Raw genomic sequence first — 72,089 nt, 5'->3', positions numbered from 1 at the left:
GTCAGGCCAGGCCTAACAACCTCTGGGTCAGTTCCTTCATCAGGGGTAAGATCAGTTCCCTGAGGAGGCTGATCCTTTCCTAAAGTCTGGTGGGAGGGAGATTTCTCTTCCTCCTCAATGCTCTCTGTTTGGGTGGAGTGATCCATCATTTCAGGCTTCACTACCCATGTATCAGTTTGAGTTTGGGCTGTGGCCATCACAGCCCCACCAACCTTTTCAGGAGGAGACTCAGTTTGGGTATGGGCTGTTACTAGTACAGCCCTGCTACTCTTTTCAGGAGGGAGGTTATCTAAAGATGGGGCTGAGGTTTGCTCAGCCCTCCCAACCTTTTCAGGAAGGACATCTTGGATTGGGGCTGTAGCCATCACAGCCCCACTAACCTTTCCATGGAGATTTACCATTCTAGAATGGGTTTGCTGTTCAACCTCAGCCCAGGCTGAGATTTCCAAATCATTACCCAGTAGGCAATCTACAGGCAAGTTTGCTGACACTGCCACTCTCTTTGGGCCAGTGACACCTCCCCAGCTAAGATTGACTACTGCCATGGGATGATTGGTTTCTATGCCATCAATGTTTGTCACCTGATATCTGGCATCAGGTAAAAGTTGCCTTGAGGGGACTAGACATTCAGCCACCATGGTGATGCTAGCCCCTGTGTCTCTGAAGGCCTCTACTTTCAAGCCATTGATGAGGGGCTCTTGTCTATACTTGCTCAAAGTGTTTGGGCAAGCTGTGAAATTGGCAAACCCCATGCCAGTCTCATAGACAAGAGTATCTGAGTTAGGGGACCTGGATAGGCCAGAGTCCACCTGTCCTCCAAAAGTAAACCCACCCAAATTCTTGGGGGTGCTCCCACCACCTGGGGGACCACTGCTAACAGTGACAGGAGGTGTTGGAGCCTTACCTGGAGGTATATTCTCCTTATTGCCATTCTTGGGACAACAGCTATCTGTTTTGTAATGCCCCACCTGTTTACAGGTATGACAATAAGGCTTTTTCTGGGATGTAGAAGTGTCTTGGGACCCACCCCCATTCTTGGAGTTTTGGGGCCCTGTGGAAGTCTTTTCCTTACTTTTATCCCCACCCTTCTCTTGAGGCTTGGTAGTCTCTTTCTTTTGGTCACCACCCTGGTTCTTAGGCCTGATCCTGGTTCTGACCCATTTGTCTGCCCTCCTACCCAATTCTTGTGGGGAGGTCAGATCAGAGTCAACCAGGTGCTGATGTAGAAGCTGATTTTGACAATTACTTAAGATTTGCTCTCTCATAATTAAATTATACAATCCTGTATAGTCAGTAACCTTACTTCCCAGCAACCAGCCCTCCAGAGCCTTAGTGGCACACTCAACAAATTCAGACCAGTCCTGAGTCTGTGTCTTCTGGGTGTCTCTGAACATTAACCTGTACTGTTCAGTGGTTAAGCCCAACCCATCAATCAGAGCACTCTTCAGGACCATGTAGTTTCTAGAATCCTCATCACTAACTGTGAGGAGTCTGTCTCTGCCTCTACCTTCAAAGGAGAGCCACAAGATTGCTGCCCACTGCTCCTGAGGGATCTGCTGTACCATGCAGGCTCTCTCAAGTGCAGTCATCCATTTGTGGATATCATCCCCAGCTTTGTAGGGGGGCACAATCTTACTCAGGTTTCTTGTATCAAAAGACCTGTCTTTATCCTTCTGGATAGTGCTGCCACCAGTGGATCCTAATCCACTCTCTCTAGGCTGTCTTGCTCTAGCAAGTTTCTCCTTGGCCAGGGCAACCTCTAACTCTTGCCTCTGGATCCTAAGCTCAGCCTCTCTCATCTTGGCCTCATGTTCCCTTCTCTGAGGGCTAGTCATCTCCCTTCTGGAGTGACCATGAGAGCCTCTAGAGACATGGGAGGTATTGGATTCACCTGAGTGATTCCTCCTCCTCCTATGCCCCTGGTTAAGTCCACCTGGGGGTCTGAATGGGTTGTTACCTGATTCATTCCCAAGTAAGCTTAAGTTAGCCTGGTTCAGTCTACTGACCAGCACCTGACTATTCCTGTCATCATCTGACTCACTGCTTTCCACCTCCTCCTCTTCCTCTTCCTCTTCCTCCTCATCTACCTGAGGAGCTCCAGTGGTGGAGGCTTCCTCATCTACCAGGATGATAGGGGCAGGGGTGTCTACAGTGTCATCCTCTGAAGGATGGCCTCCTTCAGCCTTCCCTGTGGGGTTTGCTTTAGAGGGCTTTAGAGTCTCAGACTGGTCTAAGAGCTCTCTTAGGTGGTCTGTAGTAGGGGAAGGCCCTGTCTTCAGACCCCTTAAGACACAAAGCTGTCTTAATTCCTTAAAGGAAAAAATAGCAAATTTGGATGGTGCCCTTGGAGGGTCACTCTCAACAGGAGTAAGTCCACTGGACCCCTCTGTTCCAGACATTGCTCTAGTGTGGGTGGATGTGTTGCAATCTACCTACACTGGTGTTTACCTACTAAACCTATCTAGTAGTTGTAGCTAGGGTGTGCTACTCCCTTTGCTCTACAACAACTAAGTTCAGTAGAACTTAAGTATACTAGTCTTGTTTTATATGTACCTAGCAGGTACCTGTATGATCTTTCAAATGATAATCTCAAAGATTGTAATGGTAAAACAACAGCAAGCTCAGATCCCAATCCGCTGCTCACCAATGTGAGAAGTTGGCCTGGTATATAATGCTCACTAATTCTAGTGATCACTTTGTACCATGCCAAGCAACCCTTATGATGATGGTTGTAATTCAACCTTGTAGACCAGTTATCCTAGTGGTAACGTGGACAAAGCAGTCTTAGGCTAAACTCTGAAAGGCATGTGAAGCCAGCTGTTATACCATACACAACCCCCTTGAATACCAAATGAAAGGGACACCACACAGATATATATTGAAAATATATATTGATTTATTAACTATTAAAATCCCCTGGACTCTTTATGAGCACAGAAGCACAAGCGTTAAATCACAAGACAGTTTAAAATACACAAAAGTTGCACAATATGGATGAGCCCTAGGGGCCACCTAAACCATATACTAAGAAAGTGGTATAAGAGATACCAGGAGGAAAGTGAAGAGGCCTAGGGCCTTGGGAATCGCTGGAGCTATTCAAGACTGGCAATGACTAAGTCGGGAAAGGCCCACGGGACTCGGGTGCAGTGTTCAAAGTGCACGCACTTTCCAATGCAAAGTCTATGGTGCGTAAAAAGTACAAAGTTAGTTTAAAGGCACTTCCGCTGAACCTAGAGGAACAAAACTTAAGACACAGACCCTAGAGGTGTGTACCAGTGTAGGGACACCGGCGTTGCAATGTTACCTCACCCACAGGAAGTGGGTGCACAGGGTCGAAGTGGCGTCGGGATTTGACACGCAGGTTCTTGGCGCTTGAAGCTGAAGATGCTGCAGGCGATGTGAAGGAGAAGTGTCCGGTGGATCCAAGGGTTGATCTGAAGTGGTGAAGACCTGAAAGCAGAGGGGACAATGTTCGAAGTCACTGACCAGTGACCACCGTGGAACCAGATTGGAACCAGGCAAAGTCGGGTGCAAACAGGTGATCAGGGGTTGCTTCTCTCTGCAGCCACGTGGACACAAAGAGGTCAAGGACGTTCAGGAGTTGATCACGAGCTGTCGCTCGAAGGTTCTAGCTGATGGCGGTGTCGGCAACTTGATTGAAGCAAACAAGCCTTGGTTAATGCAAGCCACGGGGAAAGTGAAAAAAGGCTTATTACTCGGACCAGCAAGGTCAGAGCGGGTACTCCTTTCTACAGGAGCGAGGGCAGGTCTGGAGCAACCAGACCCACAGTGTAAATTGTAGGTTTCGTCGCCAAGATGGCCGCTGACCACGTGACAAGCGGCCGGGATGGCGAGTCGAGTGGCAAAAAGCAAAAGGGCCCCACGCAGATCGTGGAGATGCTGGAGGGCTGATATTTGGTGCAAATGCTGCTCGGTTGTGGTGCTTCTCAAACCCCAAAGCACAGAGTCGAGGGTGCCTTGGGTGCTGCGCAGTCAGCGTCTCGGGGGTCTTTCAAGATGGCCGCTCCCACGTCTCTCGGTGCCTCCACGGGTCCCTTCTTTGCAGGGACTGTGGATCGGGCTAGGAGAAGTCTGGGAAGCTGTGTCTTGTCAGGCTCTGCACTCGGGCTCCGGCGGGAGGCGGCGGCAAAGCAGACGTCGAGGTGCTGGGTGATGCCTGTGTTCACAGGGTGGCCCCTCCTAGGCCACAAGGGAGATTCTCTTCAGTCTTCTGTGCAGCAGAATGTCGAAGTCCAGTCTTCTTCTTGTTTAAAGTTGATTTCAGGATGATCTGCTGTGCAATGGCACTGCTCCCCCTCTTATTCCCATCTGAGGGGTGGATCTCCTGCTAGGTCCCTCCCCTATGGGTGGGACCAGGAAGGGGGGTGGTTACACCGCCTCTCCTTTGTCCAGCTCCTCGCCAGGACTGGGGCTCGAAAGCCCCAGAACCGGTTTGGGCTGGCTTATGCACAGGGACACCTTGTGTGCCCCAGGCATGTCTCAATCTATTCAGCCCTGTCCTACCCAATACACAAAACCCTGTCTGGGGTGGTGCTCGCACCTCCCCAGGCAGGAAACCCTTTGTCCAGGCCCTCCTCGCTGGAAGGACTCCCAGCAGCAGGAGGTCAGACATGTGTCTGTGGTGGCAGCATCCATTTTGTGATGCTGAGGCTCTGGTTAACTTTAACCGGGGTTAAGGCTACACACATGTCGTGTCCCTCTAGAAGGGTGGAATGCTATCCCCGTCGCCAGAATTGGCGAGGGGATAGTATTCCAATTCGTATGACACCTTACTCGACATGTTTTGATAAAGCCAAACCAAAGATAGCATTTAACCGCGAGGATTATAATGCACTTAAGAGTATATGGTATGGCAATATCCCGGAACAGCTTAGGGAGTGGTTCCCGGCAGCTGCAGACAGGCTCAGCTCATGCTAGAGCACCATCTCACATATTTCCAAGCACTCTGCCTCCAGGATTGATGAGGCCTTCCTTAGGAGTGGCTGATAGGAACATATGTGTCCAGTTTAGGGTTAGGCACAGGCATACTGTACCTAAGTAAGAGGTGGTTACACCAACTTACCCCAGCTGAGTGATCAGCCAGTTGTGTCAAATATGGAGGCCAGGCCAGGGGTGGCACAATACATGCTGCAGCCCCTGGTAGGCCTTGGCTACACCTATGCCCTGGGTACCTATGGTACACTGTTACAGGGGCCTATAAGGTGAACCAATTCCAATTGTGTTATGCACCTAAGGTACATGGAGTCCATTTTAAGGAGAGAGCAATCAGCCTGGGGCCCTGAATAGCAGGATCCCAGGCCAACTAAGTCACAAACCAGCTAAACACCAGGCAAAAAGTTTGGGGGTAACCATAGTCAGATATCCACCTTCCTACAGCCCTGTTCCCATGATACACTGGGCCAGGGACAGACTAATTTGCATATAGCCAGGTTCTGAGCTGGGATGGTGCAGTGAGCTAAAAAACGGTGTTGGATTAAGCCCTGATCTCTTGACTGGGTGAGAGTATTCTGCTTAATTCAGAAACTCTGTCCATCACCACCCCCTGTTGTTTAATTATATTGTCCACCATAAGCGTGGAAGGGTATACTCAGACGTGAGTCCCTTGCTCATTGTACCATCTGGATTCAAGCAAGCCGGGCCGAAGACGGCTGAAATGCCAGAAACCAGTCCCGGTAGCTTGTTTCCTTCCCAGTTAAAGAATTGGCTTGGTAGTTTGGTTTGCCCTGTGCCCATGATACACTGGGCCAGGGACAGAATAATTTGCATATAGCCAGGTTCTGAGCTGGGATGGTGCAGTGAGCTAAAAAACGGTGTCGGTTAAGCCCTGATCTCTTGACTGGGTGAGAGTATTCTGCTTAATTCAGAAACTCTGTCCATCACCACCCACCTGTTGTTTAATTATATTGTCCACCATAAGCGTGGAAGGGTATACTCAGACATGAGTTCCTTGCTCATTGCACCATCTGGATTCAAGCAAGCCGGGCCGAAGACGACTGAAATGCCAGAAACCGGTCCCCGGTAGCTTGTTTCCTTCCCAGTTAAAGAATTGGCTTGTTAGTTTGGTTTGCCCTGTTCCCATGATACACTGGGCCAGGGACAGACTAGTTTGCATATAGCCAGGTTCTGAGCTGGGATGGTGCAGTGAGCTAAAAAAGGTGTTGGATTAAGCCCGGATCTCTTGACTGGGTGAGAGTATTCTGCTTAATTCAGAAACTCTATCCATCACCACCCCCTGTTGTTTAATTATATTGTCCACCATAAGCGTGGAAAGGTATACTCAGACATGAGTCCCTTCCTCATTGCACCATTTGGATTCAAGCAAGCCGGGCCAAAGACGGCTGAAATGCCAGAAACCGGTCCCCGGCAGCTTGTTTCCTTCCCAGTTACAGAATTGGCTTGGTAGTTTGGTTTGCCCTGTTCCCATGATACACTGGGCTAGGGACAGACTAATTTGCATATAGCCAGGTTCTGAGCTGGGATGGTGCAGTGAGCTAAAAAACGGTGTTGGATTAAGCCCTGATCTCTTGACTGGGTGAGAGTATTCTGCTTAATTCAGAAACTCTGTCCATCACCACCTCCTGTTGTTTAATTATATTGTCCACCGTAAGCGTGGAAGGTTATACTCAGACGTGAGTCCCTTGCTCATTGCACCATCTGGATTCAAGCAAGCCGGGCCGAAGACGGCTGAAATGCCAGAAACTGGTCCCCGGTAGCTTGTTTCCTTCCCAGTTAAAGAATTGGCTTGGTAGTTTGGTTTGCCCTGTTCCCATGATACACTGGGCCAGGGACAGACTAATTTGCATATAGCCAGGTTCTGAGCTGGGATGGTGCAGTGAGCTAAAAAACGGTGTTGGATTAAGCCCTGATCTCTTGACTGGGTGAGAGTATTCTGCTTAATTCAGAAACTCTGTCCATAACCACCCTCTGTTGTTTAATTATATTGTCCACCATAAGCGTGGAAGGGTATACTCAGACGTGAATCCCTTGCTCATTGCACCATCTGGATTCAAGCAAGCCGGGCCGAAGACGGCTGAAATGCCAGAAACCGGTCCCCGGTAGCTTGTTTCCTTCCCAGTTAAAGAATTGGCTTGGTAGTTTGGTTTGCCCTGTGCCCATGATACACTGGGCCAGGGACAGACTAATTTGCATATAGCCAGGTTCTGAGCTGGGATGGTGCAGTGAGCTAAAAAACGGTGTTGGATTAAGCCCTGACCTCTTGACTGGGTGAGAGTATTCTGCTTAATTCAGAAACTCTGTCCCTCACCACCCCCTGTTGTTTAATTATATTGTCCTCCATAAGCGTGGAAGGGTATACTCAGACGTGAGTCCCTTGCTCATTGCACCATCTGGATTCAAGCAAGCCGGGCCGAAGACGGCTGAAATGCCAGATACCGGTCCCCGGTAGCTTGTTTCCTTCCCAGTTAAAGAATTGGCTTGGTAATTTGGTTTGCCCTGTTCCCATGATACACTGGGCCAGGGACAGACTAATTTGCATATAGCCAGGTTCTGAGCTGGGATGGTGCAGTGAGCTAAAAAACGGTGTTGGATTAAGCCCTGATCTCTTGACTGGGTGAGAGTATTCGGCTTAATTCAGAAACTTTGTCCATCACCACCCCCTGTTGTTTAATTATTATTATTATTATTTTTTTTCCGAAAAACTCAGGCACATCTGAGTTTGGGCCATACACGTTAACCAGCACCACATATCTGTCGTACAATCTCTCACGAACAAGTATATACCTGCCGTCTGGACCTATGTTCACCGAGCATTCCCTCCAATCCAACCCACGGCGCACTAGGATTGCAACTTCTCTGGCATCGTTAGAGTAAATAGCAGAATAAACAGATCCCCATCTACCATGCTTAAGTCTGGATGAAGGCGAGCAATTAAGGTGCGTTTCCTGTAAGAAACATATATCTATCTTATGTCGTAGTAATTGTGCATGCATCAGTCTAACCTTTATATTGTCATTCAACCCCCGTATGTTCCAAGTTAGTATTCTGACAGCATCTCTAGACACTCCCATGTTTTCTCCGACAAATCCTCATAGCAGTCGCCCTGTGAAGAAACTGATGACCTGTGATACACATCAAGCTAGACATTCTGGCACAATGACTGATGTCACAACAAACCCCAACTAAATCTCTCCAACCCTCCTCCCACTCCAACCCCCCAAACAGGTTGATCAATATTCCCTGCAAACATACGAACATTGGGAAAAAACCCCTGGTGGGCGAGGATCCCCAGGCTTACACCGGTGTTTGCACAGGGTGGCCATGGGGTGAAAGTCGGCAGTACCAGTAGCCCCAGCCAGCCCCCTGCAACAAGCATCTTACTGTAGTTAGTTACCTGAAGCTGACCCCTAAGCTGCAAGCCAACCCCACCACGGACACCATCCCCGCACCCAGCAGAGCACGTGACCACCCAGGGGCATAACAGCGTGCACAGACAAAAACGTAATTGAACCACAACAGTCACATGTAGCAATGCACATAAGTGAGGCAGAAGAGACTTAGTCATTGTCACTTAGCTGATCTCCGTCTTGGTCCCGGCGTCCACGTGTAGCCCTTTTCTTGGTGCCGCAAATGTGCAAATTTAAGGGCGGATTTGGCGTCCGTGAAAAAGTGCGCAGATCCCTCGTGAGTGACCCTTAGTTTGGAGGGATATAGGAGCGCATAGGGAATCTGCGCCTGCTGCAATAGATGTTTGGCAGGGATGAACTACTTCCTTGCCGCCTGCACCAAAGGCGTAAAATCTGGGTAGAATGAAAGTTTATTACCGTCGTGAGTTATTTGACCTTTCTCGCGCGCCATCTTCAGAATTAAGTCTCTGTCCTGATAGTTCAAGAGTTTTGCCAGGATAGGCCTCAGCGTGCCACCAACTGGCGGTTTCGGGCCCAGTGCTCTATGGGCGCGCTCCACCACAAAGACCGGGGAGAGGCTTGGAACAAACAGTGTGTGGAGCAGATTAGTGAGGTAGTCCTCCATCTTTCCAATGTTGGTCGTCTCCGGAATTCCAGTGATTCGGAGGTTGTTCCTTCGAGAACGTGCCTCCAAATCATCATTCGTCGCCCTTATAATCATAAGCATCTTGTCCATTTGAAGTAGCTGTTCTTTCGTATCGCGTTGAAACTCCACGTCCTCGGTGTGCCTGTTCTCAAGCCCATCTAGCCTAGTTTCGTGGGTGGAGACCTGCTTTCTGACCAGGTCCATCTGGGTAGTGAGTGCATCCAGCTTCGCGTCTATATTTCATAAACTAGAACGCACATCCAGCATCAAGGTTCTGAGGTCCTCCTCACGGTCAGTGCCACCCTCCAGGCCTTCAGCTGCTCCCCCATCCGCGCCCTGTGTGTCTTTAGACTTGGCAGGTTTGGAGTTGTCAAACGAGATCTTGGTTTGTCTGGTGTCATTTTTCCCCATGATATGAACAGGAGGGGGCAACATGCAGCCGAGACCGCGGAACCAACCGAGGTATCACACACCAACGCGCGCCCAGATACACCGGTAACCACACAGTGTAGCAGTAGTGTGGTGAATACAGGGCAGCGGCGCAATCAGGATTAGCACCAGGCTCTCACTGCTCCGAAGCGCCGGGGGCGGGCCAACATCGATAGATCACGTCGAGGGACCAATGGGTCAATGTCTAGGGTGTGTTCCGATACTAGCACCAGCAAGGATTCAGCTAGGCCATGCGTAGAAAATGGCGCCCGCGTCCCCCTTGCAGCCGTCCAGTGGAATAGCGGCAACGCCAGGTGTCAGCCTGAGTGTAGACAGGGTCGCGGCGTGGACGCCCTATGACCGGACCTCTGTAGGAGCAGAATGGCGCAGGTGGGACGAGTGGGCACGGTGTCCGGGAGCCCCAAAGCACTCGCTCCACTTCTTCAGCCCACCAGCAGTGCGGCAAAAGGAAGCAGCGTTGTGTTCTGGAGGGTTGCGGCGGGTGGGGGGAGGGCCGCAATGAGCGCTACAGGGGGTATACAGCGCAACCATATACCTTGCCCCTCTCAGCGGCGGTGTCGGCAACTCCGAGCGGCCGCCGCCCCCGGGTTACCGCCGGATGCGTGAAGAAGGCGCGCAAGGTTGTCTCAGCGATTTCTCCGTAACACCTCTGCAGATGTCCCAATACGGGCGGAAAGTGCGGATCGCCAGCATCAAGCACAACCCGACGCCCACACTCCGCTCCGCCAAGGTTTTCCGGGCCTCCGATGCAGTCCGCCGGCCCGCAGCGTCGGCAAACACCAGGCCCCGAGACCACGGGCTCAAGTGCACACCACAGCCGGATGCGGAGTCATCTGGTCCGGCCCCGTGCAATGGCGGTGACTCGATGGAGGCTCCGTGAGGCCGCCGCAGCCCCGGAACGCAGCCTCAGGAATGTCGCAAGGTGGTAGCCGCACACGGCAGGGTCACAGGGTTTCAGGGCACCTTCCTGGAGCCACAGATGCCGCCGATTATAGGATTAATTAAGGATATCTATCCATGGCAGGCGGAGCTCGCTCAGAAGGCGGCCATCTCGCAGCCCGGCTAGCCACGCCCCCAAGGTGTCCTTCATTAACATTTCGAGACCACCCCAGTCAATGTGCCTAGGTCATTGCCGCCACAGTGCACAATTATGAGGTCAGGGTGTTGGAGATGCAAAAAGGATTTAGCCAATGGCATCAATTAGTGCCACTTTAATCCTCTCTGTCCAATCCTTTAACCCCTTCCATGCTCATGACGAGCTCAGCTCGTCATGCAGTACAGTGCTCCTGTTCTTATGACGAGCTGAGCTCGTCATGAAACAATGTATTTCAAGGATCTGCAGCACAGCAGAGAAATCTCCCTAGCAGCGATGAGGTTAAAGTCTACATTTTGCAAAGCTAGGTCTTTGTCAATACCTCTGCTTTCAGCATACTTTTTGCACAGGAAATATAGCTGTGTCCCACAATCCACACTCTAAGCTTCTTGAAAGGTAGTCTGGATGCACTCAGAAGATGGCTGTAGCTGAAGTAGGCAGTTTGTAAAATAAGATGTTTATAAAATGGTGGACAAGATGCAGTTTTAAAAAAAAGAAGAGAAATGATTGGGTGATTGAGAACATTATACACTTAAAAATAGGGTGCATGTTTCTCTGTTTAAAAAGCATGTTTTCTATTAGTTAGTAACAACTCTTTGAAAGGTACATTAGATAAGATAAGCTTGTACTTTGGAAAGTCAAGCACACTTGCTGTTTGAATTTGCAACAATCTGTGCTGAACTTATGAACTGTGTGTTCAGTTGAGTGTTCCATGAGCTGTTACTATGGTAACAGTCATTAAGCAGAAGGGGGGTAGGGTTGGCAATAAAATGTGTATTTCTTATTAATATTACAGTCATATGTAATTTCTGTGAGATTTACACAGTCACTGGTATAGTTAAATGAGGTGTGTTATGAAAAAACATGGTAAAACTATTTGTCATATACTTTTGAAGTCTTGTCTGTATCCGCAATTCCATTTCTTACGGTGACGGACCAGGCGCAATTCCAAACAATCCCAGAAGCAATTTTGGTTCAGTTAGAGGTCAGTTGGCAAGGGTTGATATGTGTAACCAATAGAAATGTGTCTTAGAATTGAAATTAAGCAATGTGATTTGATATTTACATGTATATGTGTGCAGGATGAGAGGGAAAGTTTGGCATTTTTGGTTTTGCTAAGAACAGTGTGCTACATTCATTGTGTGCATAAGAAATTCTGGTGTATGATTCAGATACTTCATGATCTACAAATCAATTTGAAAGGTGAGTTATTCATGTGTGGTTGTTCTATGTGGTGCCTTTGTTTTTAATCATAAAATATAATTCATAAAAGGATTTTCTAATGAACACATATTTATTACAGTCTTTTGTAATGTGTTTAAATGTTGTTTTATATACAGTTTGTATATTATTATGTGTGTTTTGCAATAGAGATTGCTGATTATGACTGATTGTTTTAATGTGTGCATATGTACATTGGTATTATAGTGCATAATTTTAGGTGTTGATTTGAAATTGGAAATGTATCTGTTGAGTTTAGGTATTACTGATGACAGTAGTTGTTATAAGTGTCTACAGAGGTATAGTTAAAATATGTGACATCATTTTTGGTGTTTGGTTTCAAATTGAAGCTTGTATTGTGAATTTATGTGGTGTAGATAGAGTTCTTTATAGACATACTCATTTACGTGTATCAGTGATATGGTGAGAGTTTCAGTACAGAAATGTGAAAGGTTTCTGATTTGTATTTGGCTACATGTTACATAAAAAGGTAGTTGTAGAAAGGTAATGTAGCAGTAGAGATGTATGCAGTAGTTTTATTCTATAAAGAGTTTGTTGACTGAGCAGTTGTTAGTAGAGAGACACTTCTCCAATCACCCATTGAGCACAATATCCAAATTCATTCAGTGAAGTAATGCCTATGTACTTAGAAAATTCTCTATGCACTGTATTTGTGTACAGTCAAATATACACAATGTATGCACCCCCCTAACCCCTTGCAGACTACTGAGTCAGTCTTGCAAAAGTCCAAGGAATAGTCATGCTTGTCTGGAATCACACTGTGAGTTTGTGTCCACTCCTACAATCATTCTGACCGAAGTATGTCCTTATTTTATTTCTTAGTGGACACATACATGTTTTTAAACTTATCCTGCTGTCAACTACTAGCAGTCTGAGAACCCAGTCACTGTCTTTGCTCTTGGAAAAAAAGTAATGGATTCAGACAAGCAGTGGTACTGTAGTGTGGTATAAATCCTGCTTTGTACGCATGTTATGTTAGCATGGCTTCTTAGAAGTTTAAACGCCATTTTACCTTTTGCCGCTTTTGCACACAACACTGCATATAGCAGTTTTTGTAAGTTAGGCTTCGTGAAGGTCTACACATGAGAAAAGGTTAGTTTTCGACATCTCTAGACTTACATTGTGCCCCTAGTCTGCACAGTGAGTGCTGAAGCCGTCAAGGTTATCATACTATGGTAGCTATTATTCGACATGATCGAGTAACGCTTTTTAGACACAACAATTTGGCAGCTGTGAGCAAACTGAGATTCTGGCACCCCTATTATTGCACAGTTGCCATAATTTCACACACCTGGAAGATTTTCCGTTTCCAGGGATGCGGAGAGCTTTAGCTGATCCAGATGTGATTTACTCTTACTGAGCGGAAAGGTAATGGGGTCCCCCAAACAAGCCTAAGAGACCTTCTTTAGTTTATATTACATAGTTGCTATATAGTGAGGATCTTAAAACTAGGCGCAATATGATCTGTTTTCACCATCATTGTGATATGATTTCTCCTTTTGTATTTTATGGAATTGTAACAATGCTGACCATATTATTTCTAATTATATGTCTGCTTATGTTGGCTAAGATACTGCATTTGAGATCATGTTGTTAAAATAAATATTTTAACCTTACGTGTGTCTCTACTTTACTCCTGTTGTGGACTGGTATGAGAGTATAACGAATGAGTGTTCTCACGTCCCACCATTCCTGAGTTTGTACTAAGTGTCATGTTCTAGGTTGTCTAATCATTGGTTACTTTGCTATAGGACGAAGAGCTAATGTGACACTGATGCTAGCTGGTTGAGGTTTTTCTAGGTACTGAGGTGAGTTTCTGTTACACCACAATTCACTGATGTCCTAGGTCTCTGTGCACAGTTCTGTGTATGAGCAGGATCCTTGCAACATGGCACCACCAACTTTGTGGTCTTATTGTGAGACTCTTGAGTAGTGCTTGTATAAGTCCACGACCCCCTCACTATTGATTCTGGTTGATAGTGGTGACAGATAAACCTGCCTATAGTTACATAGGTCTATACAAGCTTGATATTTTGAAATGGTTTTCTATTGAATTACTACCCAGTTTTTCTTTTCATATTGCATTGTACAATTCTTACACTGTGTCGTTATGGCTGCAGTGGATATCCCAGTACACAGGCTGTGCGCAATCATTTGCAGGATTTCCAAGTCTCTTTAGAAGGCATGGCAGTGTTGTTTGTTGTATCTGCGGATGCATCGTACCTATTTGAGCTGTTTTACTCCTGGGTCACGTTTCCTGTGGTTGATGCTGGTACTGGTGTTTTCACACTTACACTCCGTCTGTCGTACTTGTAGAGTACGCTCCATATCAGACACAGGAAGTTCCAATTTCTGTTTAGCAGCATGCCATTAGATTTAATGGCGCCCTTCCCCACAGTTTGATGGTGGTCAGGCACAGACCATTGTCAATTGCAGGCGCTTCTTAGCCTGTTCTAGCTGGTTATACTCTGCACCCTAATGTGGCGCATTATACAGCTGTGGAATTAAGGCCCCTATATGCATGTGCAGTGTCAGTGATAAAGGGTCTAGTTAATTAAATTTCCCGCTACCTTCCGGGTAGGGCCTCGGGTGGTGCGGCACATCCAGTTGGGCCATACAGGCTGAAGCTTAGTCCTGTTATGGTTAATGCGGTTATGGGCAAGCGTCCCCAGGATAAGGATTAGATGTCTTTTTGGCTTGCCGAGAAATTTTACCAACTGGAGGCAGTATTCCTGAATACCACTCCTGTGGAGAAACAAAAGATCCATACCATTAGTTTGCAGAAAGACTTAGTGCTTTCTCTTCTCTTACCTGCCAAGGACTGGGGACTGCGAGCACTTTCACGCCGGATTGCTCTTCCCTTTGCTGCCACTCCTCGCGGTACCCGCTACGCGGGTCCCGCTTCGCCTACGGGATTCCTGGACTCTGGCAACTGTGACCTTGGGAGCTAAGCCACCGAACAGCCCAAACTCCATCTTGCGGCGGCGGTAGGTGCAGGGCTGCGAGCGAGGGCAGGCGCAGGATTCCAAGTCCCAGGAGCGCCTGCCCCTCTGCATTGACAACAGCTGCGACGCTCTCCCTGCTGGCTCCTCCCCCGCCTCAGCGCTGTTAAAACCTTTGTGCCTGGGGACATCGTTGGATTGCTTTCTCTTCTCTTACCTGCCAAGGACTGGGGACTGCGAGCACTTTCACGCCGGATTGCTCTTCCCTTTGCTGCCACTCCTCGCGGTACCCGCTAGGTGGGTCCCGCTTCGCCTACGGGATTCCTGGACTCTGGCAACTGTGACCTTGGGAGCTAAGCCACCGAACAGCCCAAACTCCATCTTGGGGTGGCGGTAGGTGCAGGGCTGCGAGCGAGGGCAGGCGCAGGACTCCAAGTCCCAGGAGCGCCTGCCCCTCTGCATAAACAACAGCTGCGACGCTCTCCCTGCTGGCTCCTCCCCCGCCTCAGCGCTGTTAAAACCTTTGTGCCTGGGGACATCGTTGGATTGCTTTCTCTTCTCTTACCTGCCAAGGACTGGGGACTGCGAGCACTTTCACGCCGGATTGCTCTTCCCTTTGCTGCCACTCCTCGCGGTACCCGCTACGCGGGTCCCGCTTCGCCTACGGGATTCCTGGACTCTGGCAACTGTGACCTTGGGAGCTAAGCCACCGAACAGCCCAAACTCCATCTTGGGGCGGCGGTAGGTGCAGGGCTGCGAGCGAGGGCAGGCGCAGGACTCCAAGTCCCAGGAGCGCCTGCCCCTCTGCATTGACAACAGCTGCGACGCTCTCCCTGCTGGCTCCTCCCCCGCCTCAGCGCTGTTAAAACCTTTGTGCCTGGGGACATCGTTGGATTGCTTTCTCTTCTCTTACCTGCCAAGGACTGGGGACTGCGAGCACTTTCACGCCGGATTGCCCTTCCCTTTGCTGCCACTCCTCGCGGTACCCGCTACGCGGGTCCCGCTTCGCCTACGGGATTCCTGGACTCTGGCAACTGTGACCTTGGGAGCTAAGCCACCGAACAGCCCAAACTCCATCTTGGGGCGGCGGTAGGTGCAGGGCTGCGAGCGAGGGCAGGCGCAGGACTCCAAGTCCCAGGAGCGCCTGCCCCTCTGCATTGACAACAGCTGCAACGCTCTCCCTGCTGGCTCCTCCCCTCCCACACCTGCAATAAATCATCTCCTAGGTGCCGCGGCGCGGGAGCGCGCCGGGAGAAGCCCGGGACAAGGGCGGGACCGTCTGTGGCCGTCCGGGGCCGCAGGAGGCTGGGCTGGGCCAGGTTATTTGCATTTCATTACTGTATACTGTGTTAAGATCATTATTTAGCTTTCTGCCAGTAGTGTGTTAAGTCCGTTTCATTGTGTTGTGCAAGTTCAACTTGTTTTCTCTTGCTATGAGTCACTCTGCCCCCCCAGGTGTAGGTATCTCTGTTCTTGGCCCACTAGACAAATTCTTTAAGAAATCCATCAAGGAGGTAGATATGGACCTACTCCTTGCAGAGAGAAGAGCAGAGCGCCGGCGCTCAATTGAGCAGCTAAAGAACATCCCACTGCCCATACAGTCAGCCTCAAATCACACCCATGAAATGGCTACCCAAGGGTTGAGCTCCATTGAGGACGATACCACTGATATCAACCAAACCCCCAGTATATTTAGGTTCCCAATTATCTCCCCGCCTTGTGTCAGTGCTTCCAGCGGTGGCAACTTAGTTTGTCCCCCTATTGATCACTCTAGTTTTGTAGAAACAAACATCCCCGATATCCAAACTACGGATTCGGAATCTCGTCCCATGCTGCCCAACTTGTCTCTGGTTTGCATAGACCCAGGCGAAAGTATACCAGTAACGAGTATATGTAACTCTAGAACCAAGCCTGACTTGACCAAGAGGGTTGTGCATTCTCCCCCTAGGAAAAAAAGGAGAAAGGGTGGGGTAAAAAGGAAAGGTCAAAGCTACCAGTCACCATCACCATCTCTATTGAAACGAGTTAGTGATCCCACCTAACCCAGAGCCACTGCCGCCAGATTTAATGGATTTGGAAACCCCTGAGTTAGCTAGCGAAGGAGTTAACGAGGTGTCCTATGTTATTATAGAGAAGCTTATCAAATCTTATATGCTACCCCTGCTGGAGCGTGTTAGGACAATGGGTGATAAATTGGACCGCCTACTGGCGACCATTGAGCCTACACATCCCTCTTGCTTGGATAAGCCCAAGGGACTACCCAATAAACCTCCTGGTTCACACCATGTTCCTGGTAATATAACTAATCCCACTAGCCAACAACCCAATAGTGCATCCAATGCAGCCACTACTACAAATACAAGTTTGGCGCTGCCTACTAAACCCCCCAGAGCATCCACTAATGCCAAAGCAAACCCTAGGGTGGTAGTCAACAAACCACCTGCTAAGGGAGTAGCGCCACAGACAAAGAATAGGATGGGTAAACCCGCTAACGTCACTGGTAAAACTAATAAACCCCTACCACAGAAGAAAAATGTAGACCTGCCCCCGGATTCAATGAATTATGTAATTGTTATGACGGGTGTGCCACCAGTTGCGGAGGGGGATAGGGAAAATAACGATAGCCTAAAAAACAAAGTCATCTTTTGGCTGAAAACAAACAGACCCCTTCCTCATCATCTTAATGGGGATATTGTTACGGTCAGAAGATGTCAGTGGGTAGGGGTTCACCCTAAGGATATAGAGGGGGACATAGTTATTATTAATTTTAGGGACCATAGAGTAAATCTCATCTTACAGACTGGTATGTGGGAAGCAACGAGGGAGGGATCTCCACGAGAAATCTTAGCTATTTTTATCCTGAGACCCTGATTAACCCAACAGATCAACCTCCTGCTAAAAACAACAAAAACAGCCTCCTTAAATGGTCCAACTTTACATCCAGCTTTCATGGACCTCATTTTAATCCGGAGGCGCAGTATCGCTCCTACACCCAATCTAGCTACAATTGTCCCGTACAAACGCCTGGCTGGGCTAAGATCAATACCCAGCCTATAGGTCCTCCAGCCCTATTGGATCCGCCTTACCCCAACAGGCCCCTGTTTCCCACGGTTTCTACAACACCTGCTTTTACACAGTTTCAACAACCCCCAAGTTTCTACCCAGCACACCTTTATCCCAATAGGTTTACCCAGCCTAAAGATCTCTGGAATATTCCTCTGAGAAATCTATACGACCCACTATCAGGGCTGTCGACCAATGATTGACCCGTAGTTTCGACAAGGGATGATGAATCTTACCCTGAGTGTCTGGGTGTGGGAGATGACCTGTGTATCTCAGCAGGTGTTGTTGAAAGTCAGGAAGACCAATCCCATTATCGTGTGGAGGGAGGTATGGCTTATTTAGGAGAGTTAGATATACCTGCCTTTGTACCCACCACTTTGTCTCCCAATGATGCTAACAGTGTGGGTGCCAACCCGGAGTCAACTGTACGGGCTGGGTCAATATGTCTGCCAATGGAGGGTCTGATTATAGGTGCACCCATGCTTGTAGAATCCTCTCCCCAGTCCATCGATCCCTTCCAAACAGCTGTAACAAAAACGTGTGACCAAGTACGTGAAAGGGGTACCACTTTGGGATGTTGGAATGTTGTAGGAATTGATTCCTGTATCTGCATTCCAGACTGGGCTGATTTCATTCGACAAGGGGATGTTTGGTCTTTCCAAGAGACCTGGGCAACCCAACCAGTTTATTTTCCAGGTTTCCTGAATTTTACCAAACTAGCAGTCAGAGGCCAAAGAGGTAGGGCTGTGGGTGGCCTCACTACCTGGGTCCGTCAAGCTGCAGGTGTATCTGTTAAGGAAATCCTTATTGATTGCCCTGATATATTGATAATTAGTATGAAAACAAACAGTGGACTGGACATGCTGCTTATCAATATATATGCAAGAGGAACTGTGGGTGGCCGAGTTTCAACTACCCTCACTTGTTTGGATGACTTCTTTGGTTCCACTCAAATTACAGGTTATGTGGTTATTATGGGTGATTTTAATACCTGCTTTGAACCTTTAAGTATAGAGGATGGGTTACTAACCGAAGCTGAGGATCTGACCTGGGGGATTCCACAACTTGATTTACCCCCGATCCCTAAATGGTCCCAGTCAGCCACATTCATTAAAGGTCTCTGCCTGAACTGGGGGTTGAGAGCCCTAAATGGACGCGTAAGCTCGGACAGGATGGGTAATTACACATTCTTAAATGGCAGACATAGTAGTCGCATTGATTACATCCTTGTTGACATCAAAATGTGGCCCATAGTAATGGACATGATAGTTAAGCCACGTCCTGAAAGTGACCACGAACCTCTCATAGCTGAACTAAAGGACTTTGGTTTTGTGGGATCGACCGAACTACAGCCCAACCCTGTCCAGGAGGCCATGGTTCTTTCAAAGGACATGAGGAGGGTGCGCTGGCAAAAGGTTTCTGTAGATGTGGAAGCTCGTATAAAAATCAGAACCCTGATTTCAAATTCCTTAAAGGAAATTGAAAAGTGTGAAAACCAGGAATCGACGACCACAAACCTTACAGACATACATGCTCGCCTGTTCCTGTCCTTAAAATCATTGTTTGTAAAATTTGTTGCCAACAAGGGTAGAGGGAAGGTTAAGAAACCCGCAAACTGGTATAACGAAGCTTGCCGAGTGTCCCATTTGCTTCTATTTAAGGCCTTAAAATCAAAGAACCCAGCCCTAATTAAAACCAGTAGGAAGGCGAACAACGAAGCTAAACGTCGTGCTAAAGCTACATGGGATGATGAGCGTTGGACATCCCTAGCCGAGGCCTGTGGCTCCAGGAACTTACAGCAATTTTGGCACCTTCTTAGGTGGGGTCAGTCACAGGACGATCGCCCAAGCCCAGCATCCGTTGAACAACAGAAATGGGTGTCCTATTTTGAGGATCAATTTAGATGCCATAGCTCCACACAAGATTCCATTAGCTGGCCAATAACATTTGACACACTTGTGTTCTCAGCCAAAGAAGTTGAAACAGTCCTGAATGCCATCCCTAGGGGTAAAGCGCCTGGTCCGGACTGTATCCCAGCGGATATATTCCAACAGGATCGAGATCTATGGGTTCCGTACCTAGTGTGTTTGGTAAATGCACTGGCTATGGGGGCCAGGGTACCCGATTCTTGGGCTGGCGCGGAAATATTGCCTATCTTTAAAAAGGGTGACCGGTCGGTTCCATCGAACTACCGGCCGATCAGTCTAATTGACGCGGTCCAGAAGATCATATCCCGTCTTGTCTTGTTAAGGGTTCAGGCTTGGATTGAGGAACATAACATTCTTACTCCTCTCCAAGCTGGGTTTAGACCACATGTGAGCACCCTGGATCAGGCATTTCGTTTCATGCTTTTGCACTGGAAAACGGTTACCTTGGGCAAAGGTAACCTTTATGCGGCCTTCGTGGACCTAAGGTCTGCGTTCGATCTTGTCCCGAGGGACGGGCTTTGGAAATGTCTATTAGATTTGGGCATGCCTCCCATTTTGGTACGACTTATTGTGAACCTTCATGCACAGACATTTGCATTCGTACGATGGGGTAAACCGGGTGAGGTGACGGAGAACTTTTCAGTGGCCAAAGGTGTCAGGCAAGGTTGTGTTTTGGCACCCACCTTGTTTTCTCTATATATTAATAGAGTCACTAAGTACTATGCCAACTTTTCCACTGATGCTCCAAGTTTGGGTGGTATGAAAATCCCCCTGCTCATGTTCGCTGACGATACTCTCCTGATTTCACGAACCAGACAGGGTCTGCAGCAAGCACTGTCAAGGTTCGAGAGTTTCTGCAGCGAACATGAGCTGGAGGTAAACGTGTCCAAGACCAAATTTATGGTTTTAAGGGGGCACAAACAAATAAATGCCAGGGTTTCCATGGGGGACACCCCTCTGGAGCAGACAAAGCACTTCACCTATCTGGGAGTTACTTTTAGTGACACCATGAGTTGGACCCAACAGATCGAGCTCATGACCTTGAAACATCAACAGCTGGGCGGGGCACTGATCAAGGAACACAAAGGGTCTTTTACGAGGCCAATGTCCCCGCTTATCAAGATCTATGGTGGTAAGGTTTTGTCTGCAGTCTTGTATGGCGCAGAACTTTGGGGTGGTAGCAATTTGGACCCGCTAAAACATGCTCAAAACAAATTTCTAAGAATGGCTACAGGGTTGCCACAGTCGACCCCACTAACCCCCCTACTTTATGACTTAGGATGCCACTCGGTGGAGGACCAAGCAAGACTACGCCCACTTGCATTCTGGCGTCGTCTGTGGACGACGCCAGAACTCCATCACTATGTCATGAAAACCTAGTCATTGTCTGTATTTTAGTAAGCATTGCCTGTGTTTCTTTCTTTCCATAAAGCATAATTGGTTTTGGAAGTGCTTGTTGGTTGCTTGGTACTTGCTTGGGACAATGCTTATTGAATTCAGGGTACTGTTGTTCCGTTATGCCGCTCCATATGCAAATTCATGAACACACGTTGAACAGGTGCGCTAAACTGTCATTATTCTACACGTGCCTAAAAGACTATAAAAGTCTTCCCAGCGGAAGGCAGAGCGCTTCGCTTCTTGGGCAGACCAAGCGTCACTTCAAGAGCTCCAGCCTTCGATCCCAGCCCCGCCCGCCGACTTCTTCTCCCGCTCTGCTTTCGGATCGGAGTTGTGTAAGTCGCCGCGCCACTCACCTGATTCCTTCTCCGGACCCTGCAATCTTCGGCGGCCTTCTTCGGAGTCGCTCTTTCCTGGCCTCCGAGATTCTCCTCCAGTTCCGGTCCCGGGTCTTCACTGCTCGGCGGACTTCCGCTTCCTGAACTGCCTTGGTCCCCGGTTAAAGCAATCCTACTAGCAACAAGCAAGTAAGATTAACTTTTAAGCGCCGATGCACAGAGAACACCGGGGTAAGAACAAGCCTTGCTAAAAGCAAGAGTGAACTAAAGCAAAGACTTAAAACTTAAACAAACCTTGTTAAAATCTAGGGGGAAACTCATTTAAGGACACTATCATGCTGTTGTTTCCTTGTGCCTATGTAGTGCTCATGATAATTTAGGAGTGTTCAATGTATGTGAATACATAGCAGTGAAGTTAACTGTTTTACAAGTTGAACAGTCGCTCTGTTTAGGCATTATAACCCATTGTATTTCTAGAGGTTATTTGGAGGTTCTGTGTTCTGTTCTCTCATTTCTAAATTCACAGAATCAGTTACAATTACAGAGTAAAGTGCAAGGTGTATAAGGTAAGACCGAGTTATTGCATGCTGCTGATTTGATTGTATGTACTAACCAGTTGGGGACAAGTTGGGACTCGGTGGTCAAAACTGAAGAAGCGATCGCTTACCGAATATCTTATTGTTTCAAGGTGATAATACGATTGCTTATAAGAAAAGACCTTGAACTTGCACCACAAAGTTAGAATTGGGCTATCTCTCTCTTTTGGTATGTATGTCCTGAAATGTAAAAGTTTAAACCTCAGGAGTAAAGAGTAAGTTAATGATAATTGTTATTTTCTGCATTCCATTTACTCGACAGTATCAGTGTTTCTTTAACTGTTCTGAGAAGCCCGGTAAACTTCAGGAGAGACGAACAGTTTTCTCAAGAAGAGATCCTGTGTTGTTTTTCTCTCTCTCGCTTTCCCATCCCCATCCACCACCCCTTTCCGTCCCCTTTTCCCTTTCCCTTTAGGGGCCAACTGGTTGTGCCAAGTGTCTAGAATTCTTGCTACACTTGTTGGCTCTTGGAGGTATTGGGATTGGTCGGCTACAGGACGGAAACATCTGGACTCTTGCAGTGGCGCTCCTGACAGAAAGCGAAGCCAATACAACCGTCCAAGTTTCCACCTGTAGTCGATTAATTCCATGGAGTCACTAGATACTACTCAGTTGGTTGAGTTAGTGCGCAAAATGAATGATGAAATTCAGGATTTGCGCCTGGAGAATCAGTCACTTAGGCAAGCATTGGATCACACCTCAGAGGAATTAGAAAACACTAGGGAGGGTTTTACAGCCTGGAGGGACAAAGGAGAAGTGAAGAAACCCATTTTATCCCCACCTAAGTTTGGAACCCATTTTCAGAATCACTCTTCAAGTTTAGGTCAAGGTCAGCCAGCCCAGATTACAGTGGTGTCACCTCAACCAGTTCCCTTAGCCAATCCAGAACGTTTTACTGGGGATAGCGCACACTATAGATCTTTTATGAGTCAATGCCAGTTGCATTTTTTATGCAAACCACAGATTTTCACTTCTGACACTACCAAAGTAGCATTTATTATCTCCTATTTAGGAGGAGTGGCAGCTAATTGGGCCATGCCCATAGTAGACAAAAACGACCCTTTATTACACAATCTAACACACTTTAAGAATGCAATGTCTAGTCTATTCGCGAAACATGTTTTCTTGCAAGCTTCAGACAATGAGTTGCTAAATTTGCGTCAAGGCACCCGAGATCTGATCTCATACGTAACTACTTTTAATCGTTTGTTGGCTGAGACCCAATGGCCTGAAGATAAAAGAATATCTTTATTTTATCGAGGACTTAGAGATGAGTTGAAAGACTCCCTAGCACATATAGTTAATCTGCCTGATGATTTCACGGAATTTCAAGACCTGGTGGTCAAGTTAGACCATAGGTTAGGTGAGAGAAGGTCAGAGAGACCTAAGACTGATTTCAGAGCCCTACATTTCAAGGTGGAAAGGAAGGCTAATGAAGACAAGAATGCTCAGGTAGAACCAATGCAGATTGGAGGCGTCAAGGGACCTCTATCTCAGGAAGAAAAGGATAGAAGAAGAAAAGCAAATCTGTGCTTATATTGTGGTAAGGCAGGTCACTTCGCCAAAGAGTGCCCCTCCATACCAGCTAAGAAGAAAGTGGTGGCCGCTATTCCTGATACACCACTGGAGTCGGAAAACTAGGAATCTCGAGGGAAGGAGAGATCGTTCACTCGAGACGAATAAATGGCAAGATCTCCCAGTATTTAACTAACGTTCTAAATCACATACCACGACACCTAACCATTAGGTTAATTCTAATTCTGGCCAATCAACAGAAACATAGCATTCCAGTACTTATAGACTCAGGGGCTACAGGGAACTTTTTTGACTTAGAATTCGCTAGAAAATTAAACCTTATAAAGGTTCCTAAGAAGGAGCCAGAACCTGTACGGGCAGTTGATGGATCACCACTCTCTTCTGGTCTCATACGATTCCACACCCAGCCCCTACTACTTCTATCTGACAATGGTCATACAGAACTAACCGTGTTTGATCTCATTGACACACCAGCTTTTGGGGTCATACTAGGAATCCCTTGGTTAGAACTTCACAACCCAAAGATCGACTGGAAGCAACGCACTGTGACTTTAGATTCACCATTCTGTAAAACACATTGCTACCAGGAGCATGGAGATCTTAAGCACCCTCTCCATTGTGCAGTCTCTCAATCAGTTCCGATGGCCTTACCATCGGAATTTCAGGATTTTGCTGATGTGTTTGATCCTGTAAAAGCTACCACATTACCTCCTCACAGGGTTTACGATTGCAGGATTGATTTAATTCCAGGTGCAGTTCTACCCTGCAGTCGCATTTATGCTTTAACCGAGCCAGAAAACCAATATCTCCAAACATACTTAAACGAACTTTTGGAATTAGGTTTTATACGTCATTCCACCTCACCAGTCTCTTCTCCGTTGTTTTTTGTAGCAAAAAAGACAGGAGATTTGAGGGCCTGTATCGACTATCGTGCTGTAAACAAGGCCACAATTAAGAACAGATACCCACTGCCTCTAATACCTGTGCTTTTGAATCAAGTGAAGGGATCCACCATTTACACCAAACTTGATATCCGCGGGGCTTACCACCTGATACGTGTAAAGGAAGGTGACGAGTGGAAGACCGCCTTTCGCACCAAATTTGGTCTTTTTGAGTATACGGTGATGCCCTTTGGCCTTTGTAACGCCCCAGCAGCATTCCAGTATTTCATTAACGAAGTTTTGCACGATCTGCTGGACGTCTGCGTCATCGTGTATATAGAGGACATTCTAATCTTTTCCAAAACACCTGAGGATCATGTGTTGCATGTTAGATCAGTTCTCCAAAAACTACGAGATCACTCCTTATTTGCTAAGTTGGAGAAATGTGTGTTTAACACATCCACAGTAGAGTTCTTAGGTTACTGGTTGTCCCCCGAAGGGATTGTGATGGATCCAAAAAAGGTGAAGGCAATTTTAGACTGGCCAACTCCCATCTCAATAAAAGAAGTTCAAAGAATCCTAGGATTCGCCAACTTCTATAGAAGATTTATCTCTGGGTTCTCAGAAATAGTTGCTCCAATCACCAGTCTGTTACAGAAAGGGAAGAAATTCCAGTGGAATCCTGAAGCAGAAAATGCTTTTAATTTGCTGAAGAAGGCTTTCACCTCTGCCCCAATTTTGAAACATGCAGACCCAGACAGACCGTTTTTTGTAGAAGCTGATGCCTCACAAACAGCAATTGGGGGAGTTCTCTTACAAAAAGATGTTAGTTCAGGTAACTTCCTCCCTATAGCCTTCTACTCTAGGAAATTATTGTCTGCAGAACAGAATTACACGATTACAGAACGAGAGCTCCTGGCTATCAAGGCAGTTTTCCAAGAATGGAGGCATCACCTCTTGGGAGCTAAACACACAATAACTGTCTTCTCAGACCACAAAAATCTACAGTTTTACTCCACTGTGAAGGCCTTCACACCACGACAAATGAGATGGTTGCAGTTCTTTAGTGAATTTGATTTTTTAATTACCTATCGACCAGGAGCCAAACAGTTACTATCTGATACTCTTTCACGCCTAGTTTGTAACAAACACAAGGAGTTGGGCCAGGAGGAATTGAGTATCATTCCTGAAGAAAAAATTTGCGCTGAACTCTCTCAGGGTGACTTTTTATCGGAACTCAAAGAACAGATAAAAGCACTCGATCAAGAAAAATGGTTGGAACAAAAACAAGCATCAGTCTCAGAAGGGTTGTTGTTTCTAAAGAACAAATTGTTTATTCCTACAAAAGAATTAAGGGAACAAGTAATTAAATGGAGTCATGACTCAGCTATCACAGGCCATCCAGGTATTAGCAAAACGGTCGAATTGTGTGAACGACACTTTTGGTGGAAAAATATGAAATCAGACATTCAACAATACATTTTGGCTTGTCCAGTATGTGCTCGGCAGAAAAGCTCACATTCCTCTCCTAAAGGTTTACTGCAACCTCTAGAAATTCCTCCGGCACCCTGGCACACCATTAGTTTAGACTTCATTACTGATCTACCCAAATCGTCAGGGATGACCACAATTCTAGTAGTGGTAGATTTATTGTCAAAAATGGGACACTTCATTCCGTTGCCAAAACTACCTTCAGCTGTAGAGTTTAGTACAGTATTTCTGACCAACATAGTTAAGTTACATGGTTTACCGCAAAAGATCATATCTGACAGGGGTCCACAATTTCTGTCGAAATTTTGGAAACAGTTGAGTGGTCAATTGGGTATTGATTTGGCACTATCATCAGCTTTTCACCCTCAAACCGACGGCCAGACTGAAAAAGTAAATCAGTACCTGGAACAAAGTCTACGCTGTCTAACCACTACACTATCTACAGAATGGACTGAAGCCCTGCCACTAGTGGAATTTACATACAACAACACAATGCACTCGGCTTTAGGTTGCTCCCCATTTTATTTCCTCACTGGGATACACCCAAGAACACTACCAGTAACCTTCCCAGAGAACAGATCGGATATGCCAGCTGTATCTGAAAGGTTAGCCAGTTTACGGAAATTTCAAGAACATGTCAAGCAAACACTAACAACACAGAAAGCCAGAATGAAAAAATACGCAGATCAACATAGGAAACCAGCACCAGAGTATAACATTGGGGATCAGGTATGGTTGTCAACAAGGAACATTCAGTTAGAGGGGCCTAGAAAACTAAAACCTCGCTTCATAGGTCCTTTTCCTATTGAAAAAATAGTAAACCCAGTATCTATGAAGTTAAGTTTACCTCAAGAGTACAAAATTCACCCAGTGTTTCATGTGTCCCTACTCAAACCTGTACACCCGAGCACACGTCCTGATGCACCACCCCCTCCCATCATCGTAGGTGATCATGTGGAATGTGAATTCAAGAAAATCCTGGATTCAAAAAGAATCAGGGGACGTTTGCATTATTTAATTGACTGGAAGGGGTATGATAGTTCAGAAAGATCATGGGAACCAGAAACTAGTGTTCATGCTCCTCGCTTGATTCGTTCATTTCATGCAATGAATCCTGACAAGCCGCGACTCCTGAGGAGGCCTTTGGGAGGGGGAACTGTCATGAAAACCTAGTCATTGTCTGTATTTTAGTAAGCATTGCCTGTGTTTCTTTCTTTCCATAAAGCATAATTGGTTTTGGAAGTGCTTGTTGGTTGCTTGGTACTTGCTTGGGACAATGCTTATTGAATTCAGGGTACTGTTGTTCCGTTATGCCGCTCCATATGCAAATTCATGAACACACGTTGAACAGGTGCGCTAAACTGTCATTATTCTACACGTGCCTAAAAGACTATAAAAGTCTTCCCAGCGGAAGGCAGAGCGCTTCGCTTCTTGGGCAGACCAAGCGTCACTTCAAGAGCTCCAGCCTTCGATCCCAGCCCCGCCCGCCGACTTCTTCTCCCGCTCTGCTTTCGGATCGGAGTTGTGTAAGTCGCCGCGCCACTCACCTGATTCCTTCTCCGGACCCTGCAATCTTCGGCGGCCTTCTTCGGAGTCGCTCTTTCCTGGCCTCCGAGATTCTCCTCCAGTTCCGGTCCCGGGTCTTCACTGCTCGGCGGACTTCCGCTTCCTGAACTGCCTTGGTCCCCGGTTAAAGCAATCCTACTAGCAACAAGCAAGTAAGATTAACTTTTAAGCGCCGATGCACAGAGAACACCGGGGTAAGAACAAGCCTTGCTAAAAGCAAGAGTGAACTAAAGCAAAGACTTAAAACTTAAACAAACCTTGTTAAAACCTAGGGGGAAACTCATTTAAGGACACTATCGTGCTGTTGTTTCCTTGTGCCTATGTAGTGCTCATGATAATTTAGGAGTGTTCAATGTATGTGAATACATAGCAGTGAAGTTAACTGTTTTACAAGTTGAACAGTCGCTCTGTTTAGGCATTATAACCCATTGTATTTCTAGAGGTTATTTGGAGGTTCTGTGTTCTGTTCTCTCATTTCTAAATTCACAGAACCAGTTACAATTACAGAGTAAAGTGCAAGGTGTATAAGGTAAGACCGAGTTATTGCATGCTGCTGATTTGCTTGTATGTACTAACCAGTTGGGGACAAGTTGGGACTCGGTGGTCAAAACTGAAGAAGCGATCGCTTACCGAATATCTTATTGTTTCAAGGTGATAATACGATTGCTTATAAGAAAAGACCTTGAACTTGCACCACGAAGTTAGAATTGGGCTATCTCTCTCTTTTGGTATGTATGTCCTGAAATGTAAAAGTTTAAACCTCAGGAGTAAAGAGTAAGTTAATGATAATTGTTATTTTCTGCATTCCATTTACTCGACAGTATCAGTGTTTCTTTAACTGTTCTGAGAAGCCCGGTAAACTTCAGGAGAGACGAACAGTTTTCTCAAGAAGAGATCCTGTGTTGTTTTTCTCTCTCTCGCTTTCCCATCCCCATCCACCACCCCTTTCCGTCCCCTTTTCCCTTTCCCTTTAGGGGCCAACTGGTTGTGCCAAGTGTCTAGAATTCTTGCTACACTTGTTGGCTCTTGGAGGTATTGGGATTGGTCGGCTACAGGACGGAAACATCTGGACTCTTGCAGTGGCGCTCCTGACACACTATGCAGAAGCCTGCCTGGAGGTAAAAAATAGCTCTGGTGCCGCAAAAATTGGATGGTTTAGAGACCTTAAGGCAACTTTATTAGCTTTGGGTTATGGAGATTTGTAGTTCTCGCCTGAGTCAGCCAATTTTCCCTCAAAAAAGGAACTTAAACAATGCTATTGGGCATGGGTGACACACAGTATGTATTCAAAAATTAGTTCGAGCAGTCTTACTGGACTGTTCATTGTACATAAGGACACACCCAAGTTAGAAGGGTATTGGGATATTATAACCAAACCCTTAGACCGCAAATTATTCTTTCAATTTAGATGCGGTTCACTTCCAATTGGGGACTTCACTAAAAAGTGGGGATCAGAAAGGTCGGGGTTTTGTCCTATGTGTGAGGGGATTGGGGAAAGTCTGAATCACTTTTTGTATGTGTGTCCTCTATACTCTGCCCCCAGAGCCAAATGGCTAAGTCCGGTATGTAGAAGTCTAGGAACCAGATCAGCTGCGGAAGCAACTAGATTGTTAAAAACCAACCTGGATTCCCTTATTGTTGTGGGGGTTGCCAAATTATTTGGGTGGGCGTGGGTGCTCAGAAGTAGGCATATCAAAAATAATTAACTGGGGATTTAAAATTGTAATTGTCTGACCCGCGACCTATTAAGCCACGGTTGTACTTGAGTCTTTTTGTAAAGCTTCGCTTCTTTGCACATGAAGTTGATTAGCTTGTCACTGATTTAATACTTGTTTTAACTGTTTTATATGTATATATTGTATTTTATGTCTTTTATGATGAACTAATCGAATAAAGACTTTTTGAACTGGACTTAGTGCCGTTTATAAATAACTGTACCACTTGGGGTGTGATTTTTGCATCAGCCTATACTAGGTGCTTCGGCACCCCGTCAATGGCTGTCCTGCCCTCCGTCATTAAACGTGTTCAGGATGAACACGGACCGGAGGCGGCTGTGGAGTTGGGAATGTGACTCGTGGGAGCATTTTACGTGGTTCGTGATCTCGTCCTTACGAATTTTAAGGGGGATTCGGTAAGTTTCCAGGTGTCTAATGCTTTGCGCGATATTCCCGAGGCAGAGAAATCCCATCAGTTACCGAGAAATATTATTACAGAGGCTTATAAGACACTTGGCCGTAAGAGTTTGGGTGTTAAGCCTTTTGCTAAAAAACAAACACAGCAGCAAACTCAGCAGACGTCCTCTGATAAAGATGATCATCAGAAAGTTCCAAAACAAAATTGGAGTAAGAACAAAAAACAGGGGAAACAGCAACAGAAAGAGGGGTTTCGTCCTGCTTCACCTACATCTGCCTCTACTGAGCATACATATGAGTTGTGCGACCGCACTACGATTAAGTCACCTGATAGATTTCAGGTTCCTGAACAACGTTCTCCTCGCTCTTTTCAGAAAACACCGGCCTCACCCACCGGTGGAAGAGGCGGCGGCAGAGGACAAGGTGCCCAACAGAGCCATGAGCAGCCTCCCACGGCTGACGGAAAATTATAATATGAGTTGGTATGGGTATCACGAGTCAACAAGAATTTAGATTCTAGTAGATCAGCCTGCAATGATTGCAAGATGGCTGAATGTTCGGGCATAAATATACAAATAAGGGTCAAAGGGAATGTTTATTGACCATGCATTGCTATCATCCCTAATGATACAAACTAACTATAAAGATAACAATGGGTCAAAGAATGAACTGTCTAACCCAATCTGTGCAGTCCAATGAATGCTACCACAGAATCTACAGCAGATAATTTGTGGCAAAAATAATATTTCCCATCAGATTCCCATCCTGTGCCGCCCTACATCATTTGGGATCCTTCACCCCGAAGGAAAGTGGTATTTATCCACTGTAGATTAGGTGAGTTGTGGCCTAATCTGACGGAAAGGATCTGCAGTGTAGTTGCAAGATTGAATGGCATCAGGTGGTAAACTGATTAGCAGTGCAAAAAATTGTGAAAAAGTAACTGTGCTAGGTGCAAAGAACGAATGGTTAAGATTGGGTTGTGGAAGTGGAAAAAAACAATTTTAATATGGTCCTATCCACACCCAAAGATAAAAACAGTGCATAGTAGTGTTAAGCAAATAACTACTAAGAATGGTTGTAGGTCGACATGTTTCTGCAGTGGATATAGGGTCATAAGATCTCCCCCTGCTTCATCAGGACCTTAATATAATGCTACTGCTAAAATGTGTGAAAAAAGGTGAAAAAAGAAACTATATCACCTGGAGTTCGCCTGTGGAGATGATCCAATGTTCATCCAGCACCAGTGAACAAGAAGACATAAAGGACACACAGATATAAGAGACAGTTTACACAACATACACATTATGTATTTACATATATATGCCAATTATTTTTATGGTCAATATGTTCTATTAAGTAACCACTTCAGCAGTCATAGTGATTTTTCAACTAGGAACAAAGGATATAATTCTATCCACTCACCCAGTTTCTGGGGAATACACACCCCACCTCACCTGGCTACAGCTCAGGTAAAATCGGAGCACCGCTCTATCCGAGGAAGACAGGAAAATAAAATAAAGGAAGGACTATATCGCTGCATCGTAACCATGCAACGAAGTACAATGCTACTCAGTCAGATCATCTAGTTAGAATACACAATTTATGATGGTGCACGATTTGGTAACATTTAGTGTGCATTGCGTTGTTGCTGGGCAGTAAAGGAGTATAACCTGCCGCGTATGCTGAGATGTGTTTCTATGCATTCGTTCATCTAAGATGACGAACAAGAGGAATGTTGTGATTCACATCCATTCCTTCGGAGTATTAGAAATATGGGCTCCGGGGGGGCGGAGCTAGCCAGCGTTGATGGCGGACGCGTGAGCCTTCGGCGCCTCGCCTTAGCCCCGGAAAAATCCTGCTAATTTATCCTTCGAAGTGTCCAACCTTCCACATTCGGCTCTTCTACACCCACTGAGACCCCAAGGCATCAGTGAGAGGCTTCCTGACCCTGGCGGGCGAGTTCCCCCGAGTGGATTGAAGCGGGGACCTTTGGCGGCCCGGCGGCTGCGGACTGGGCCTGACGCCTCGGGCTATCCTGGAGGGCGGGCCGAGCGACGTCACCCGACGTGCGGCCGAGGAGCCCGGTAGAGACGGAGTGGTGATCAGACGGGCCGAGACCAGACATTTTCTTGACCGGCGCGGGTGCGCCCTCCGCTCCTTGGCTGCCACCCTCCTTCTTCAACATTTGCCCTCAAACGAAGTGGGTCCTTGGCGGCGTAGAAGCTGTGTTTTTGAGCTACGTGGTGGTGACCCCGCGGCAACGGAGTGGTTGCAGGCGCACATCAGGCCCGGTGTATGCCGGTGTACCTACGGCCCTCCCCGCTCCTGAGTTGTGGGTCTGATGCTGAGACTTTTGTACTGATTTCGTCCAGGGCCACGTGCAGACTTTGCTAGAGTGGTTAGTGGCTGCTGGTCCCTCCTCACGGGCGCCATCTTGGGTACTTGGCGCTGCCAACTCCGGCCTAGGAGCCTCGACGACCAGTGGCTTCGGATCGCCGCCGGGAGAGACTCAAACGCTATCCCAGCCGACTTGAGGAAGTGAGGTGTACAACATTCCCGCGTCCGCCCACTACCTGAGATGACCATGGGGAAGAACGACGCCACGCAGGCAAAACTCTCCTTCGATCGGCGTCGGCCGAAAGGATCGGATGCACCGGCCTCGGAAGCATCCCCGAAGGGGGCCACGGCGACTAGCCCGGCGACCACTGAGCTGCGGGACATGCTAGCTGCCATGGAAAAGGGCATACAGGACAGTATCGCGTCTGTTGGCTCTAAAATAGACGCGCTGTTGTACCGTATGGACCGTATGGCGGAACGGGTCGACAAGCACGCGGAGCGCCTGGACATGGCGGAACGGCGTCTCACGGAGGCGGAGGAGGCGCAAACCAAATGGGACAAGGATAGGAAACAATTCGGCAGACTCCTCCAGTTAATTCGAGATAAGACAGATCTAATATCCGCATCACGGGATTGGCGGAAACCACACAGACCGGCAAAATGGAACTCTATGTAGAGAAACTGTTGAAGATTTTGCTCAGGGAGGAGGCCTTTTCTCCCATGTTTATCGTGGAATGGGCGCACCGCACGTTGGGCCCACAACCGCAGCCGGGCGCGCCCCCTCGCCCCATCATCGCGAAGCTTCTCAATTACCGTGATAGGGACACTGCCTTGCGCCTGGCGAGAGACAAAGGCAAGCTACAACATGAGGGAATGGACATCTCCCTTTACCCGGATTTCACGGCTAAAGTCCAGGAGGAACGGACACAATTTGCGCCTTACAAAAAACAACTGCGTATGCTGGGCCTGGACTACGCGATGCTGTACCCCGCCAAACTCCGCATCAACAAAGGGGGGCATTCCCACTTTTTCACAGATCCTAGAGACCTTCAGAAGTCCCTGAAGGAATGGACCCGGGAGCGCAAGGAGGCACAGAAGAACCATGAGGACGACACTGGCTCAGTTTCGCACTTGGATGAGCAGGACTAGATGGATACAAGTGGAGCATGTGGCTCTCCTCACTGGGGAGAGGACACTATTCCTCAAAATGGAGGAGCTGAACCACCCCCCTTGAGGGGCGGTAAGTCTGGGTTGAACTATGACTGTCAGTCCTGTTGGGTGGTTCAGCGTACGAAACGAGTGGGCCCTCGCCTAGGGCAGGCAGTTGGCCTGGACTTATTCTGTGGCGATTGTTGAAGCGGGGGGGGACATAGCCGCGTGGGGGTCCGCACGGGCCAGCGTTCAACGTTTGGGAGGTTGGTGGGAATGGGGAGCACTTTGGTGTGATTTACTATGGACACTGAATTAACAGTGGGGGCAGGCCGGAGAGTCGAACTAGATATCTGCGGTAGAACAGTAGGAGGTGCTGTTCCCTACAGGCGTGCTCTGCCCCGGTGCCTTAGGCTGTGTGACTCCCTGGGGAGTCGATTTTCAAAACGTACTAAACTTTGCTATTTTTGGGTTGATGGGGGTTGGCTTTGGGGCCTGTCTGACCTGGTTGGGGGTGGTCGGCTGTGGGTGGGTGGGGGAGTGGGTGGTTGGGTTGGGGAGTGGGTGGTTGGGTTGGGGGGGCTACTGACGGGGGTTCTTGTTTCAATGATTTTGGGGAGTTCGAAATTGCTTTGAGTGGAATGCTATGTGGGAATGTACCCGAACTGAAGTGCCAGCTGGCTAAAGCGGTGAAATGTGTACTGCTGCGTTTTGTTCGTTATCCAGCACTGCTAGTGGTTGCTCTCGACCTAGGGAGCGGCTCTATCGCCATCCCTGATGACACAATGGCTCAAATGTCCTTGTTATGTCGAATGTTGCTCTGAATGATCCCACACATACCCCACACACTCTGAAAATGATGACCTGGAACGTGCGGGGCCTGAACGATTACCGCAAGTTGAGGAAGGTCCTTAGTTACCTACACCGACATCATGTTGATATGGCCCTCTTGCAAGAAACCCATTTGCCCATCAACAGTAGGATGTTACAGTCTCGTGGGTTGGCGGGACATACAGTGGCGGCTGGCTTCACGACACATTCCCGGGGGGGTACTAACCTGGGTCAGCCCTTCCTCACAACTGAAATTGATCCCGGTAGTGGCGGATACGGAGGGTCGATATGTCCTAGCTAGATGTGTGGGTAAGGGACTTGACCTGTTGATCGTCAACGTTTACGGCCCCAATTATGACAACCCTGACTTCTATGCTGCCCTGTCCACACACTGTAGGTCTCACGCACAGCCTGGGATGTTATGGGGAGGTGATTTTAATTTTTTCTTTGACCCTGAGAGGGACCGCTCCTCTGGCCCTGCTCGTCGACCGGTGGCCTCCGCCGCCTACATGAAAGCTGAACTGATCAAACTAGACCTGGTTGATGTCTGGAGGAATAAACACCCCTCGAAAGGTGGCTTCACACACTACTCGGCAAACCATAACATCCACACCAGAATAGATTATTGGTTGGCGACTCCTCCTGTCCTGAGCTATGTTGGCACTTGTGAGGTTCTCCCGCGCACCCTCTCGGACCACTCCCCCATTCTGCTACATCTTTCCACTGCCAGGAAGGGCATCCCGGCCTTTACCTGGAGGTTCCCCCCCTTCACCCTGCTGGACGACCTCTTTCAGGGCGAACTGGTGGAAGATATTGATACGTTTTTTGCCACAAATTTGGGCTCTGTCGATAACTTCTTCACGGTCTGGGAGACATTCAAGGTTTTTATTAGAGGCATGGCTATGTCAAAACATTCCAGTATGTTACGCACCATTCGACGGGAGTTGGCAGCGTTAGAGGCTGAGCTGGCGGACCTGGAGAGCCGACAACTTCAGGACCCTTGCCCTGACATTAGCTTGGTGCTCACCCCTTTACTGTCGGAGTATCAGTCACTGGCAGACAGGGAGATTCTCTACATGGGGAAATACGCTATAGCCCGGGTCTACGGTGAGGGGGATAGGCCGGGCGCCCTTCTAGCTCGTATGGTTAGGGGCTCTCGGAGACCTCTAGTGATAGACGAATTGAGCTCCCCAGAGGGTGACGTGGTCACGGATGAGGAGCAAATTCTTGTGACTTTCAGACGCTATTACGCCGAACTTTACCAGTCCAAAACACAGGGCGCTGAGGACGAAATGGACGATTATCTGGGCCATATCGCCATGCCTTTCCTGCGGAATTCAGACAGGGAGTTTTTGATGGCCCCCTTTCAGGAAGACAAAATTCTGGAGGCCCTCGCCGGCATGAGAGCGGGTAGTGCACCGGGTTCCGACGGGCTCACGGTGGGCTTCTATAAGGCCTACAAAGACATCCTGCTCCCACACCTGATCACCCTCTTCGACGTGATTTGTGAGGATGGTGAGATGCCCCTCACTATGCGCGAGGCGTTGCTGGTCACCATTCTGAAGCCGGGGAAACCTCCGGACCTCTGTTGTTCATATAGGCCTCTTAGTTTGCTAAACGTGGACGCCAAGATACACGCCAAGGTACTGGCCAATCAGCTGGCTCTCTTGGTCCCAGAGCTGGTTGCGCCCGAACAGTCTGGATTTGTTCCATGCAGAAATCTAACATACAACATACGCACGGTGCTGGGAACGATGCAACATGTCCGACAGGAGAACATGGCACTAGCCAAATTCCTGGACATGGAGAAGGCATTCAATTCTGTCGAATGGCCATTTATGATTATTACTCCAGAAATTCCAGTTTCACAAGCTGCGCTCGGCGTTCCGGGAGGCACTGGGCTCGGCTATGGAGGAGCCGGAGGAGGTCCCTGAACTGACCTATATCATTAAAACTAAAACACCTGCTAAATTAATCTCGCATGTCAACAGGTTGGGAGTGGCGCATCAGCGCCTGTTACACTTTAAAGCTAGGACAGCATGGCAGGAAGATCTGCAGTCGCCCATCGACGACAACATGTGGCGATACTGCTGTTCCAGTATGCGTTAAATCTCCCTCAATGGCAGGCATAGGTTGGTGCATTTCAAGTTCCTTCAGCGGGTGTATTACACTCCAGAACGGTTACATTGATATGGCCTCCGGCCCTCGGCGGAGTGTGAGCGTTGCCGAACGCCGGTTGCTGACTTTTACCACATGGCATGGCTCTGCCCTGGGGTACAAGCTTTTTGGGGGGACGTATTCACTGAGCTCGATCGGATATTGGGAGAGACACTGCCTCGCGCTCCAGAACTGGCACTACTAGGTTACTCTAAGCCACTCCCCCCATCTTTACGTCGGCTGGCCAAAAAAAGAAATATGGGCTCCGTCACCAATATAACCACTGTTGTCAACCAGATCGTGTTTAGTCAAAAAGAAACTAGAGACGCCCAAGACTAGGGCATCATTTAACCCTCATGTCTGCAATGACGTTTATTGGACCGGGTAAGAGACCACGCTCTGAAGACTCTGGTAGGCGAAATAGTTACCCGGGTTGCAGTCACCGAGACAGGCTACTGTGCCTTCGTGGTACTTAAAGTAGATGCCTCTAACAGCGCGTTGAGACATTAAGGTGCCGTAGGCTCGCTTACCTGTCCGTCGGTACTCCGGACACCCGTCTAGGCTGTCATGGAGGGAGGTACCGACATGGACAGGAAGCGGCCGTTAAGAGCCGGCAATGCGTGAACGTTGTTTGTCACGTGATGTTACGTGAAAGCGTGACGTTACGTGAAAGCCTGATGGGATTTGTAGTTCATTAGTGTGAGAAGTTGGCCCGATATGCAGTGCTCACTATTCTAGTGATCACTATGCATCGGTCCAAACGACCCTTGTGGTGATTGGTTGTAAGTCAACCTTAGACCAGCTATCCTAGTAGCGTGGATATGAGCAGTCTTCGGGCTAAACTCTAAAGGGCTTGTTAAGCCAGCTGTTATACCATCACATACACCTTGAACACCAAGTGAAAGGACACCACACAAGTGTTATGAAAATAAACAGTGTATTTATTAGAATCACAACAGCCCTGTACTCTTTATGAGGACAGGGTACTAAGCACACAACGAAACTCTTAGGAAAATACTTCAAGTGCACAATCAATACAAGTGCCCGAGGGCACGGAAAGTTTAGTGGTCTCGGGCGGACCCAATAAGGCAAGTCGGAAGCGAGGGACTCGGGACCCTTAACTAAGGAGGCTATGCGGGCACCGAAATGCCGAAGTTACCTAGCCCCAAGGGCTGCGGCTGCACAAGTCTTTACAGACGTCGGGAGTCTTCGCTGATGAGCAAGGAGCCGGAAGGAAGGAGTTGCTGGCCGGCGACCAGTGGAAAAATAGTTCGTAGAGATCCAAGCCTGGATCAGAGATGGATGACACCTGAAAGCAGAGGGGACCAAGTTCGTACTACTAGCCAGTAGTCAGAGGGTAGCAGGAGGGCACCGGATGATCGTCACCTCGACTAGGTGAGTGGGCGACGCTAGGCTCTGCAGTCTCACGGACCAGGAGGCGTTGTCGACGACCAGGATGGAGGTGCGAGCTGTCCCACGAAGGTTGATGCTGGCGGCGTCGCTGGGCCCAGGATTGGGGCAACAAGCCTTGGCAAATTTCAGGGCCATGTGGTGGGCCTAAAATGGTGTCTTGAGTGGACCAGGAGGGTCCGGGGTGCTCCTCTCGCAGAAGGGAGCAAAGGCCAGTCTGGAGCAACCAGACCAGCAGCGTTAGTTGTCGGGTGTCGTCGAGAAGGTCACAAGCCAGCGGCTAGTGACCAGACAATGTGCTGAACAGCAAAGAGCAGAAGGGCCCCATGCAGATCGTGGAGATGCTGGGAGGCTGCACTTTGGTGCTGGAGCTGCTCAGGGTCGGGGCTTCTCGGACCCCAGAGCACTCACCAGAGGATTCCTTCAGTGGTCGTGCTGGTTAAGAAATCGTGCAGGTCTTGATAATGGCCGGTCCCTCGAGGTCTCGTCGCACCCACGGATCTCAGCTGAGCTGACGATGTGGATAGAGGTCAGAGGTGCCAGGGAAGCCGGTTCTCGTCGAGCTGGGCAGTCAGATTCCTGAGGAAGGACTTGCAGCAAACCGCAGCGTTCTTAGATGGTGCCTGCGGATGCAGGGTGACTACTCCTTAGCCACAAGGGAGAAATCTTGAGAAGAGTCGAGAGTTCCTTTCGTAGAAAGTATTCTTGATTCAAAGATGATCTAATTTGGAAGGGTCCCTGCTCCGGCCTTTATCCTAAAGAAAGGGGTGGGTACATGACTAGGTCCTGCCCTAGGGGTGGGACCAGGAAGGGGGGTAGTTACACCCCTCTCCCCTGCCGGACTTTCCCCAGGTCAGGGGCTGCGCGCCCCGGGAACTGTTTCTAACCGGCAGATGCGTAGTGAGCACCGGGGTGCCACTCCGCAGTCACCTTCTTGTAAAGCCCTGCCTACCCAGGATACACAAAACCCTGTCTGGGATGGTGCGAACACCGCCCCCCGGACAGGAAACCCTTTGTCCAAGCTCTCCTCGCTGGAAGGACTCCCAGCAGCAGGAGGTCAGACTCGTGTCTGTGGTGGCAGCATCCATTTTGTGGAGCTGAGGCTTCAGTTAACTTTAACCGGGGTTCACAGTTACGTACATGTCGTGTCCCTCTAGAAGGGCGGAATGCTAACCTCGTCGCCAGCATTGGTGAGGGGTCAGCCTCCCGATTCGTATGACACCTTACTCGACATGTCTTGATAACGCGATACCGAAGTTACTAATATGGTACGCGTTATCATGGAACAGCCATTGGGTCTTGGTTCCACAAGCTGCAACCGGGCTCGGCTCGTTCCAGAGCCCAATTCACACGATTCCACGCACTCTGCCTTCAGGATTGTCAAGGCCTGCCATAGGAGTGACTGATAGGAACTCGGGTGTCCATTTTAGGGTTAGATATAGGGATACTATACCTAAAGCAACTGGCGAGTACGCCACGTTGCCCCAGCTGTCGCGCAGCCAGTTGTGTCAGATTTAGATGGCCATCCAGGGGTGGCATAATACATGCTTCAGCCCCTGGTAGGCCCTGGGTACACCGATGCCCTGAGTTACAGGGTCTGACAAGGTGGCCCAGTTCCAATTGGGTAATGCACCTAAGGTACACACATCAATTTAGCGAGAGAACAGCTAGGCTGTGGGTCTGATTGGCAGGCCCACAGCCCGAGAAAGTCGTAAACCAGTGAAACAAAAGCAAAAAATCTGGGTGATCATAGGATTGCAGACCCTACTCTCCTACAATTAGTATAAACAAAACGGCGCTCGACTACAGATAGAATGATATCATCTTTAATGCAACTGGTGTTCAAGTGATATCACTGCTATTGTGTAGCTATTGTGTAATCTGGTATATTATTCTCCACAAGTGAGGAGATATTTCGGCCGTTGGATGCCTGCATTGTATATGCGCTGAGCGTCCAGTGGTAACGATTTCTTGGGACTATGGTCCGATAATAAAAGCCGAATAACGCTCGACTGATAATCAAGTTGTCAGAACACAATTGTATCTAGCCAGTCCGTGTATGATATTACAAGAGTGATAAAGCGACAATATCACAAGTTGGTTTGTGGAGAAGAATTACTGTTGAGCTTCATGATGTCGAACATATTTACGCAATAGTATGTGACAATTCATAAAGAGTCATTCTGAACAGAGATGTTAAGTGGAGCATCTCTATCTCCACACATACCCGGAATATTAATGTACAGCACCGTCAGTAGTGTTGCACCACATAAGCTGATGTGCAACTAATATTTAGCTGGATGTTGTATTTGTGAACCCAGCCACTACTAAGCCTACAGAGTCAAATAAAGCTTATGAAGCTGGTTTTAATTCCCATAGATAGGATTGCCAAAAAGTTGTCAAAGTATACTGAGGGTGTTACTAGGTCTCAGATCGAGAAAGAGATTTCAGATCTGTTCAGTGATACAATACACTACCGTGGAATGTGTGGTGAAATTACAGTGACATCCACGGGATGTCTTCATTAAGTACCGTCTTGGCAGTCTGCAATTTATACACCCATCTTTGTTCCCGTTTAAACATGAATGTGCTCTTTCCAAGATATGGGGAGAAATCAAAGGTTGTTCCAACACAGTCCACCGTATGTCAGTGGGTAGGTGGTGAGCTTGTATGAAATGGTTGGTAAGTCTGGTCGCTTGTTTGCTACACCGTATCAAGCTCTTATGCTCTGATATCCTTAATTTCACCTTACGCGTGGTCATGCCCACATACCTCATGTTACATGGGCAGGTAATCAAATAGATTAGGTTGGCACTATTGCAGTTTGTGAACCTGCGTTGCTCCCATGGTCGTTCGGTGCCAATGTCAATGGTCGTCGACCTTGATGTTTGGGGGCACGCAGCACAATGGCCACACGGGTGATGGCCTGTGACTGCCGGCATGTCCCAAAGAGTACCTACAGCCCTGGGAACATTGCTCTTAGGTCTAGTATGGACTAGTCTGTCCTTCAAATTTTGTCCCCTTTTAAAGGCAAAAAGCGGAGGGGGCAATGTGTCTTTGCCAGTGTTCAAAATGCCCCAATGTCTCTTTACAATTTTGGTGATCTGGTTAGACATCATACTGAAGGTACTAACGCACGTGATGCGTTCTGCCTTAGATTTCGGAGGCTGTACCTCTAGTAAACTCGCTCTATTATTGTTAGCGGCTCTTTTTTTAGATTGTTGGATCAATTTCTTTGGGTATTCCTTATTTAACAGATCTTGTGCCAAGCACTTTGCGTGTGTCTCGAATGATGTTCCAGTGGAGCAATTTCTTTGTATGCGGAAAAATTGCCCGTAGGGCAGGTTATCACGCAGTGACTTTGGGTGGCAACTATTATAGTTGAGTAAAGAGTTCCGCGCCATTGGTTTACGGTAGAGTTCTGAAACAAGGCCAGTGGGGGTGCTTGAAATAAGTAAATCCAAAAAAGCCAGTCTGTGAGCATCATATTCCATGGTGAACTTCAAGAATTGATTTCTCTGGTTGAGCCAGCCATGGAACTCTTTTAGCTGTATCTCTGATCCACGCCATATGACGAGTATATCGTCTATATAACGCTTCCATGTTCGCAGACACCCAAGATGGGGGCTGGTGTCTGCGAACACGTGCTCCTGTTCAAAGTGATGCACGTACAGATTAGCGAGACTAGGGGCAAAAACGCTGCCCATACTAGTCCCGCTAATCTGTAAATAAAGGGAGTCCTCAAAACAGAAGAAATTCTCTGTCATTGCAAGAGTGGCAAGTGTCATAATCACCCTGACAGGTGTAATAGAATTAAGTTCTCTAGCTGTCAGTAATCCCTCTATAACCTCTAGGGTCTCAGTTTGGGGAATCGAGGTATATAAATTCTCAACATCGAATGACACTAAGATGTCAGTTTGTATATTGAACTCAATATCAGGCAATAGCCTGAGGACATTGTTGGTGTCCATTAAAAACGTTGGCATTTCTCGTACCATAGGTTGCAAGAAAACATCGACAAAAATCGATAGCGGTTCAAGGAGCAAACCTATCCCAGAAATTTATCTTTGGGTGTGGATAGGACCATATTAAAATAGTTTTTTTCTATTTCCACAACCCAATCTTAACCATTCGTTCTTTGCACCTAGCACAGTTACTTTTTCACAATTTTTTGCTTGCACTGCTAATCAGTTTACCACCTGATGCCATTCGATCTTGCAACTACACTGCAGTTCCTTTCCGTCAGATTAGGCCACAACTCACCTAATCTACAGTGGATAAATACCACTTTCCTTCGGGGTGAAGGATCCTAAATGATGTAGGGCGGCACAGGATGGGAATCTGATGGGAAATATTATTTTCGCCACAAATTATCCTCTGTAGATTCTGTGGTAGCATTAATTGGACTGCACAGATTGGGTTAGACAGTTCATTCTTTGACCCATTGTTATCTTTATAGTTAGTTTGAATGTTCGGGCAGCCAGCATGATTTGGAGAAAGTAGGTTGTATCAAAGCGTAAAGACGCTTGATACACTGGGCATAATAAGGAAGGTAGATACGCCGGAAATTCAAAAAAGCCCAGTAAAGATTGTAGTGTTGTTGGGGCGCGCAAAAGTGTGCATTACTCCAGGAAGTGAGGAGTCAAACCTCGACCTTCATTGTTGAGCTCGTAGCCCAGGAACAACACTGTGTACTCTGCAAAGTGTGATTTTGCAAAGTTTAATTTATAGCCAAGATCCGCAAAACAGCAAATGATGTGTTCTACATGGCACATAATTCGTCGTATGTGAGATAGATGTCATCCACATATGAACATGCATCTGGGTCGAGCCACTCCTAGAGTGAGACTAAGCAGGTGGCAAAGACGCCAGCACTGTTCTTATAGCCCATAGCCAAATGGCGAAACTGGCCTGTTTGCCACCACTGGTAATGTCCATTGATTACTAAGAGGGGACAGATTGTGGGCAAAAAAAACATTGGATATGTCAAGTGTGGTTTTGAACCTTTTATGCACAAGACTATCCACAAGAGCTGAGCTGTAAGTATTCTGTATCGCACACGTGCGACAATGGGAGTTTAAGTGGCGGTAATCCAATACCAAATGGTATGAGCCATCTGGCTTGGTCACAGTAAAAAGAGGGTTATTCATCGGAGACACAGACGTTTCAATTACACCTTGATATTCCAAATGTTCCAGGATTTCCACAACGGAAGCTTTTGCTTCACGCCTCATGGGGTATTGGGGTTGAGGCTGTGGCATTGACCGCAAAGGAATCTCATGTCGAGTGGAAAATTTGCCTCACCCACAGTGAGTACGGTACAAAGCTGGTGCAAGCGCCTTAGCCCAATCTCCTGCAAAATGCAGTGCCTGCTCTTTTGGCACTGTGTGCCTGAAACTCAGGAGGATTACCTCCTCTACTTGAGGAGCAGCTAAGACAAAGGGTGGGGGCCAGTCAACATCCGCCAACATAGGTAGTAGTTAGATTTTCCGAAAAAGCCCCTTTTATGTTACGTTCTACGTCACCTTCAATCATAAGGACAATTTCAGAAAGTCTGTCAGGGGGAGCCACTCTAGTATCAGCAGTCTCAACTACAATGAAGGTGTCAGTCCCTGTCACCTTCAGTAGTGGACGCAACGCCTTTCAAATTATGGTAATCTCCGCCGCGCTGTCCAACAGTGTCAGAGCCCATGTCAGATTCCGAAGCTGCGTTCTCCCTATCTGCGGCATATCTCGCTGTTATTGCTGCAACTTTCTTCTTCTGAAACAGGGGTCTTTGATGCAGTGACTCGACCTGCTTGCCTTTTCAGTCAGCCTTTCGATGCTGCTCACGGCTCTGTTGGGAACCTTGTCCTCTGCCGCCTCCTCTTCTACCAGTGGGTAAGACCGATTTTTCCTTAAAAGAGCGAGTAGAACGTTGTTCAGGAACCTGAAATTTATCAGGTGACTTAATCGTAGTGCGGTCTCGCAACTCATATGTACGCTCAGTAGAGGTAGGTGCAGGTAAAGCAAGATGGGACCCCTGTTTCTGTTGCTGTTTCCCCTGTTTTTTGGTCTTACTTTAATTTTGTTTTGGAACTTTCTGGCGATCATCTTTATCAGATGACGTCTGCTGAGTTTGCTGCTGTGTTTGTTTTTTAGCAAAAGGCTTGACACCCAAACTATTACAGCCAATGGTCTTATAAGCCTCCCTAATAATTCTCTGTAACTGACAGGGTTTCTCGGCCTCTGGAATATCGTGCAAAGCATTAGACACCTGGAAATTTACAGCATGCCCCTTAACATTTGCAAGAACGAGATCGCAAACCATGTCAAAAGCTCCTACGAGTTGCATTCCCAACTCCACAGCCGCCTCCGGTCTGTGTGGTCATCCTGAATACGCTTATTGACGGAGGGCAGGACAGCCATTGACAGGTTGCCGAAGCACCTAGTTTAGACTGCCGCAAAAATCAAACCCCAAGTGGTACAGTCATTTACGTCCGGCACTAAGTCTTTCTGCCAACTAATGATAAGGACCCTGTGTTTCTCCACAGGAATGGTATTTGGTAATACTGCCTCTAGTTGGTCAAATTTCTCAGCAAGCCAAAAAAGCATCTTATCCTTATCCTGGGGATGCTTGCCCATAACTGCCTAAACCATAACGTGACTAAGCTTCAGCCCGTTCGGCCCAACTGGATGCGCCGCACCACCCGGGGCCCCACCCGGGGCCCCACCCAGGAGGTTGTGGGAAATGTAATGAACCAGACCCCTTATCACTGACACTGCAGAGGCATAAAGGTGCCTTAATTCTGCAGCTGTACAACGTGCCACATTAGGGTGCGGAGTATAACCAGCTAAAACTGGGCAAGAAGTGCCTGCAATTGACAACGGTCCCTACCTGACCGGCATCAAACTTCTCCAATGATCCATCCAGCACTATCTACATATTCTATAACTTCACCAATACCTAAGCACTAATCATTTTAGGATACACTCTCTTTGCAGTACTGAAATTACTCCAGTTACAAGTCATATACTTAAGAAATCGCCTAGCCACTAACACAAGTGCAGGTACAATATTTGTACACTATGCATGTAAACCTCTACAAAGCTACATAATATTGATACACTCTTCTAAATACCCAGTTAATATGTATGCAATGTAGGAATCTTCTATCAGTCCATGTATTTTCCCAATCACCAATTCAGCACTATCTACGTACGCTATCACTCCCCAATACCTAATCACTCATAGATTCAACATGTACTTTATTTGCATCACTAAAATTATTCTTGTTACTAGTTATGTAGGTAAGGAATGGCCTACCAGTAAAACTAGTACAGCAACAATATGTTGTGCACTATGCATGCAGACCTTTAAGCAGCTACATAGTATTGATACACTCTTTTAAATACTTAGTTAGTACCTATACAGTCTAGGAATCCTTCTGTCTGTACCATGCACTTCTCCAGTCACCCATCCAGCACTATCTATGTACCCTATCACTCCGTCAATACCTAAGCAAATATACATTGAGCATGCACTCTCTTTTCAGCACTAAAATAACTCCAGTCACTAGTCATATACTTAAGGAATTGCCTAGCCACTAATACAAGTGTAGGTACAATACTTTGTACACTATATATGCTGCCCTCTAAACAGTTATATGCTTATGATACACTCTTCTAAATACCAATTAGTATCTATGCAGTGTAGGAATCCTCCTGTCTGTCCCATGCATTTCTCCAATCACCCATCCAGCACTATCTATTTATCCTATCACTCCATAAATACCTAAGCACGTACAAATTCGCTATACACTCTGTTTGCCATACTGTACTTATTCTAGTTACTAGTCATGAACTTATGGAATGGCCTGTCTACTAGCATATGCACAGCTACAATATTTTGTGCACTATCCAAGCTGGCCTCTAACTAGCTACATACTTTTGCTACAGTCTTCTAAATACCCAGTTAGTACTCATGCAGTGTAGAAATCGATCGTCCAGTCTGCCCCATACCGTTCTTTACTCACTTATCTATCACTATCTACTTATCTTATTACACTGCTAAAACCTAAGCTCTTATAAATTAACTGTGCACTCTGTTTGCATCACTGTCATCATTCCAATTACTAGTGCTATACGTATGGGGTGGCCTAGCCACCAACATAAGTACACGTATAATATTCTGTGCACAATCCTTACAAACATCTAAGCACATACATACTGTTTGTACACTCCACTAAATACTGAAGTAGTACCCATGCAGCCTAGGATACCTCTTGTCAGTATCATGCACTTTGTCAGTCACACATTCAACACTATGTCCTTAGTTTATCATTGCACCAATACCCAAGAACTTATGGGGCAGATTTACAAGGTTCCAGTGTCACCAGTACGTCAGTTTCTGTGACGTAATAATGGCACAGGGGACTCTTCCATATTTACAAGGAGAGGAAAAGCCACAGTGCATGACTTTTCCTCTCCTTGAAAATATGGCTTATTCAAATGCACCACTTTGCGTTGAAGGGGCGTTCCATGAGTGTTGCTGTATATGTTCCCACGACATCTATGGAAGAAGACACATCTTAAGATTTACAAGAAATTGTAAATACGGAGATACATGTGAGTGCTGCGCCACCCTAGAGGGGATGTAGCAAGACGCAATGAGGAGAAATGTTTTCATTTCTCCTCGTTTTTTCCTCTTTCAATGCGTACTGCATTCCACAGCACACATTGAAGGAGAAAAATGCCTTTAGTAATTATTTTTTGTGCAGGAAGGTGTACCTTCCTGCATAAAAACAATCTCTATCTAAACAACTCGTAAGAGAGGGTCCGAGGGAAGTGTTTAACGACAAAACAGGCTAATACCCCCTGTAAGACTACCTAAATAACAACAAAGCCTGTAAGTCAAATGGTGCTGAGGTATGACTATTGACACTGGTATAATTGTACAAGAGTGAATCTAACAAAAGACTATCAACTGTAGCTGATTAAGTCCTATCAGCCCACCCAATGGCGGAGCCTCATCATGTAGGACTCCAATACCAAGGTAAGTGTGCAGTCGCCCAGTTGTAATTTAGCGACGCATTACTAAACCATGGTATGGTCACCACAGTTGTTAGACTAGAGGGTGAGGCTGATATGTGCAGTGCAAGAAAGAAAAATAAAGTGATGTGTGCTAAAATGGCTATCAAGGCAAACAAAGACCTTTATTAGCGTTTGCCTGGACGTCAGATTAAAAATAGTGAAACAACGGCTCGTCATTCAGCCTCAAGGTACCGGCGGACAGAGCGGTGCCTTATCCGTCCGAGCAGTTGCCGGGTGAGGTGAGGTCCACTTCCCACACACAGCTGGGAAAGACCTATCGCATCACCAGAACAACACTGAGAAGATGTGGTAGGATGGTTCTGTTTTGTTCACTTCGTTGTATATTTTGTTTAGTCCAGCACATATTATAGTGCCTTGCAGTAGCAGATATTAATTCGGCCCTGACGAATGCCAGTGATCCTTCACATTTAAGGCAGAAACATGTTGGCCCTCTTATATCTTACTTAGTTTTCTACCAAGCAAGTCAAACAGTGATTTTTTTCACACTGTTGTTTCACTATTTTTAATCTGACGTCCAGGCAAACGCTAATAAAGGTCTTTGTTTGCCTTGATAGCCATTTTAGCACACATCACTTTATTTTTCTTTCTTGCACTGCACATATCAGCCTCACCCTCTAGTCTAACAACTGTGGTGACCATACCATGGTTTAGTAATGCGTCGCTAAATTACAACTGGGCGACTGCACACTTACCTTGGTATTGGAGTCCTACATGATGAGGCTCCGCCATTGGGTGGGCTGATAGGACTTAATCAGCTACAGTTGATAGTCTTTTGTTAGATTCACTCTTGTACAATTATACCAGTGTCAATAGTCATACCTCAGCACCATTTGACTTACAGGCTTTGTTGTTATTTAAAAACAATCTCCCCACAACTCCGGCACTTCACAGCTGTTTGTATGCCAGTGCAGGGAGAAGCAGAGAGTTGGAACATATTTATGTAAATATGTCACATCCCTAGGCTTCGGAAGTGCCACAGCAGGGTGCAGCTAAAGAGCTTGCAGTGTCACACTGCAGCACTTCCTCATACATCTGCACTTATACATTTACCATACACTACTCATGCATTATTTCAGTCAATCATGCTCTACACATATATTCAATCAAACTTTCAGACATTACCATGCAATAATAGTTCTTTTTTAACCAGATAAGGTAGTTCTGATAATAACTTTTTTTTCTTCTTTTTTTTTGTTTATAATTTTTTGGTATTTTTTCAACGATTTTGTGTTTTTCTTTTAAACTGAACAATAAAACTTTGGGAATTAAACATCATTCCCAACAAAAAAAATGTTATAATGGTGGTTGCGTTGAGCAGCACAAATAGCATCCACCGACTGCTCTCCGTAGCAAACTATTTTTTTGCACTTGATGCAGTGCTGTTCCAAAAAAACAAATTCAGGCCTTATATCCATCTGAGGTTGAGAAGTAAATGCTCCTGAGGTACTTTCTCCAGCTGCTGGTTGATTTAAAGCAGCTCTCCTCATCTCCTCCCAAGCAAGATTTAGAGGATGGATTGTCTTGAGGTGTTTATAAATGTTAGCAGTGCCGCATGAATACTTTTTTTCACTGCCTCTAGACAGTACTCTTTCACAAATGTTGCGTGTCATCTTTGTGGCATTAACTTTCTTTTGTCCTGCTGGAAAAGTAAAGAATTTTCAGACTACAGATTCTGGTCTCTTTCTTCGTGGTACCTCCTGCAAGAATTCTTCTTCCGAAGATTCTACCATCTGCTGCTGTTCTCCAAATGCCATTGTTCTTCAGAGTTGCAAAAAAACACCAAAAAAACAGGTTGAAGTTGGAGATGCTTCTCTGAAGACGTTCCAAGAAGAATGATTAAAATGGGTGGGGTCCTTCAATAGTTACAGTGAGAAATGTTATGAACCAATCAAATCTTTATTTTTGAGGTCACATGGGATCCGCGCACCCTGCGCTCATGAAGCATGCACCCGACGCGACTTCGCAGAAATATTTTTCAAAGTAATATAAGTTTATTACAAGTAAAAATATATTATTTTTATGAATATCTTAGATAATCTCTTGCCCTAACATGTATATTAAAGACACATACATATAATTTTTTAACATAAAAAAATTTGCGAGAGTCGCGCACCCACCGTACCCCAGCATGTACATGACGTCATGCAGGGCCCACCACCGCACAATCGTCACATACCGTAATACGCAAGCGTCACATACCATAATGCGCATGTGTCATGAATGCGCAGGAGCAGGAGTCGCGGACTGGTCGCATACCAATTAAGCATGGGCGGAAAATCCGTTGCGCTCGCGGATTTCGCAGATTTTCGGTAAATTCGCAATCCGCGAGTTTCCCGCAAAATCCATGATCGAAAATCCGCGAACGGACGGATTGGTTCAAAAATTCAAGCTGACTTTTGTAACTCTTTTAGAATGGCGCCAGCAAGCTGCCAGAGCCATTCTAAAATAGTTACAAAATTCAGCTTCAACAGGAATCTCTAATAGATAAAGTAAATCAGGTGCTGCTCAAATTCAGTTACACAATCATTAATCACCCCAAACCTGGGGTGCTTAATGATTGTGTAACTTAATTTGACCTTCAACTGGAGCACCTGCTTTACTTTATCTATTAGTGCTTCCTGTTGAAGCTATTTCTAGCTATTTTAGAATGGCGCTGGCAGCTTGCCGGCGCCATTCTAAGTGGGGCTGAGGGCAGAAGGGCACAAAAGTGGGACAGAGGGCAGAAGGGGACAAAAAATGAGTGGGGCAGAGGGCAGAAGGGCACAGAAACAAGTGGTACAGAGGGCAGATGGGCATAAAAAACAAGAGGGTGGCAGTGATTAAGCAGGCAAACCCCTCCCGCGAAATTGCAAAGCGCCTCACAAACATCCGCGAACACGCAAAGCTCCTCGCGAACACCCGCGAACACGCAAAAATTAAAAAATCCACGAATTCGCGAATTTTGCGGATTGCAAATCCGCAAATTCGCGAATTGCCAATTCGCTAAATTCGCCCATGCTTAATACCAATCACGCACATAACGTAATGTTAAATGTATATGACGTAACGGAAAAACATGCAGCTGTCGCACACCATACGCGGATCCTTCACGACTTTTTGAGAATGGCGGCTTGAATCCACGCACCCATCATGGTGGGTACGCTTTGGGTGCGCGACTCCCAAAAAAACTTGAAAAAAAATTAAAGAAAATAATATAAATATATTACATTTAAAAAAATATATATATTTCAGTTTAAATTTAAAGAATAAAACATTTAAAAATAAAGTTAAAAAACTGTGAAAAATCAGTATAAAAAATATATATAACTACTATTACACTTCAAAATAAGCATTTAAAAAAATCTTTGAACTTCACTGAAAAAAACATAGGTTTCAGGGGTGCTATAGTTGGCTGGACATTTCACTTGTACAAAACCATAGAAATTCCTCCGTTATAGTTAGTTCTGCTAACTATAACTCGCGAGCCCACAATGCACTGCTGATGGTGTCACATGTTACATCATTCATGAAATGGTCAGTGACATCACTGATGGCATCACTGATGACAACTTAAATGACATCACTATGGTTTTTACAGTAAATTTCAAAGGTTTTTTAAATTGCAATTTTTGAAATGTAGTAATAGGCAAATTTATTTTATACTGATTTTCTACATTTTGTAACTATTTATTTTTACATATTTTATTTTTTAAATTACATTATGTATTTTTAATATGAATGGAATTTTTTTTAAATATTGAAACAGTTTTTTGTTTTATGTATTTTTTTCAAATATATTTATAATATTTACTTTATTGGGGGGGGTTCACATTTTTTTTCGGAGTCGCGCACCCAAAGTGTACCTTTCTCGAACACTGCGCGTACCTAGCTGCCATTTTAGGATTGTTTGTAGGATCCACGTAGGATGTGCGATGGGTGTGTATTTTCCTGCACGATCTGTCAGAGTTCCGACCTCAGTGTGCCGCTGTCCGCGCAATACGTGACAAACGGCACACCGCACAGACGGAACTACAATACCCAGCAGCAATGGGGTGACGTAGCGCAAGGGCGTTAAGCACGCAGATACCAGGAATCAAATAGAGAGGCGGAAGCAGAGGAAGACGCCGATAGTTCTAGCAGAGTTGGTGTCTTGGTCGGTAACTGTGTTGGCTGCGTGACCGTGAGTAATCAAAACCCCATTGTTTTCAAGTGCTTCGGGTGGCGCACCGCTGGGTGTCACTTAAAGAGAAGAAGACAGCTTGTTCAGGATACACGCGGGGGTGTGTATCAGACTCGGATTAACTAAGGAAAGTTAATCGGGTAGACTTGTGGTTGTTTCCCTGTTGGACGAGAGGAGCAACGGCTCTCTCATGCAGGGAACATATGTTTGGAGACTTGTTTAGGAAACGGTAGAGGTTCAGTTTCCAAGCTATTAGTTTGGAACTTCCTAAAAACTCGCTTTTTGGTTAAAGCAGAATCTACATTCAGTCGTGAGTGTATTTCGCCTCTTGTGTACAACATTTGTCAATCCTACTGGAAGGAATTTTACCTATTCACAAACAGTGTGTAAAACAAGCAAGGATTGTGGGTGTCTTAACCTACAGTATCCCAATTTTGTTCTTTTACGTGCACAACCTTTTTTGCATTCTTTTTCTCCAGTACAGGAGAGAATATACCTGGGGGGTAATACACAGAGAGTTTCAGCAACCCAAGTCAGAACACAGCAGTATGTGGTAGGTCCTGCATGAAAGATGAATTGTATGCAACCCTGTTGTTATGTCACTGTACTACACCATGTATATTGGTCTTTCTTAGTTGGTTGCGTTCTCTGGTAATACCCTAAGCCTGTCTCTCCTGTATACACCGCCTACATTATTTTCCTTTTCAGGTAGGGGTTCTGAGACTAAAGTGACTTCATAAACGTTGTTAGTGATAGGAATCCATAGAGGTTACGAGGGGGGGGTTTCTTCTAAATCCGTGTCTTTTGTCGTTACAGATCTCGCTCCCTGCTGTCCCCTTCCTTTCCCGCACTCGCGGAATGGTTCTGTGAGTCTGTGTATATATCAGGCTCTGGAGTTGTTGTGTGGGAGCGGGTTTGGACTTTTCTACACAGCCCCGACGGAGCCTGACACGATCGCTATGCGACCGGTAAGCGACTCCAGGAGCATATGCGACACATACGAATTACTTTACATGACGCTCGCGCGTTTGCGCGTGATGTCATTTACATGTACGACACAGTGGGTGCGTGACTCCCACAAACATTTTTACACCCTGATTCATGAAGCAAAATTGCGCCCGCAATAGCTGCGAAAATGCTATCGCGGGCGCAATTCCCAAAATCGGTATTCAGCATCAAAAATGCGAATTCGCAAACAGAGATTAGCGAAATCGCAAAAATATTCGCAGAATGCCGGCAGGATACCAATTGCGAATCGGAAATAGCGAGAAAGCACAGATTCTGCAAAAATAATAGCGAAATCGCACATTACTCACAATCGGTATTCATGAAAAATCGCTATTAGCGAAAAAGCCAAAAATCGCATTTTGCGAGGCGCAATTTAAGGAGAACCCAAAGCAGGTGGTAACCATCAAACCCATTGTAAAAATTTTTTGGGAAAAACAGTTGGCCAATCAGTAACTGGTGCAGGCCTGACCAAACACACTTAAGGGGAAGCAGCAACAGCAGAAGGAGTCTCACAATGCCAGGAATGTACATGGTGGTCAGGCGGCGAAGGCTACAGCGCGCAGAAAGGAGGAGACGCAAAATCCAGGAGAGGATATTCCGCCAGCGGGTCACCCTGCTGGGCCAGACCAGAGAGCAAATATACGCAAAGTACCGGCTGAATGGGGCTATGATCATCAAACTCATACAGGACCTTGACCCCCTGCTGCAGCACCCAACAAGGCGGACCAATGCCCTCCCAACACATGTCCAGGTATTGTGTAGCCTGCACCTCCTGGCCTCTGGGAGGTTCCAGGGGATAGTTGCGGTAGCTGGGGGGATATCCCAGCCCACCATGTCCCGCTGCCTACGTAGTTTCCTTGACGCAATGCTGACCCAGCTACACCAGCACATCAAATTTCCCACCAGCCAACAGGAATTGGATGAGACCAAGCTACATGTCTACAATGTTGCCCGTTTCCCACATGTGATAGGATGCATTGACTGTACCCACGTCCACATTTGCCCACCTGCTGGAACGGAGTACATGTACCGCAATCGCAAGTCCTACCACTCCCTCAACATCCAGATAGTCTGCAATGCAAAGACATACATCACGGACATAGCGGCACAGTACCCGGGGAGTACACATGACTCATTCATATTCCGCCACAGCGGCCTCCACACACGACTGGTCAGGGGAGACTTCGGGGAAGGACACCTACTTGGTAAGTACACTTTGCCCACAATGTCACATTGCGAATGACTAGCTGCGCTGCACAGGCACTCACCCTCTGCTCCTCTCATTCAGGTGACAGTGGGTAGGCCCTGCGTGAATACCTCCTCACCCCATACCTCAACCCTGCTACACCACTGCAACAGCGTTACAACGAATCACACATACGCACAAGGAATTGCGTAGAGAGAACATTTGGCCTACTGAAGAGCATATTCCGCATACTTCACAAGACAGGTGGGGCCATGTACTACAGTCCTGAAGTGTGCTGCCACATTGTGGCTGTGTGTGCTATCCTACACAACATTGCTACCAAGCGCCGGATACCTGTCGACATCTCTGGCAGTGAATCGGAAGGGGACGACCGCCCACCTGCACATGCGCACCATGCACGCGGGGAGAACCCAGCTGAAGGCCACAGACGCCGCAACCACATCACAATGAACAGTTTCTAGTGCACCCTCTGCCCTCACCCCACAAATCACAAATGCATGCAAAATGTAATAATGACACAACGCCAATGTGTGCAGCAAAATTAAATATTATTGTTTCAGTCACAATAATGGTACCACTTTAAATGTTCTGATTGCTAACAGTATTTAAGCATACTGCTGTGTGAAAGGATAGGGCAGGCTTATACTCCCAGGCTTATGTACCACCCAAGCGCCTCTGCGGCTCATCCTCATCCAAGGAACGTGTACCTGCCGTGGGCCTGGTGCTGCGCCTGAGTGCCCCTACTAGTGAGGCAGAGTGGCTGCTAACGCTCGATGTCCCCTCACTGACATCATCACCCCCAACAGTGGCAGGTAGAGCAGGAGGGTGTAGTGCTGTCACGGCAGTGGTCAGGTGTTCAAGGACCCTCGCCACATCCTCGCAGCACTGGGTGAGCTGCTGCTGCTGCGCAAGGAACCGCCGCGACAACTGTGATGTGGCATTGCCTATAACATAATTGGACCTGGTGTAGGCCGTCAGCCGGGTCAATAGCTGACGGTGGCGCCGGCGTGCTGCGTTGCGCTGAGAAGTAATTGCTGCAGTGTTGGCCTCCACGGCTGCAGTCATGCGGGCCATTCCCTCCCCCACACCTGCCATGGCCGCCGTCATGTGGTCCATGCGGTCCCCCACTCCGGCCACATTGTGCCCAATGTTGTACAGCTGTAGCTGTATGGCACCTTGCCGGCGTGCCTGCAGCTGATGTATACGCAGCATGCGTCTTTCCACGCTCATTCGCGCCAGCTGCTGTCCATTTCCCCCCCTGCTGTTAGCTGCAGTGGTCTGCAGGCGAGACCTGCCCCGCCTGCTCTGCTGGCCTGACACAGTGGCTGGCCGCTGTGTTGCCGCTGTCGCGGGCCCTGAGGTAGAAGCACCAGCTGCTGGTGGTGTCACAGCAGACGTCGCTGGTGCCGCAGGGACTGAGGGCACACTAGTTGTGGGCCTGGCTGCGGCTGTAGTAGTTGCTGCTGAGGCTGGGGGCACACTAGTTGTGGGCCTGGCTGCGGCTGTAGTAGTTACGGCTGAGGCTGGGGGCACACTAGTTGTAGGCCTGGCTGCGGCAGTGGTTGCTGTGCCAGATGCAGGAGGCACACTGCTGGTGGACCTGGCTGCTGGTGTTGTAGCTGCGGCAGGGGCTGGTGTCTGTGTATGTGGCGGCACCTCCTCCTCATCCTGGGCCTCCTCATCTATTTGCAGCCTCTCGCTGATGCTGCTGTCTGCGCCACCTGTGAGGGTAAGTGGACGTTCATTAGTTGCATGTATCTGTCACACGTGCAGTTGCTACATGCATGCTGGTGACATTCCCTGACTGGCTATGGCTTTGCATACTTTGGAACCTGTCTGGCTGCATTGTGGTACTTCTACATTGTGGCCACACTACACGTCCCACAATGCTTCGGGGCATTACCTGATGTGCAACAATGGCATGACTATGGAACATTATGGGAGGCTATATGGTCATGGACATTCATAGGGGACAGGGTCGCAGTCGCATGCCACTTACCTTGGATGTCTTGGGTGGGGCGGGAGGAGTCCAGACGAGTCACTCCAATGCACGCCTCCCTCTCCAGCGTGTCTTCTACTTGGTCCTCCAAGGCTGTATTTGGAGGGACTGTAGGTCCTCCCCCTCCAGTGCCCGATGCCTCTCCAAGCCGCTCAGCCACCTTCCCTTTGGCACGACCTTGGAGGTCGTACCAGCGTTTTTTTAGTTCGTCCAGTGACCTATCAGCCACACCCACAGAGTTTACCGTGGACGCTATTCCCTGCCAGATCCTCCGTTTTTACTGCTCCGCCACCCTCCTAGAGTCCTTGCCAAACAGTTTGGAGTGGTTGACCACCACCCCTTCTATCAAATGCTCCAGCTCCTGCTCGGAAAATTTTAACTTTCTTTTCCGCCCAGTGGTGTTGCTGGGCCCAGGAACTGCATCCTCAGACATTGAAGAAATGTACTTTCAGAGTTGGAATCCAAACAGAATAGCAGGAGCTCTCCCAGTTGCTGACTCGAGGTCTGCCTCACTGTGGTGAATGGGGGTGGGAACTGGCTGCTTCCTGGTTGTGATGTCATCACTGTGCTCGAAATGCGACTTCCCGTTTTCCCGATCTCGCGATTTTGCGATCTCGCAATTAGCGATATCGCTATTTGCGATATCGCTAATTGCGATATCGCAATCCTGACACGGATGTAGCCGGAAATAGCGATTTTTCTGCGATTATCGATAATCGCAAACGGCTTTTGCGGCCGTGTGCGATTCACTTTTTTTAATCGCTAAACATCATGAATTCCGATCTGCGATTTCTCAATAGCGATTCGCTATTTCTTGCTAATTGAGAATCGCAGATTCCGGTTTTCATGAATCAGGCTGTTAATGTTTAAAATTATACATATATGTATTTAGTATACATATTCGGACAAGACATTATCTAAGCTAATCATAAAAATAATATACGTTTACTTTTAATAAACTTATAATACTTTTAAATGCAATTCCGCGAAGTCGTGTTGGGTGCGTGCTGCCTCTGCATAGGGTGAGCGGACCCCATGTGATCTGAAAAAAATCATTTGATTGGTTCATAACATTTCCCATTCTAACTATTGAAGGACCCCACCCATTTCCATCATTCTTCTTAGAGCTTCTTTGGAAGAACATCTCATAGCTAGGAAGAACTTTTTTGGGGTGATTTTCATAGCTGCTATTGACTTCAATATCAAGACAATGGTTTCTGGACAGCAGCCACCATCAGAGTCAGAACACTCTTCTGATTATGTATTTGTTCCTGAACCTCCACGCCTTGAGAGATACACCTCAGTGGTGTGGACATTTTTTTTAATTACAGAGGGACAAAAAAAAGTCAACGCCACAAAAGTGACTTGCAAAATCTACCAAAGGGTCCTGTCCAGAGGTCATCAAACTAAGAAGTATTCTTGCGGGACCGCAAGTATGATGAAGCACGTCAAGTTTCTGCACCCCGTGAACCTGGCCAAGGAGGAGTGCAGAAGACTATGTGAGAAACCTCTGCCATCAGTCGCAAGTACATCTGCGGTTTCTTCATTACCCGGGCACCTGGACATACGTGCAGAATTTGGACAAGTCAAAATGAGTTGCATTAAATGCAACACACTGCTGTGCTACGGAGAGCAGTCCATTGACCTTATCTGAACAGTGCAGAGAAATCACCAGTGTTAGATTTTTTTTTCCTGAAGTTCACCGTTTTGCCCCTCCTGATCTCTTTTTTTCTTTTTGAAAAAAATACAGCAACCTCAAAAAATCTTTCAAAAAACTACAAAAAATATAAAACAAAGAAAAGTTATTTTCAGAACTAACTCCTCTGGTTAAAAAAAGAGCTATATTTGTATGATAGTGTGTGAACTTTTGGTTGAATGTATGCAGTGCATAATTGACTGAAAGAATGAATTAGTAGTGTTTGGTGAATGTATAAGTGCAAAACTATAAGGAAGTGCTGCAGCATGACACTGTAACCTCTTTAGCTGCAGTGTGCTGTGGTACTTCCGAAACATAGGGATGCAACATATGTCCATAAATATCTTGCAAGTCTATGCTTCCCTCTGCACTGCTGCTTAAACTGCAGCCATGTAGTGACACAGGTACCCTTGCACCATGGTGCAAGGATACCTGTGTCGTGTGGAGTTTGTTTTTGTGCAGGAAGACACACCTTCATGCACAAAAACAATCAGTGAAGACATTTTTCTCCTTCAATGTATGATGTGCAATGCAACATATATTGAAAGAGAAAAAATGAGGAGAAATAAAAACAATTCTCCTTGTTGAGCCTTGCTACACCAATTGGAGATTGGTGCAGCGTTCACACATATGTCCAGATTTAATTTTTCTGATAAAAAAATGGCTTAATTTGGGCCGGTGCTTTCCGGTGCTTAGCACCGGCACTAATTTCTTAGGGCGGGGTCTACAGAGTACAGTGAATGCAATAATGATGTATGTCTTATAGTATGAGATAACAGTCTCTTCCCCACACACAAACCGCCAGAAACTGTTAGTGAGGTGATGTGACGGTGACGTCTCTGCTTCAGCTCAAGTTCTTACAGTCTAACATACCCAGCAATAAAAAGAAAGTAGCCCTAATGCTTCAGCCACAACCAATCAACTGCTGCAGTCTACCTAATGCTGAATTATTAGCTGACCTGGCACGTCGTCCCTAATTGGCGTTGAATCGTCAGGTTTTTGTATTTTCTCAAGTCGGACTCACCAATGCAGATCCAGGTTCTGACTTTTCGCCCACCCCAGCGTACTACGCAGCTGCAGGGCCAGTCATTCCACAAAGCAAGCAGCATGTCACGCAGCTGCAGGCCTATCATTAAAATAACCAAAAGGCAGTAAGTAATCTTATTTGTCCTGAAAAGAAAACACATTGGTTTAAAATGGTACCGAGCAAGAGACATCCGTATACTGCCCGGCACAGTTCATGGCAGTGTGGGGCCCCCCTGTGTGTTCTGGCGCAGCGCGGTGACGCTGCGCTGGACAGAGGGACTCCGGACACCTTGCTGCTTCTCCGCGTGGTCCGGACTAACTCCGAGACCACGCCTCCTTTATTTTATAGTACGCGCGGACGCCACGTACCACGTCCGCGCTGGCGCACGACTACGTGCGTGAACACTAGACTGCGCAGGGCAGTCTTGGACATTACACTCCTTTCCACCTTTATTGAAAAAAAAACAACATGCAAACTGAGAGTCAATGGTGAACATGTGGAAAACAAGCAAAGTGGCCGGCAGGCCTGTTACCAGTCTGACGCTCATGGTGCACAGTCTCAGTCCACAGCAAAGTCCGCCAGCTGTGATGAGGGGGCTGGATTTCTTCTTAGCCCATAGCCAGCGGCCTCTCCTCGAAACAGTGTTCTCCTCGGGGTGACCTGCCGGGCTGGGGTTGGAGATAGCTCGTCTCCGGAGGGACACCGACTGGCTATGCCGGGCCTCTCAGACTCTGGCGAGCTCGCCTCTGGCTGGTCTGCTGCGTCGTTGTACCCGCTCACCGGGGATCTGGTGCTTGGAGTCGTCGGGCTTGGTGTTGCTCTGTCCGGGTCTCTGCTGGGCATGCCGTTGGGCGGGACTGCAGCCCGCTTGAAGAAGGACACGTTGCGGGTGACGGTTTCTCCGTCGCGTTGAGCCGTTACCATCGTGCCTGTCCGGCGGGTGACAGTCCAGGGCCTGGGTTCGAACGGGAGCCTGAATTTGCTTCCGGGATATCGGTCTCGCACGTATACTCGATCTCTTTCTCCAATGTATGATTCCTTGGCTCGGCGTCGGAAACTCGCGTACTCGTTTGATCGCTTTCTGTTGAGCAAAGTCTGCTGAGGGTTTGCTTCCGTCGGGGTCCAGGTGTGGTGGTGGGGGATCGTGTCTCGGACAATTCGCCCCATGGCGGCTGGCCCTGGGGCCGCTGTAGTGGTACGGTGGGGTGTCAGCCTGTACTCCCTCAGGAACGTGTAGATGGCTTTCTCCAGGGGTGTCTCTTCTGCATGAGCAATCCGAATCACTTTATTGAGGGTCCTCATGAAACGTTCTACCTCCCCGTTGGCCTGTGGCCACCTGGGGGTGACCTTCCTGTGCTGGATGCCCCACTCCTGGAGATAGTCCGCAAATTCTTGGCTTTGGAACGGCGGCCCGTTGTCGGTCTTGACCAGGTCGAAGATGCCATGGGTGGCGATGAGTTTCTCGAACTTCGTCGTTACTTCCTTGGCTGTGAGTGTAGGTATTATCTCCACCTCGGGGTATTTGGTCAGGTCATCAATTACAACGAGCATGTACCGCCCGTCCGGGAGGTGTCCAAAATCGGCGCTCACTCGTTCCCAGGGTCTCTCGGGGTTCTCCTCGGTGATTACCGGCGGTGGCGGTTCGGGTGGACCTGCGGCCTGGCACCAGTGGCACTCCTTGACCATTTGTTCGACCTTCATGTCCAGGTCCGGGAACCACACCTTGGCCCTGAGTCTACTTTTTGTCTTCACCACTCCCTGGTGGCCGCGGTGTGCCAATTCGATTACTTGTTGAGTCAGGCTCGCCGGCATCACAATCCGTGGTCCTCTAAGTACGCATCCCTGACTGTCTACTGACAGTTCGTCCTTTACCCTGCAGAGGGTCTCTAGGGCTCGCTTGGCTTCCGGTGTCCTCTGACTCAGCGAGGCCTGGAGTGTTCTCCAGTCATTGTCTCTCAGGGCAGTGTTCACTAGCTGCAGGACTTCATCCTTGCGGGTTGCGTCCACAATCATGTCAAGGTTCATGGGCAGCGGGCGTGATCTTTCGAGGATGACTTGTACATACTCCTCTGTCTCTTCGGCATCTTCTCTCTCTCGGGTGGTTGCCGCTCGGGGGTGCCGTGAGAGGTAGTCGGCCGGATTGGACGCACCGGGCTTAAATTCCAGTTTGTAGTCATACTCTTGGAGTTGCAGAATCCACTTCTCGATTCTCGGGGGAGGCTTCGAGACTGACCCTCGGAACAGGGGGAGTAGGGGCTTGTGATCCGTGGAAACAGTGAACGGATGTCCATAGACGTAAACGTGGAAGTGCCTGCAGGCCCAGTGGATCGCAATGGCCTCCCTCTCAATCTGAGAGTAGCGTTGTTCAGTTTCTGTCAGGGACCTGCTGGCGTAGGCTATGGGTGCCCAGTCTTCCCCGTTTTGGCTTTGTGTCAGCACTGCTCCGAGTCCATAGGGACTGGCGTCCACTGCTACGTTCGTCGCCTTGGAAGGGTCAAAGTACGCCAGGGTCGTGTTGGCTGACAGGGCTGCCTTGGTGTTCTGAAACGCCCGCTCCTGTTCTTCCCCCCACTGCCATGGGGTGGTGGACTTGGTGAGCTCCCTTAGTGGCCTGGTGAGATTGGATAGGTCGGGGATGAATCGCCCGCAGAAGTTTACCATCCCGAGGAAACTTCGAACTTCTGATGTGTTGTTCGGCGCTGGGGCTGTTTGCACGTCCTTCACTTTTTCAGGGTCAGGGGCTACTCCCTTGTCGGAGAACGTGTACCCAAAGAAGCTGATGGTGTTCTGCAGGAACTGACATTTCTCTCTGTGTAGGGTAAGGCCTGAGTCTTTGATCCTTTGTAGCACGCTTCTGAGTCTTCTGTGGTGCTCTTCTACTGTATCGGCGTATATCAGCAAGTCATCGCTGACATTTAGGACGCCTGTGATCCCACTCAATACTTCTCGAATCGTGTTTTGGAAGACCTCTGCAGCGCTTGATATTCCAAAATTGAGTCGCCGATAGCGCCGGAGGCCAACGTGAGTGGAGAAAGTGGTGATGTACCTGGAGTCCGGGTGCAGAGGTAGCTGGTGGTATCCTGATCTCAGGTCCATCTTGGAGAACCACTTCGCTCCGTTTAACTCTCCTAGAATGTCGTCTATGGTAGGCGTCAGGTGTCTTTCTCTCTTCACCGCTGCGTTGGGGAGGCGCATGTCGACGCAGATGCGGACCTGTCCTGGTTGTTTGGGCTTCCGCGCTACCACAATCGGCGACACCCAGGGGGTGGGCCCGCTGACCTTCTCGATTATCCCCTGTTTTTCAAGGGTCTCCAACTCCTGTTCCACTTTCTTTCTTAGGTGAAATGCTATCCGTCGATGACGGAGGGCTACTGGCTGTATGGATTTGTCAATGTGTAGAGAGACTTCTTTGCCTCGGAGGCATCCAATACCTTTGAATGTGTCTTCGAATTCTTCCAGGATTGTGTCTAGCTCTTCTTCCAAGACGGCCATGGCAAACGAGATGAGGTGTAGGTCTTCAGCTGCTTGGCCACTCAGGAGCATTCCGCTACCTTCTTTGGTCACGTAGATGGTGGCTGGCGTCCTCAGTTCTTGGTGCTGTATGTCTGTCTGGAAGCACCCTATTAACGGTATTGGTGTCTTTTGTCCATAGGCGAAGACTCTGATCTTGGCTGGTTTCAGGAGTGGTTTGTCTCGCAGTTGGTTGTAGACGTTTGCCGCCATCAGCTCTATCGAGGCCCCTGTGTCAATGGTCGCTCTCACTTCTTGGTTTAGTACCTTTATCCTGCACTTTGGGAGTCGCCGTTTTTTCCTCAAAGGCTGATCTATGGCGAACACATAGTGCACCGGATAGTTGTGAGCGTCATCGTCCATATCTTCGCTCTCAGGGTCTTCCCTTATGGCATGGGCGGCTTCAGGTTTGGGTTTAGATGATCTGCACACCGATGCGAAATGGTTCATGCGCCCGCATGACCCGCACTTCCTTCCCCGTGCCGGGCAGTCTTGTGCTCTATGTGGTGCGCCCCCGCAATATCCACACTCTTTCCGGCGTTCTGGCGTTCTTCCTCTCCCCGCCGGGCGTTGCTTCGGTCTCACCACGTTGACGTGCTCTGCCACGTGGACTTGCTCTGCCTTTACTGGTCTGTGAAGCGCTGCCTCCATATGCGACGCCCTTGCGTGGGATAATTCCTTTGAACGGCCTAGCTTTAGAATGTCGGCCAGGGGCTTGCCGTCCTCCTGGAGGATCTTTACCCTCAGGTCAGAGGAGTAGCAGTTCTGGATAATCTGGCCGCGGATTTCTTCTTGTTCATCCTGGAATCCGCACGTGCTCGCGAGTTCCTTCAGGCGACCATGGAAGGCATCGAGGGATTCATCTGCTTCCTGACGCGCTTGCCTGAAGATGAAGCGCTCGTAGTCTTTACTCTGCATCGGCTCAAAATGGGCATTGAGCGCGTTGAGGAGCGTGACATATGTGCGAGGGGTGGCCTCTACCAGGGTTTTGTATATCCTGTAGATATCTTTTCCTCCCAGGTGCAAGAGGAGCGCCCTGCGTCGGTCGCGCGCCGTCCCTGCTCCTTCAAAGTAGAACTGGAGCCTTTCAACCCAGTCTTTCCAGCGAGGGGCCAGGGATGCTGGGGCCCCGTCAACGACAAAGGGCTCGATTGGGGGGATGGACGCCATGATGACGCAGTGTGACTAGCCTCCGCTTCACTGGCACGTGGGGCGAGGGTTGTGTGAATCCTCTGCCTCCTAGGCGCAGATCTCGAGCCAGGTGAGTAATGCCAGGTGAGAAGTCAATCCAGTGGCCAGAAGAGGGCAGTATGCTGGAGCCCTGGCTGCACTGCTTGGGATTGCGCGGGGGAGGGGCTCATAGGAGGAGCTGTGGCCCTGAGCAGATGCACGGCGCTGGTACCTCGGGTTGATCAAGTCCTGCTCCCATCATGTGCCAGAGCTGAAAGCACTCGAAGTATCCCCTGGGAGGCAGAAAGCACTGAGGCCAGCCTGCGCCGTCGAGGAGATGCAGGGCCGGCAGCTCCGCACTCGGCAGACACACGTGTTGTCCCAGGAGGTCGGGGACGCCTGGGTGCACCGGCGGTGCAGGCGAGATAGCCTTTCCTCACGCAGCGTGGGCACTCTTCGCCTTCGTCGCCATTGTGGGGCCCCCCTGTGTGTTCTGGCGCAGCGCGGTGACGCTGCGCTGGACAGAGGGACTCCGGACACCTTGCTGCTTCTCCGCGTGGTCCGGACTAACTCCGAGACCACGCCTCCTTTATTTTATAGTACGCGCGGACGCCACGTACCACGTCCGCGCTGGCGCACGACTACGTGCGTGAACACTAGACTGCGCAGGGCAGTCTTGGACATTACAGGCAGAAGCCCTGCTGAGTGCAACTTCACAGAGTCTGACGTAGAAAAAGAAATGAAAATTGAACAAACGATATCAGTCTTCAAAGTGTTAAAATGACATGCACACAATAGTTTCATAATGGGAGGAAATAACATATACACAGTCCTGCAAGACATGCGAGGAGCAAACACATTTCTAAGAAGGCAACTGCTCATTGCCCTAAAAGCAATGGCAAATTTAAATCTTGCACTAGGTAAAAATACATTTTGACCAACAACAACATTATTCCTTTTTAGTACACAAATTGTGATTTGCTAAATGCTCAGATGTAAATCATACATCTTCTCTTTTAGGCTTACACCTAGTTCAGGGTAGATGACACAACATCTGAAAGAACTCTAGGGACAGTAAAACCGATGCGTGAAATGTAAATGTAAACGTGTGGGTATTTACTACTCCAGAGTATCTTCTTGCTACAGAGAAGTGCTTGTACTCTCCCATTAAATGTATTGTACCTGTGCTGAGAAGTGGACTTACTCTCACTTAAAAAAGAAAGAAGTGCAGGATCTCAGTCTCTGAAAGTACCAGCCCATTTAAAGCACTGATTAGCACTACAGTAATTTTTCATAAATACATACACATTTGTTAGTGTGTATGGTGTTTATGAAAAGGGGGTTCACACATAACATTCTTTCTTTCAAGGGGATGCTGATTTTCCTGTAGATAATCCCCTTCTCCTACACCTCACAAATGTTTGGATTCTTCCCATTGCATTGCGTCCTTGGAAAAACAATTTACTTTTCCCTCAACAATAATAAATCAACGTTTGAATGTACCGTTGTGAATGCCTGCAAACTTGTAAATTTGTGGGTCCTCACATATTTTGAAAGGCACTCTTGCCATTGAATGTCCACTCTCCAGGCTTCTTCCCTAGATTAGGGAAGAGGATGTTGCATAAAAGCCAGCACTGCCTATTTTGGAACTGGCTCACCATCCTGGGATTCTGAGCAAACCACTTAATCTCCCAATGCCTACAAAAAGATGAATCTGTCCTTGTGTAATATAAGTGCTGCTCAGCTAAAGCGCTCCAATACCTTTGAGTCCAGTTTGCACTATACAAAACTGCGAAAAGAAAAAGGCAGATTTATTCACAAATCATATTATAAGAGCTATTAATATTGGTTGGTATTGTTTGAATAAATAATTTAGATTTTCTATCCAGAACGAATATTTTTGAAGTACTGAGGTAATACTGTGAGGTAGGACTGTGTTATTGTTTGTCAGTGTGTGTTTTATGTGCTGATGCCGTTGAGACTTACAGTGCTTTTATTGTCTGTGAAGTACTGATGTTAGTCAGTTTATATGTATAGTGTTATAATGTTAGGGCCTTTAGGGAGTACATGACAGCCTTGAGAAGAGCATTGCATTTGGCAGCAGCATTAAAGATTGAATTCATGTTATGGTCTGACTTTACCTCGTTGATATAGGTTTGCCGCACTCTGGGTTACTCTGAGTATCACAAGATGTTGTGGTCCTAGGAGGTTCTTTCAAGTATTTTAAAGTTTGAGGATGAAAAATTGGGAGTATTTGTCTTTAGTGTTCAATATGCTTGATTCACAATAGGCCATCACCCCAGATTTTGTTTAACCACCATGGTGGCTTGCATAACACTGCTAAACTTCATGAGGGACGTATGCTACTTTTTCTAAATATTAGATGATGGATTATGGAGTCACTTATTGACAGTAGAATAATCTGTATCATGTAAAAAAGAAGACTAGTTACATCTTCATGTAGCATTCCTTGAGCTTGCCAGGCTTTTGATTCTTTGACTCAGAACAACTGTTGTCAAAATATGGAAAAGTTGGGGATTGGCAGGGGTTTGATGTCTTTAATTGGGATTTTTGTGAAATGATACCTCAATAACTGTACCCACGGCCTGGGGAAGGGATTTAGTTATTCTCAATATGAAATAGAAGGGTTTGGGTTAGAGCTGTTTGTGGGCTTCTGTTTTTTTTCCTCTACATCACTGAATTTTCAAATGGGGAGAAATGATTGGGTTATGGAAGTGTCCATGTAGAGTAAAAGTGAGCTGCTCCTCCATGCAGATATTGCAGGCCAGGGTTTGCATTAAGGATACAGTGCACAGTTCTTTGCCGCCATGACCAATTAAATATATGTGCAGAAGAGGACAGATTCAGAAGAGGCACATTTCTGTAGTGGGAAACATTGTGAGGGGTAGAGAGAGAGGATTTAAAAGTGGTACTATATTATTACACATTATTCCATTGTAATATTGCTTCTGTAAGTATCTTTCAGGATTGGTGGGCCCCTCAAACTCTTTTCTATGCCAGTTTAGGATGTGGGTGGAGTCAATAAAGTAAGTGCGTGGAGCCAGTTAAGGAAGTAGGTGTGGCCGTAGGCTGTAAATATGGTTAATGAATGTGAGAGTGTTTGAAAAGGTTGAATGAGTGATTGAATGGGAAAATTAGGAATATGAGCATGAAAATATTTTTGTGATGTGATATTGTCTTCAATTGTGTTTCTAAAAATGTAAATGTTGACAAAATCTGTAAAAATGTTTGATGAAAAAAATAATTAAAAAGAAAAAGATTAATTCAAGACAGAACTAGAAGTCGATGGCACATGTTGTTTTAATTGCAATATGCTCGCTCAAATGTAAGTATAAATGAAGTAGCAGTATTGGCATTCGTTTATTTGGATAGAGGTCAGTGGCTTGGCCTTACTGTTGGGAGCCCAAACCCAGTAGTGGTAGTAGTAACTAGTGGACTTGCAGCACCGGTTGTGCCACCCACAGAAGCAGCCTTGTAAAACGTGTCTAAGGTCTGCCATTGCAGAGCCTGTGTGCAGTCTGGTACTGTCATGCTGACTGGGCAAGTGCACCCACTTGCCAGTCCCTAAACCTTCCATTTCCTTTATATCAGACACCCCTATGGTAGGCCCAAGGGCAGGGTGCATTGTAAGTATAAGGTAGGACATGCCCCGGTGTGTGTGGCATGTCCTAATAGTGAATTACAGCCATTTTCATGTTTCACAATGGCAAGGCTACATGTTCTACATAGGCCAGAATGGGCAGTTAGATTATTCCATCTTATAATCCTAACTGATTTAGGGAACATGGAAGAAATTTGAGTTTAGTATGCCTGAACTCAGAATGATAAAAGACATATTTTAGTGAAGTTGGTTTTAACATTCTGTGTTTGAAAATACCACTTTTAGAAAGTAGGTATTTACTTGTCTAACTATCCAGGCCCGCCTCTGCTAGGTTGTGTATTCCTTGTCTGGAGTTTGAGTGACAGGGCTGGGGAATACCAGGAGACAGTAAGAGTCAGCCCAGTGGTGAATAGAGAGATCTTCATCTAGATGGGAGGGAGGAGTGGCACCTGGGACCTGAATAGGACAGTGCCTGCCCCTACAGTGCTGGCACCACCCCTGTGGTGCGTCTGATGTTTCTGCCCTGCACTGTGAAAGGAGAGAAGGAATCATGTCAACAAATTGCTCCAAGGCTGTGCTTTCCCTCCACAATGCTGGCTCCACCTCCTGTGGGGCATCTGATGTTTCTGCCCTGCACTGTGTAGGAAAGAAGGAGCATGTAAACGGAGTGCTCCAGAACTAGTTTGGACTAGGCAAAGGACCCTCTGCCCTCAGAGGGCAAAGGATTTTTGGGTATAAATATTGGGACCCTGATCCCAAGAAATTAGATCACTTTTGGACTACAAGAAGAAACCTCTGGTGAGGAGAGTAACCTGAAGAAAGAGAGACTATTCCTAAGCTGAAGTGCTGCTTAGGGGATTGTCCTGCAGTGGTTGCCTGACTGCCAAAGAGAGGAGAAAGAACTTTGTGTGCTTTACTTTCAACTTGTGAAGGATCTCCAAGGGCTTGGAAAAGAGCTTGCCTCCTGCTGAAGTCTCAGGGACAACAGACTACACCCAGCCGCCCCAAAGTTCTCTGGAAGTGCCTGCTGCTGTTTTGGGCCTTCTAAGGGACTGCGTGTTGCAAGGAGGTGGAAGCACGACTCAATGAAGAAGAAGCGTGGCGCAGTCGCTGCTGCCTGTCGTCGCACTTCTGAACAAGGATGTTGCCGCTGGAGTTGTTGTATTGCACTGCATCGAGAGAAGAGTCTTGCAACAAGGAAGAACCGTGTCGCCATCGCTGTTTCTGCCGCCGCACTTCTGAACAAGGGTGTCGCTGCTAGAACTGTCGTATTGCACCGCATCGAGGAAAGCGCCTCGTATCCCCCGAGAAGCGCACCACAGCAGGAGCTGCTGCTGTCGCATTTCTGAACAAGGATGTCGCCACTGTACTTGTCGCATCATGCGGAAGCTTCACGCAAACGTGGGAGAAGAGTGTCGAAGCTGAAGCTGTTGCCGTCGCATTGCTGAACAAGGGTGTTGCCGTTGCAGTCCACACAATGAACCGAGAACTTCTCGTATCCCCGGAGAAGCGTGGTGCATCTGGAAGATCTTCACATCTTTACATCTTTGCACCGGAACTTTGCCGCATTTCCATCGCTGCAATATTACTTGTTGTGGAAGCGCAACGTATCGTAAGGTACATTGACGCAAAGTGTTGCATCTTAATAACTGAACTGAACAAAGCTAAAACTACAATTTTTTTAAGCATAGTATTGTGGATTTCTGTTGTTTAATGGTCTTGTGTTAAGTATAAATAAAGAATACTTATTTTTGATATAATACTTGTGTGGTGTCCATTTGTAGTGTTGTCCCTGGACTACTGTATGTGGCCACACATGCTTTATACACTGGTCCTGAGATAAGCCTGTCTGCTCGTGCCAAGCTACCAAGGAGGGAGCAGGGGTTGTTTTAGTGTACCCCTTTACCCTGACTAGAGGCAAGGGTCCCTATTTGTCACAAGTACCTAAATGTGCCATCTAGAGACCCCCAAATCGAACACAGAATAATTATGCAGTGCCTGAGGACATGGTTATGTATGCCAGGTATAGGGATTATGATAAAATGCTAAGAGTCTGATGTTGAAGAGACAGGAGCAAACTACTAGAGAAAAGGTCACCTATTCAGAGCCGTTATTGTTGTGTGGAAGGGACAATGCACGTCAAAAGGGGGCATACATGACAAGACTAGCCTAAAGGACATGACAGGCTACTACAGCTATCGGCCCTCAACCGACGAATGCTGTTATGGGCGAGGTTTTGTCCAGTCAGGAACAACATCCGTTCTGGATTGCATGGAAAACAAGAAAGCTTGAAGCATTTTTTTCCACATGCGGGCCCGCAGGAAAAACACAGAAAATTAACAATTTGCTTGCCAATGGGGATGGCTCCCCCAGTGGAAGATTGTGCCACTTAGGATACGCTCTTCGCTGCAGTTTACACATGTAGTAATGGTACACCTTGAATAGCAGTTTTACCTGAGGTACTGAAACAAGTACAGAATGAGTATGTGTAATGGGCTGTGACAATGCTCACTTTGCCACTGGATTCATGCAAGCCCGGCTGAAGACGGCTGTAATGTCAGAAACCGGTCCTGGGAAGCTTGATTCCAGTCCAGGGAATACATGGCTTGGCAGTTCGGGCTGGACTGTACCCATGAGGCACAGGGTCAGACTGATTTGCATATGGCCATGTCTGAACTGGGGTGGCGGAGTGAGCTAAAGAACGGTGATGGATTAAACCCAGATCAGTTGACTGGGGGTGAGTGTTTGTATTGTCAACGTTCCGTCCATCATCCCCTTTTGGTTTTTCTTTGTTCGCCCTAAGTTGGCAGGGTATGCTCAGACGTGAGTCCCTTGCTCACATTGCCACTGGATTCAAGCAAGCCCGGCTGAAGACGGCTGTATTGCCAGAAACCGGTCCTGGGAAGCTTGATTCCGGTCCAGGGAAGACATGGCTTGGCAGTTCGGGCTGGACTGTTCCCATGAGGCACAGGGTCAGACTGATTAGCATATTGCCATGTCTGAACTGGGGTGGCGGAGTGAGCTAAAGAACGGTGACGTATTAAACCCAAATCAGTTGACTGGGGGTGAGTGTTTGTATTGTCAATGCTCCGTCCATCATCCCCTTTGGTTTTTCTTTGTTGGCCCTAAATTGGCAGGGTATGCTCAGATGTGAGTCCCTTGCTCACTTTGCCACTGGATTCTAGCAAGCCCGGCTGAAGACAGCTGTAATGCCAGAAACCGGTCCTGGGAAGCTTGATGCCGGTCCAGGGAAGACATGGCTTGGCAGTTCGGCTGGACTGTTCCCATGAGGCACAGGGTCAGACTGATTTGCACATGGCCATGTCTGAACTGGGGTGGCGGAGTGAGCTAATGAACAGTGATGGATTAAACTCAGATCAGTTGACTAGGGGTGAGTGTTTGTATTGTCAACGCACCGTCCATCATCCCCTTTGGTTTTTCTTTGTTCGCCCTAAGTTGGTAGGGTATGCTCAGACGTGAGTCCCTTGCTCACTTTGCCACTGGATTCAAGGAAGGCCGGCTGAAGACGGCTGTAATGCCAGAAACCGGTCCTGGGAAATTTGCTTCCGGTCCAGGGAAGACATGGCTTGGCAGTTCGGGCTGGACTGTTCCCATGAGGCACAGGGTCAGACTGATTTGCATATGGCCATGTCTGAACTGGGGTGGCGGAGTGAGCTAAAGAACGGTGATGGATTAAACCCAGATCAATTGACTAGGGGTGAGTGTTTGTATTGTCAACGCTTCATCCATCATCCCCTTTGGTTTTTCTTTGTTCGCCCTAAGTTGGCAGGGTATGCTCAGACGTGAGTCCCTTGCTCACATTGCCACTGGATTCAAGCAAGCCCACCTGAAGACGGCTGTAATGCCAGAAACCAGTCCTGGGAAGCTTGATTCTGGTCCAGGGAAGACATGGCTTGGCAGTTCGGGCTGGACTCTTCCCATAAGGCACAGGGTCAGACTGATTTGCATATGGCCATGTCTGAACTGGGGTGGCGGAGTGAGCTAAAGAACGGTGATGAATTTAACCCAGATCAGTTGACTGGGGGTTAGTGTTTGTATTGTCAAAGCTCTGTCCATCATCCCCTTTGGTTTTTCTGTGTCAATGCTGGACAGCATGGCAGAAGTCACAACAGCTCGCCGGAACCTGATGGATTACCAGGTGGTAGTAGCGCTGATTGAGCATATCCCGGTGGAAACACCTGATACAATTGTAAGTATTCCAAATCTTTTATAAAAAATAATGCTCCAAATGGAGGGGAACATGCCCAGAAAGATCAAGGCTCTCTTCTGGGAGAACCTGACATATAGTTACAACATTCTTTTGGCTGAAAAGGATTGGCCACCTAAATTCATACGGAAGTGGTCGCTGGGAGAAACTGTAATTGTCCCAGCTTTCTCTGACCACGTTCTAGAATCAGTTATGCATTCGTACGCCAAGGGGTGGGCCTTAGCGTTAGCTCCTACACATTACTGCAATCATTTTGGGTGGGATGATGACTATCGTCAACTTGAAATTTCATTAAAATCAGTACCTCCACCCCAGAGACAGTACCCAATAAAGCCTTAAGCTAAAAAACAAGTTATGGAAATCCTAGAACAACTTGAATATCAAGATGTAATAGAAAATTGCACCTCTTTGTTGAAAAATCCCTTGTTCCCTGTAATGAAACCTGATTATTTATACCATCTAGTCTTAGACTACAGACATTTGAACACTTCCACATGCACATGTGCAGTACAAAATGCACATAGTGCTGCAATAATGAACAACATTGTACGGCACAAATACAAAACAACACTGGATATCTGAAATTGATTTTTCTGGCAGAATTTAGCGCCCGGGAGCAGATATTTTACAGCATTCTCAGCACTAGGCTCACAGCATTTTGCCATTTACCTCAAGGGTATAAGAACAGCCCTGGGTCAATCTCAGCCAGGGTAACAGAGTTCCTTCAAAATTTAGATGAGGAGGCATGGTCCTATGTAGATGATATTTATCTGACAAAGGATGAGTTAATGGAACACTTGGTTAGATTAAACTGTTGTGTAGGTCCTATAAACCTATATAGGATCTGCGCATTTAGACAGCATAGACTGTGGGATTGGTGTCCATACTGATTCCAGACGCCCCCGCTGAGTATGTTTGCCTGTATACCATCTAGCTCACAGTTCCACATGAAACCCCTCTTACCAAGGAGAGAATAGTTATTGGTAACTTTCGTACATGACAACCCTGATCCCTCAGGACCTTGGAAACAGTGCAATACGTTTTGCTCAGTCACTCGTGCTCACTTGGTCCCAGAGAGAAAACACAGAATAAACGGTGAGGACGTTTTCAATAAGCATTTATTGAACCAGCATCATTCTAGTGTAAAATAGGTGTGCTGAAACAACCATAAAACTGAAACTGATATCAATTATTAGAAGCATCAACAGAGTAAAGGGATAGTAGATCTCTATCATCATGCTTAAATAATGAAAACAGGCACGTATATAAAATACATGACAGTAATAAATGTGTACTCCTACGATGCAACCCTGACTAGATGTACCTAGGTTTACCTGGCATGTATCTAGGTGTGTAGCCAAGAATTTCTCTAGGATAAAGTCAACCCCATTACCTGAAGTGAGAGACTGTGGGATCTCATCTTGGTCTAGAGATGGACACTCGACTCCACAAGGAAAGTCAGACCACTGCAAGCTGGAGTGTCTGTGTACAGGAAACTCAGCTTCTCACATCAGTGTGTCCGCATTGAAGTCCTTTTTCTCCTCTCCCTGCCTCAGCAAAGATATGGTGTATAGATACTCAAAGTGGTACCCTCAAGGGTTCTACCTTGCTGTGTCATGTCGGTCTTAGGATGATGGAAGGAAGGACCCATATACATAGATATTTTGCAGGGATGGTAGTCCTGCTGAGTTTCCAAGAATCCTCATATGTAAACTATGAAGCACGTTTTCAGGGAAAACCCCACATATTGTAAGCAGTGCCATAACAAGGTAAAAGGTCAGTCCCAAGAACTGATATGTA

The sequence above is a fragment of the Lissotriton vulgaris genome, chromosome 1_1 (genome assembly GCF_964263255.1).
Source record: "Lissotriton vulgaris chromosome 1_1, aLisVul1.2, whole genome shotgun sequence".
Classification (NCBI taxonomy): Eukaryota; Metazoa; Chordata; class Amphibia; order Caudata; family Salamandridae; genus Lissotriton; species Lissotriton vulgaris.
This window is presented reverse-complemented; position numbering follows the sequence as displayed.